This window comes from Condylostylus longicornis, unplaced genomic scaffold, assembly GCF_029603195.1.
Source record: "Condylostylus longicornis isolate FDR11 unplaced genomic scaffold, ASM2960319v2 ptg000135l, whole genome shotgun sequence".
NCBI lineage: Eukaryota > Metazoa > Arthropoda > Insecta > Diptera > Dolichopodidae > Condylostylus > Condylostylus longicornis.
Window position 1 is genome coordinate 135807 of NW_026578103.1, and position 72089 is coordinate 207895.

The 72089-nt window shown below is 27.0% G+C and overlaps 1 protein-coding gene across 1 annotated transcript; it reads right to left on the minus strand.

Annotated features, from left to right (window-relative positions):
- Positions 1-1196: 1196 nt before the first annotated feature.
- LOC129615100 (protein dissatisfaction) lies at positions 1197-43143 on the minus strand. The gene is made up of 5 exons (XM_055530169.1): positions 43056-43143; positions 16796-16876; positions 16383-16544; positions 1879-2798; positions 1197-1700 (listed from the first exon to the last, which is right to left on the minus strand). Exons 1-5 carry the CDS (start codon positions 43063-43065, stop codon positions 1197-1199), a joined length of 1677 nt encoding a protein of 558 aa, XP_055386144.1. The 5' UTR covers positions 43066-43143.
- Between the last annotated feature and the right edge of the window lie 28946 nt (positions 43144-72089).

Sequence of the window (72089 nt, forward strand, 5' to 3'; positions counted from 1 at the left end):
TTTGAAAAGAAGAAACAATTTGATTGTTCCCATTCCTTTAGTAATATCGGAGTTGTTCTCCATTAATTTAATTATATCTTGATTTTTTTTGGTTCGTTTTTTTCGCGCTTAAATCAATATTAAACAATCAATATTTTTTACAATAATTTGTAGAATTTGTAGAATTTTATGAATTCCATTTCATCACTATAAATTCTATAATATTAAATAAAACAAAAACACTTACATAATATGTATTATTTTGATTTTTGATTTGACGAATGAAAAATTTAGGCGAATTCGCTAATAACAATACCAAAAATTTCATTCGCTTCTCCGATCATAATAAGGACCTGAATTTTACTTCTGTCAGCGTTATTCTTTCTTTAAAATTTATGCGACTTTAAAATAATGTCTTTAAAATTTATTTATGATAATTAAAATATTAACTAGCATTGATTCCTCCATGCCACTTTATAATTCTAGCTTTATATTGGCAGCTAATTTTCATTCTGACAATATGTGAGTAGATCTTTCAAAGCTACACGAAAATAATCTACTTTTTGCAGAGTTGTCATAAAAAAGCACTACATTTTTAGATCTAAGCAAGATTTGGCAACATGATCCCAACCATTGTCTGATTTAACCGAGTCAGATTTTACAGTTTGATTAAAAAAGAAGAAGTCTGAAATATTATATTGATTTTTATTTTAATATCTAATTACAACAGAATAAAAAGAAAATAAATGAGTATCGTGTATATTCGTATAATGTAATTTAAATATAATAAAAAGTGAAAAAAATTTTATCTAGCATTTTGTTTGAGGCAAGTCCAGTTGTTATAATTTTTTATAAAAACTGCATAAATATTGATAATTACAGAAAAGCGTTTTAACATATTGTAAATTTTAGGTACGATGCCATAAAACATTTAAACAGCCAATTAAAAAATAAAATAGGACTGCGAATTTTGACAACTAAATAACACTTTTATATCAGTATAAAAATTAAAACATCTAAAAAAAACATCCTTTATTATCGTCGATTTCTGTACATATTTTCTATATATATTCGGCTAGTTTTTTTTTCGAAGCAATTTAGGTTTTTGCAACAATAACATATCATTTCTTTAAGAATAAAAATAAGATAACAAAAAAAGTATGAAAAAGAAAATGATACAAAAAAAATCGTTATATTCATATTATTTTACTTTATATTTATTTTCGTCCTCCAGCTCCTCCAGCTACACCGTTATATTGCTCCATTATATATATGTCACGTATTAATCTTGATATGGGAACATTACCAATAGTTTCTTTAAAAAACAGTGCCTCAATTGTTGATGCACGTATAGTTTTTAAAGACGGTAATAATAAGAGTAAACGTCCAAACCTTGTTGGTTGTCTATTATAACGAACTCTAACATGGTCAGATAATATACATTGAGCTTGATCCTGTAACATTTCAACTGGTTGTATATCACATAACCCTGGAGTTTCTGGAGCAAATAATGATATAGCTTTCATACATCCAACTTCACTACCATCTGGTGTAATTTGGCGAAATCGACATAAAATTTCTTGAATAGTTTTCATTTCAGTTTGTGTTGCTTCATCCTGTAAAACTCTTTCTTTAATCAAAGGACTCTCTAGGATAGGTGCTAAGTCAAGTGGAATACTCCATTGAGCAAAATTTAAAAGAAACAATTCTTTCCATGATTCCTGAAATTAAAAATTTTTAATTTTCTTATATAAATCTATCAGAAAAGCTACAATTATTTAAATATATTTACGTAAACATACATGTCTAAGAAAATATAAATTATGTATATAAATACGATACAATTGGTTTTTCAATCACTTGGTTTTATAATTATTTAAATTTGCTATTTATTTTTACCTGTAATAATAATTGTTGATCATTTTTTGACAGAGTTTGAAAAGGCATTAGGCATCGTACCCATCGTACTGCCATAAATAATAAACGTGCCGTTGTTTCTTGCAACATTTCCCAAGAAAACATTCGGGAATCTATACCAGCTACTAAACTTTGAGGTAATGGTGGAAACAGAATAGCATTGGAAACTTGATATTGAATAATTTCTTGGCATTTATCCTGCCCTAGTATGATTTCTAAAAACCCGTTTTGTGTATTTTGACTATTAATACTGATATTTTCAGCTGCTGTTGTGGATGCACTAGATGATATAGTGTGACTGTTTAATGGTGGTGTTGTTGAGGGTGTTGTTTCAACATTCAATTTCGGGCTGCCAGTGCCTTCTGACAGTGGACCACCAACACTTGATATACTTTGAATTGTATGACTGGGCGATGATGAAGACGACAGTTGTGTTTGAATTCCAGATGATTTATAAAATTCTCCACTTCCACCTGTTGATGTTGATGTTAAATCAAAGGATGGAACTCTATCTGATTGCATTTTTGCCGAATCTATAAGGCTTGGGTGCATTTGAGGTAAAAATGGTGGAAATGATATTCCTGGAGGGGGTGGTGGAACATGTCCATGCATATTCGAATGGCTGTGATGTTGTGATAAAGCTGGATGATGTGGTGCAGGTGGTGGAGGCGGTGGGGGTGCGTGATGTGGAAAACTTGAAGCAGCTGCGGTATTAATATGTGACGTATAATTAAACGATGCAGAAACATTTGTTACTAAGGAAACTGGCAAGTGCGGTGCATTTGGATGCCCATGATGCATCTGATGATGGTGGTGATGGTGATGATGATGATGACCATTATGACTTTGATGTAATTGCGGATGGATTTTTGGTTTTCTTGGTCCTCTCTCATGTTGTACAGCTGGAAAAATAAGACAAAAAAGGAATAAATGAGAACAATATTTTTTTAATTACAAAAAACTGTGATTTTCCATTAAAATTCGTAGAATTACAAAGTGTGTAAAAAATTTTTCAAATGAAAATAAAGCAAAACAAAAATTTCCCTGCGGGGAACATCAAAAAGCAATTTTCTTCATTTGTTCTTTTTTCGATGTGTTTGCTTTTTTTGTTTTATTTAGTTTTGAGGTTGTCTTTGCCTTTTTTATATTCTACTGAAAGGAATTTATGCTGATTATGTATACCCTCATAATTTTTCAACTGAAAAATAATTTTCCGCATTATTCAGCATAAAATCGCTTTGCGACAATTTAATTTTTATTTACATTTATTTATATACATGTTGGGTTTCAATTTTTGGAGAGAGAAAATGCTTGTATTCAATTCAGCATTTTTAAGAAATTAACTGTTTAACTTCAATTTAAAGTAAGAAAAAACTTCCTTCAAAAATCGTGCAAAGTCGGCATCTTAATTTATTCTTCTAATTTAGGAAATGTTTATTTTATAAACAAGATAAGATTTAAATAATATAAATTTTTAGATACATATATAATGCACTCTTCCTTCAGTATTCAACTCTGTACTACATAAGAAAAAATAAATTTGGGTTACAATGTTAAAGGCAACTTGAAACGGTCGGCATTACAGGTACATATAACGTTTCTTTACAAAAACATCCTTGAAGTTGAAAGTTATTCTACATTTAAGCGCTTTTGCAGTGGAAACCGATGTTTTCCAGTTGTTTAAGGTTTAGAATACATAAAATATTATGTCTTGGGACTGAATTGTTATGGTTTATTACTAAATGGGTATAGTAAATTACTATAAGAAAACTTTCATATTATAATTTTTTTTTCTTTAAAATACGCCAAACTAAGTAGATTTTTTGCCAAAAATTAGCAGACTGAAAAATAACATCAATTAATTGAAATTGTCTTATAAAGCAACGATCCTTTTTAAAGCTTACTGGATTCATATTAGAATATAAAAAGATATAAAAAGTTCTTTTTTAAGCCTGATATTCACTTATCTTTCATTTTTCCGAAAAAAAAATTTCAAGAAATTTATTTTTCCAAAATAAAAAAAATTTAATATAGAAATAATAAGATAGTCCATTTTTACTATTTAGGAAGAAGACTTCCCCGTATACATGATTTTGGAAGCCTTTTTTAATTTTCTTTGATTTGAACATTATTTTGATGTGTTTTAAATGAGTAAAAAATTTTTCAACAGTAGATATATTTTTTGTCGAGATGAATATGCTGTCTATATAAAGTACACTCGACCATCGTTTTAGGGAACTAATAAGATTCGGGAATGCCGTCCGTAAATCGAATCTTTTTGCTTACATTACATTACAACCACATATTTTTTTACCTAAACTTATATAAGTATACACATGTATATTTTTTTTTTTTGATTTGCAAAAAATAAAGTAGGGAAATAAATTCTTTGCATTATTTTGCTCTGACCTCTGTTTCTTATAAAACATTAGAGTGCATATGATTTTTATGTATCTATAAAATATTGCACGTTATATTTAAACAAAAAATTCCTAGAAATAAGTTTTTCTTATAAGAATTGTAATTTTTTAGACTACTTTTTTTTACATTTTAAAAATTTTACGTAAATCGAATTTTCTTTTCCGTAAATAGAGACTTTGGTTTAATTTTTGAATTTCATAAAAACGAAATTCCGTATAGGAAGCTTCCGTTAAGCGAGGGATGAATGTAATTAAAAAACAAAGTAATGATTTCTGGGCTACAGAATTTTTATTTATTATAACACTACGGACATGATGAAGTATATATGTCTGCTCATAATATAAATATGCATATAAGTATTTAATTAATGAGATATAGATTTTTAGAAGTTGTTCTTAAAGAAAGGTAATTTATGTATGTACATATATGTATATGAATGTATACGAAAATACATAAAATCATATATGGATTATAAATTTATACTTCTACTGTTCTACTGTATTGCCCTTTTTTCCCAACAACTCGTCAAACTGAAAACATCTGCTCCTAATTCCACACATTTCAGGTAAAATCATATTTTCACGCTTAATTTTCCACCCACGATATCAACATAGATCATCATATCATCATTCGTATTTTATCGTGTCAATAGCATTATCGCTATTATATGAATTGCCCCCTTAATTTCGCTCAAACACAATACTGGTTTTTCTATAACTATGTTACTGTAATTCTTATATTATGTTTATTATATCAAATGTACTATAGTCTGTTTTTATATTGTATTAATTTGTGATTTTTAAGAAATCAATTTAAAAATAAAAACATATTTAATTTATATTTTCTAGTAAAAATCAAATAATGTGATTTCCCCCTCGTAACATAATAACCGCTGAAAGTATTAGAAAATTTAACTAAATATAAAATTTCATTTTTATTCTAATTGAAGTGAAAATTTTGGTATAAGTATACATACAAGTTTGTTCGTGTACATATATATATATGTATATACTGGATTTTATATACATACATAATACATAAAAATAATCCAATTTTAGATCCTTTTGTATTTTTGAATAGCAAATTTACGAAAACATTACGGCAGAACGAATCTAGATTGCTTTAGAGAATAAAACAAAATTAGCTAAAAAAAATACAATAAAAATAAACAAATTGTAACCACTTTTCTTATAAGGATATTTCATCTTAAGTATTACCATTATCGCGCATCATTGCATTATTACCACCACCCCCGCTATTTAGTAATTTTCATTTATATAGAAGCGTAAATGCGTGCGAATGTATGTGAATAAAAAAATTATTTATTATTTTTTCTCTTATTTATTAAATTATTGTTCACCTTAAGCCACATTTATAAATTGGGGCGCTTTTTTTCATACGGATATCATGTCATTTTTCAATTTCTTCTTTATACATACATTAATTTTTTTCCTGATTCCTTTTTTTTACCGTGTTTTATTTATATAGTACAGGAAATCGTCTAATATTTTAACTTTGACTGCCTGTATATCACGCTTGAGTCATACACATTTAAGTGGCATTAGTGTCACATTACAAATAATTTATTTTTGAGCTACAATCTTTTATCTATTGCTAATTATAACGGCTCAATAGCTATACTTTTCAATTTTTCACTTTTTTTATTTGTTCATGCAATTATGTTATTCACGAAGATTCATATATTGTGCAGAGCAATATTGTAAAACTCAGTGAAAAATTAAAACAAGATTAATTTGACTATGAATTCAGTAACCAGAGTTAAATAGAGATGCTTCAGTAGATATTAAAGTATTTTTTATAAAGCCTGTTAAAAATTTCTAATTTTGTTAAAATTTACGGTTGTATATGTTTTTGTAATTCTTTTTTCATAATATTTAAAAGCTATTCGAAAATAAACAAAAACGGGCGGTATAAAAAGGACAAACATTGTGCTTAGTTGTTATTTAATAATGATTTAATAAATTAATTAAATTTAAATTATGTTAATCTAAGAAAACTAAATTTTTCTATCTATAAATTTTCGGATATAACTGCTTTGTGCCTAAATTCGTAAGCGATAACTTCCTTTGAATTGAAATTTTAAAATTTTGATAACGGCATAATGATACTGCAATTACATTAGCCTTAGAAATAGTTACATTTTGAATTTATTGTGATAGATTCAGTTATAGTAAGAAATCATTTATTTATGCACGTATGTACATATGTTATACTACATTCATTTTTTAGGTATTATTTTGTAATAGAGATTGATACCTTTATTTTGTTTCGCTTTTAATACATAAAACAATTTTCTTTTTTCCTTTTTAAACAACATTCATAACATAGTTATGCGATTTCATTATTGTAATTTATGTTTACATACACGACATTTTTGTTCTTTTTTTAATTTATAGATTTTTGATTTGAAAAAAGCTGGAAAAAATAAATATAAGGAAAATATTTGCTTACAAAATTTCCATAAAGAAATAATCCAACAATTTATTCTAAAGAGAATAAATGGCGTTGAACAAAGTAATGGAATAAAATTTGTTCTGAATAGTTATTTGTCAAGGATTTTGAGTACATATAAAATAAATTCATTTAAAACGTTATATTAGCGCTTTTGAAAGAATTATTATTATGTAAGTGTCATAATAATATTTTAGAACTGAATTTATTATACAATATAAATAATATTTCATAAATGCTAAAGCGGTTCAATTCAATATTGTAAATAAGTATCGATGGAATTTTATGATCCAGTACCTTACATAACATAAACGAAACTTATATAACTCAAATCCAGTAAGTTGATTTGACTTATCTAAGTTTCGAAAGAAAATTAAAAAGTATAGTAAAAAAAAATACATATATCTATATAAAAATAAATAAAGAAAATTTTAGGTCAGCGGTTTCTTTCCTTATTGTTAGTTTGACAAATTTGCAGCTATAAACTAGAAATGTGTCTACTATCGAGCTACACATCTTAATGATTCAAAGAGTTGAATTTCATTCGTACCGACTACCGAGTATATATATTTCATAATTTATTAAACAGTAAAAATACTGTTTTGGAAATTTTACAGACTGTTTTCTTGTTAAAAAACGCAACAGCTTTCTCACTAGCAACTTTTTAAGAGTGCTTGCTATATAAAATAAAGTTGGAGCAAACCAATGTTTTGTAAAGAATCACTTTTCTCCTAAACAGGTGAAAATATAATTATTTTCATCAATATACACAGTAAAATATTTCAAATGATCGCATATATTTAGCATTAGACAAAAAAAGAAGGCGTTATTATAATGGTCGAATTCAAGGGTTATGGCGTGAGTAAAAATAAATAATTACTGTAAAGCCCGGTTAACTGCCTCGCCTATTTTGTCGTAAAAATTAGGCAGCTATGTCAAAAAAGCAATTCAAAGAATTCTCTTAGCTGCACAATTGATGCACTAAACAGAACCCGTTTAACTGCCTTAAACAGGCTGTTAAATGAAATAAAACAAAATCTAACTTTATTATTTTTCCAAATATTTAAAATTTGCTTTTGGAGTTGTATGGCAGCTACCCCAAACAGTGTATTCAGTCGTTTAAAATTTTCAGAACATATGTAAAGTGTAATTGGACACATCTTGCAAAAATTTATATGAATATCTGTATTAGTTTTGAAATATTTAGAAAAATCTCTTTGAGTTGTATGGCAGCTACCCGAATCCAATTGATGACATGAAATTTATCACCAGCTTTTTGGATTTATAGAAATTTGGAAAAACTTGCAGTTTCGAATATATATGAGGTGCCGAAAATGCAAATTTTATGAATTTCGATTTGTAATAATTTGAATTAAACCAGATCTTAAAAAATATTTCTAATTTCGTTATAATAAATAATAAAAAAATAACATTTTTAGGACTTTTCAAGCTATAACTTTTAGAAGGATAGAGATTAGTAAAATATTTTTTCTACGAAAATAAATTTTTCTTACAGATCTATTTATTTGTAAAATTTCAGATATGTTTCATAAAGAATGGGGCAGTTTTATAAATAGACGGGCGTCAAATTCATTAAACTTGGCAGTCGGGTGTCCAATTATAGGTCAGCATATCCCTCAAGTTTCTATAGAATGGTTTCACAGGTTCGAGAAATTGCTATACAACAACGAAAGGTGCAGGTTATAATTCAATCGGTTTATACCGACTGAAACGTTTTTACTTGTTTTTTTTTTAAAAGCGGGATAAATGGCGTCCTGTTCAGTTTATCATCGGAACACGGGGCATTCAACTCTAAAACTGGTCTGTTTCGATGAAAACGGGACAGTTGGAAAGTCTACATCCAAGAGGTAACCAATTTATGAAATAAAAATATGTATCAAATACTTTTGTAAAAAATTTAAAGTAAAATGGGTCACCTTTTTTCTCTTTCACCGCGTCATGAGTTTCACAACATATAAAATACATATGTATATTATACATATGTATATGTGTACCTAAGTCATATAATGTATATATGGGCATATGTACATACAATGATTCATATAAACATAATATGTATTTATATTGTTAATATTATCCAAAAGATCAGTATATGAGTACTTTCAAAAAAAAAAAACATAACCTCAAAATTAAACTTTTGGAAAAATCTTACCAAAAAGCAGATGTTATGAGTTGAAAGTTCCAAAATCTTCTTATGTGGTTTTTTTCTTAAATGACATTTACTTATAGAATAAGTGATATAACTGTGAATATTAATGCAAATTCATACACACACATCATATATGTATGAATATATATATATGTAAATGTATGCGTAACCTTTCAATAAATTATGTATTTACCGCATTAAATTTCGTTTGAGCAAATTAACCTTCTAAAGATTTTGTGTTAAAATTTTTTATTCAAATATTTTATTTATTATGATGTTAGTGCAAAGTGCTAGTGCAAAAAACAAAGCAGAAACAATAAAGTAAAATTCTGATAATATTTAAACAAAAAATTAAAAACTGGAATAATAGAAAAAAAATTTAAATAAAGTTGGGTCAAACCAATGGTTTGTAATGTAGCAATTTTTCCTTCAATAAGTGGAAATATGTATTGCTTTTAAAAATAATCTATGTATACCCACCACACTATTAAAATTAATTTCATTCACATATAAAACTATTTCAAAGATAACATACATTTAGGATGAATGATTTAAGAAGCCTTTGAAATAAAGTAAAAATAAATTTAAAGAAGTGTTAACATAATGCTGGCTTTTAAGAGTTAATTGCTTGAGAAAAGAAAAATAATTATATTTTTAATGGTATATCATTTACCGCTAGCTTCCTGCGTTTGTAGAAATTTGAAAAAGCTTGCGGTCTCGGAAATATAAGGTGCAAAAAATTGCATTTATTATTGTTTAAAAGCTACTAAATTTCAAACTCCTACAAACTGCAGTCCAGGAGAAAAACGTAATGTGTCTCTAGTGTTACAATATAACAATATATGAAATTTTAAGCTTATATCAATTGCTTTCATACATTCGAAAGTTTTTATCTAACTTTTATGAAATGAAAAATAAGATATCATGAAAAATTAATTTTGTGTTTATAAAAATAAAATTAACAAAATTTCTATTTAACTTAATTTAATTTGATTTCAGCTCACTATTTTTCATACATTCATTTGTTTGCAATATTTTGTTTCTTACTTGCCTATACCCAACTCTTATTACGATTTATTTCTTAATAAAAATGGAATATTTTCAGAATAGTGGAAGTGGCAAGCAAACGAAAATTAACAGCTTCGAACGAGTCGAATTGCTTATAAAATAGATATACTTGGGTGAAAAGTTATGGATGGAGAAAAGGAAAATAAGAAGTTATTTTCATAAAGAATAAGAAGTTATTTTCACAAGGATTGTTGTACACATTTTGTATATGTGAGGTTACATACTCGTTCATGTTTTATAAGTATAAAAGTGTACATATGTACGAGTATGTACATGTATGCTTGTACATATTTATATACATATGTAATCATCTAAGTAAATTTAAATTTAAGAAATTTTTTTTTTAATTTAATGCTGGGAAAAAAAATATTTTTCTTATAAAATAGTATGTGTAGTATGTATGACAATTTAGTAAATATGTGTGGTGAAATCAAAAAGTAAACATTGCGGAGATGTTGCAGCAGTGCTACTAACAACATTAACAAAAATACCTAATCAACAAAATCAGCTGACGTACACTTAAGTAACATAATCAATTTCTCAATGTATTAACTTAGCATGATTAGTAAGTTTGTTTTTTTAAACTTTGTCAGTATACGAAACTTCAAGTTCAAGCCTTTTTTTTTAAATTTAAATATGTAGCTATTTCACATTTTGATGGCAAATTAATGATTTTTTTTATTTATATGTGTGCACATATGTACGCACATATGTTAATATATATAATAAAATGTAATTGTAAATTCAAATAAAATATTACTGCTCCAATTTTGTGTCTTAATACTTTTAAGCTATTTAATTTTTTTTTGATAGAAATCATATACATATGTAGATATGTACAAAATATTTAGTTATACACACATACATAATATACATATGAATATAATCTATATAGAAATATATTCCTATACATAATTTACATATATATTTTTATTTGCCTGTAATGTACTATGTATTAAAAATAAATATGGTATAATTTCAATTCATGTCTTTGAAAAATAGAATTAATTGAAGACGAATACATGAATCGCAACATTTTTCTAAAAAAACTTTTTTGTATTTAGAAATTTACTTTACAAGTTTTATTCACGTCCTTTTTTTATTTTCATCTTTTTTTGTGGGGAAAAGGATTTAACATTTCTGTCTTTAAATAAATGCACGGTGATTATCGCAGTTTTCCACCGAATATTCTATAGAAATATTCCGAAAACTGAATCGTTAGAAAATTGTTGAAAAATATATTATGCATATAACCACATACAAAGTCTTAACAAATATATACACATTTTTATATAATATATATTTTATAATATACGTACTTTTTGAATGTACTTTTGCATGTGTTGATGGCGTGAGATAATTTACACATGCTACATGCCAGCTTCTTTAATAAAGAAGTTTATTACCAGAATAAAGGTTAGAAGGTTATTTTGCCATTACTAAAAATAACATTTTATATTTACATATTTATTTATTTGTTTGATTTAAGCATCTATTACAGCTACGAACTTTTCCACAAAATTTCATATTTGACTTGAAAAATATTTTTTTTAAAAAGAAAAGATTATTTCAAAATAAAGGTTTCCATTATATATCCATGTATTATATGTCTTTTATTGATGAGGTTTTTCTTTGATCTAAATTTGATATACACATATAAATAAATGTATATGAAAATTGATATTACTTAAATATGTATAATTCTAAATCGGGTTATAGAAGATTTGTGTATTATATATAAATAAATTAAAATATTACTCGTATATTTAAAAAAATATTTTTTGGAGATGTAAATAAAATTGTAAGTTCACTATTTGAAACCAAAAAAGCAAAATTTTGCAAATTATTTCATTTTTGAAATAAACAGAAATTGAAACAGTATGTTTTTATAATAAAATTTTCCCTTTTTAAACTGATCAGAAGGCAGAAATTCGGAAGATTAAATTATCGCATTTTAATTATAAGTTATACAATTAAATGTTGGGTGTAAACTTTATAACAAAATTTTTTTCACTCCGTTTTCGGAAATGTGACAATACTTTTAGTTTTGACAATAGTTTAGCCTATAAAATATTAAAGATATTAGTTTTCAAAAATACGTATCACAATATTTTTGCGGTTCAGGCTTTATGTAGAATAACTGTATCTTGTAGATCTTTTCCAATTAGATATAATTTAAAAAGTTGGGTCAAACCAATGGTTTGTATTGCAGCACTTTTCATTTCAACAATTGAAAATTAAATGCATACATTCTACGTACACCAACTACACTATTTAAATTATTTTCATTCATATACGAAACTATTTCTAGGATTGCATATATTTAGGATGAACGATTTATGCAGTCAGAAATAAAGCAAAAATTAATTTAAAGAAAATAATTATAAATTTTTTAATGAAGTGGAATTTACCGTTAAAAAAGCTTGCGATTTCCCAAATATAGGGTGCCAAATATTCAAATTTTACAAATTTCGAGAGGCAATAACTTAAAGGGAGTTGTAGCAGTAACTTGAGGGAGGGTGGAGGTGAAAAAATTTTCTTATAACAAAATAAGCCGTTTATTAGTGTCTGAAAGTTGTTAAAATTCCAATCTGGGGTTTAGGAGAAAAACTACGTCAAAAATTTGGAAACAACGGATTTTGGATAACGGTAAATTTTAACGGCCATTTTGTTTTTATTAAGACCAAGTATAGTCTGCGTTTGCAAAATTTGAAAAATGCATACGATTCTACTACAATAAATAGTTGAAAAATGGTATTCTTAGGGTTTTGGAGTGGTATAACTTTTAGGGGGAAGATAAGTAAAAATTTCGTTCTGCGAAAATTAGTTTCCAGTAAAGATCTATGTACATACAAAATTTCAGCTTTTTATCTTCAAGTGTAGGGGTTACATAAACAGACACACAGACAGACGGGCGGAGTGAAACTAAGAAGCAGTTTTTTTCAATTTTTTTTTGGAAAAGTACTAAAAAATCTTGTGAAGTTTTTTCTCTGCAGATGTAGTCATAATGTAACAGTATAACTAATTTTCATCATTTTAACATAATTTTTACTTATTCAGTCTAAGATTAAAAGTTTATTTTTTAAACGACTAAAGCTTTCAATATCAAGCAAAAATCCAATTTCAAGACTGGTGATCTATGTCATCATTTACCGTTGTGCGTTTTTTTTGTTTTTTAATTTTCGTAATTTATGAAAAAGCGGATTTTTTTTTGCTTTTTTCTGTTTAAATAAGTGTTTTATTTGTAAATTTTAGGTAGATGAGCTTTTAAGTAAGTGTCAATGAATTTCATTTTAACTTCAAGATTTTGAAACACTTTAAAACCTAAAGTAGTTTTGCAAAAATTTTAATAAATTTATTTCTTTTTGTTCAATACTAACTCATTCGTACATAATTATACTGTTTAGTGTAAATTACGCATGCAAACGTAAGTATATGCATGCAAATACGTACATGTTTATACTTACATATATACATACATACTTTCTATAATATATAACTAAATCATCATCCTTTAAACATGTGTGGTAACATTTTGTAATTTTCACTTATTAATAACATCATTATTATATGTATCTATGTGTATACATTATATTTTCAATTTTATCGAAATCACCCTGCTTATAAAAAAATATATGTACTCGTACATATCTATAAGTATATTGCATTTGAAAAGAATTTTATGTCATCAAGTTATATTTTGTTATTTTCGTACAATTGCATATACCTATTCACTTGTATATGCATATAAATGTAATGTAGGTATGAATTTTGTTATGATTGCTATATAATAACGTAATTCTATTCATTTTCAACAAAATTAATGAATTAAATTATCTTTTACAGTTTTTATTTATGTACAAAATAATGTTTATTTTAAATGTATGTACATGAAATAAAATTCAAAATGCATGAGAAATAGATATTTTAAAACATAGTACATTGCAGCTTGTCAAATGTAACTATTAAATTCATATAGATATTTACATATGTACGTACACACACATAGTTAATAGGAAAGCATCAAAATAACAAGGATATCATAGCACACTAACTGCAATGTCATGTTCAGTCGATTTTAATCTTTTTGTATGTCAATTTAGTGATATTTCTCACACCTTTAGTATTTATTTGTTTTTTTTTTGGTTCTTTTTGTAAAGTCTTTTTTAATTCTGATTAGGTTAAATTTAAATACACATGGGCGAACATTCATTCATATATACAAATTGATAAAAGTAATATAAACGAGAAAAGATAGAGTTGAACGTGTCAACTCTGTGATACCCGTACGAATTTGTTATGCTATGCGTGCGAATAAATATGCCATAGTTGACTATAGGACAGACTATGACTTTAAGTTGTCGTATTACCATATTAATTTATGCAAAATTTCAGTACTGTGTTTTCAAAATTTTCTAAGATATGACCAAACTACTATTGAAGTTGTATGGCACCTACCAGAAGGAACCAAGCGTTTTCAACGACTTTTATCAAACACATTGGTCCTACTAATATACTCGCTTGTATGAAATTTAAATATCACAGCTTTTATAGTTTCTGAGATACAGTCAAATAAATTTTGAAGTAGTGGGGAAGCTACCCGAACCCGTACCCCGATAATTTCCAATTTAAATAGGGTTCTGGCATTTACTATAAGATAGCATTTGTGAACTTAGCTCAATTAGTTTTTGAGTTATCGTTGCGACGGACGGATGGACAGACAGACAAAGCTAAATCTACTCAGAATTCGTCGCTGATCAAAAACATACACTTAAATCTACATCTCAGGCCGTTATTTCTTAGCGTTACAAACGGTAAGGCTAATTTAGTATACCCTTCGAACATAGGTTCGCACGAGTATAAAAATGCGATGCATGTATATACCTATATCACCGGCACACGAATTTTAATTATACGTTTATAAAGATGTAGCAATAAATTTATAACCCTTTTGAACTCTGCCCACTTGCGATGAGAACTTTCTTTGGTATTCAGAACAAAGGGTCATACAGTATATATAGATGTATGCATAATATATTTGATAAGCTATTTTCGGATCTAATTTATAACCGATCGCATTATATATTTTGCGAATGCTATACTATTCCTATCAGTCGAAGCTAAATGAAAATTTATGTTTTACATGATTTTGCAAATTCTTACTTCACATTCCAAGAAAATTCCTAAACTTCCTTATTATACCCCAAAAAAAATTAAATCCTTGGAAAGGTTCACTTTCTGGTACCAGAATTTCCAGAAAATTTCATAAGTTATTCTGGTTCTTTCATTAGTGTATACGTATAGAGACCCGCAAATAAAAGGACACATGCCTACAAATTTTTGTTATGTTGCACTTTTAAGTTTATTTTCGTTTAAAGGTCGACAGGTTTTAATACATATCTCTTAATGTATGAAATGCGATTGGTAAATAGTGGCTATAATAAGAAACTCCTATACAGGGTATTTCTTATAAAATGGCAAATAATTTCAGAGATTATTTTTTAATCAACTTCCCAGCAAAAAATTGTATGTTTTGGAGGGTGGAGGGTGCACATACACTTTGTATTACCAGTTCCCAATGATAAATCTATGTTGATTGATTGTTCTTTATTTTTGGTCTGACAATTAATTTGATTTGAGTCATAGTTTTCGAGACACAGCTAAGCAAAGTCAGAATTTTTGTTCCTGTTTTGAAATTGTTTCAAAAATTTAAAACTTCTCAAAAAAAAACTCAAAAACTTTTTGTAGTTTTTTTTTTTCGATTCACTACGATGAGATTTAAAATTAACCCATGCAACATTTTCCTTTACCTGTCATATTTTTGTCAAAAAAAATGCGAAAAATGCATATTTTATACATTTCAACAAGAATTAAATGGGATAGTTTAGGTTTTTTTTATCACAATAATATTGTATTTTCATAATACAAAAATTTACAAAATAAAAAGTGTTAAAGACAATCCTTTTTTTGTCAATTTGTCCAAATTGTTTTTTTTTTCAAATTTATTTTCCTTCTGACTTTTTTTTTCTGTTAGTTGTTCTTATACGATGGTATTTCGAGAATAAACATAAAAATTGCTAGTAAGAATAACAACATTTTGTATTGGTGTTCTGCGAAATAAATTTTTGTGCCTCTACACTAGATGTTAAAGTATGAAAAGTTTATCGGTTATGGAGGAAAAACAAAATGGTGAAAATATTTTTTTTTGAAATTTAAGATATTGTAATAATTTGGGTTTTGATTGCGTAAATAAAACTTATGGTTGTTTTTATAAATTTCTCTTGAGAAATTTGTTGTTGTTAATTTTAAAAAATTGTTATATGTAAGATTAAGTATAAACAATATTTTGACTTACCATCGCGATTCATTGCTGATTGGAAGCATTTCTCTAAACGACAGGCCCGACATTGATTTCTGTGTGTTTTATCGACAGGGCATCTACCTTTTAAATCACCCGTCGCTTTACAGGTGTATATACGATTACGATGAATACTCCGTTTAAAGAAACCAGAACAACCTACAAAGAAAAAATTGCGATAAAACGATGGGTAACCCGCATGTAGTTCGAATGCTTTTACAAACTAAAACTATTTTTAATATGAAGGTCTGTTAACTGTTTTGAAACACAACAATTTTTATTTGATAAAACAGTATGAGTATGTATTTAAAGCTATATTAACTTCGTTATTAATTGTTAAAATTATTGCACTTTTATAATATTTTTCTTGAGAATTTTTATTAAATAGCTTTGATATGACGTAATCTTACCATCGCAACTATAAATTCCGTAATGCTTTCCAGAGCTACGATCACCGCAAACTTTACACGGAATATCTAGAAGTCTGTCGCCTGCAAATAAATTTATTAGATTTTTAAACAAAAGAAATGTACATATATTTTTTTTCATTCATGGATTTCAAATAAAAGCTTTTGAAAGGATTTTTTTGTTTTAGTAATATAATAAGGAATTAGTTGTTAATTACTAAATTATTATTTTTTTCCGACCAAGGTGAAATTAAATATATGTATGTCCCTGGTGCTGTCTATACGTAAACAGTTAAATGTAAAGTGTTTCATTGTATCAAGTGTATTGCTGTGGATATCACAAAATTATTAAAAATTATTTTTTCCGATATAAGGTTATCATAAATGGAGGGGATTATTACAAAATTTCTTAAATTTTGGCCCGTTCGATACCCAAGAAAAATTTTTTTTGTCGCAAATATTTGTATGTTAAGTCAAAATTAAGATAAGTTAGGTTTGCATATTATTCTCTCTTATAGTCTCTTTATCAATGGAATAATGTATAAATATAGTCTCTTTATCATGAGAATTTCTTTGATATTGCGTTTAAACTCTATTCGAAAGTATAATACCAAATTTTTTACGCTTTTCCAAAAAAATAACTCCGAACTAATCAACCAAAACTTTTTAATTTTTGTGTTTTTACTATATATAAAAAATTGTATATTTTCATTTTAAAATTTATAATATTGTTCAAAGGTTTATTTGTTATATATGAATATTCGCACGGAAAATATTTGTTTTTACAATGTGCAATTTAAGGAAGGTTAGACTTTCTAATATTTATCTTTAAATCGCTTTCCAATAAATGCATAAAAATTCTTTATTATTTTTGTGAAGATTTTTGTCGAACAAATTGGTTTAACATCTTTTTGTTCATTATTTTATTTTTCACATTATTATATTAAGTACAATAAATTAATTTAAAATTACGTCATTCAAAGTCCTTAATATTAATTGTCAAGCATCAAATAATAGCATTTTATTTATTTGCTTTTTGTTATTCTTTTTTAAATTTTTGAAAACCTAATCTATGAACAGCTGTGTAAATTCTCTTCTGTTTTTGTCCTCTGTATATAAAAATTACACACAAATTCTGTTAATATTATGCGCGTTATAATATTATAATTCTACAACTCTAATACTAAATATACATGGATCTTGGAACTGACCCTTTAATGAGACACGTATACATGTACGTACATATGTATGAACATTTAATTTATTAAAAATAATATGGGGATCTTTAAGATCGAAACGAGAATATGTATAGAAAAAAATGTCAAATCCTTCAATAATAAGGATTATTCTTTTATTTTGACAAGTGCCGCTTGAATTACTCCAAAGCCATAAGAACATCAAATTTGGAAGGAAAGCAATTGAAAAATTCTTCTTCTTATTTTTAATGTCTGCTTGTGTTTCAATACTTCAGAAAAATAATAACAAAAACAAATTCTTAATTCAAGTATATAACAAGAATGGCATCAGTAAATAAAACAAAAACGTGCAAAAAGTAAAATTGTCACTTTTAAAAATAAATGAAAATATTTTCACCCCATTTTGACAAATAGATTTGTTATTTTTTTATAGCTTTACAGAATTTATCCTTTTAGCACTTGAAAAATTTCCATCTTCGTGTCATCGGTTTAATACAAAATAATTCATCCGTCAAAGGTCATGAATACCACGTTATCGTTTCATACATGCATCTATACAAACATGTAGAGTTAAATGTATAGCTTTTACGTTTGAAAGTATAAATTTATAACCATATACATAAAAATATAGCTATAAATTTATATAAAAATATGACACCTAAAAATATCTAACTTTAAAAACAATTTTAATTTTAATTTGGCAAATTTGAATTTATCATAAAATCATCAATAATAGCAAAGCCTAATGAAACTAAAATTTTTAACAAATTGTATGTATGTATGTATGTACTTACAAACAAAGAGTGAATGCATATATGTATTATCAATGTTACCATTTTAACAGACCACTGCAGGAGTACAGTTTTAAGTTCTAATGTACTCATTACACTATTACAGTATTAAATTATAGTCAGAAATATAAATATGAATGCCTTCTATATGCAAGTAATATATGTATGACGTGTTGTGCGGGTACTGTAATTTGGGGTGGCAGAACGACCTTAAGAAGTTTATTAAGTTTGTGTGTTAAAGTATATATGCATATGTATTTAAGTCAGCATGTTACGAGTAGGTATATTTTATATGTTGTTTACATTCGAATTTTGTTCGGCAATTGAACGCATTTTAAATATAAAGTAAAGAAAAATTGCAAATAGTTCGCCTGATCTATGAGCACCTTCTCGTCTATCAATAGCTATATGGAAATTTAACTTTAATAAATGTACATTCATACAGAAAACAAAATTGTTCAATCAAGAAAAAGAAACAGATCGATCTTTATGAGTACTTAAAGAATCTGCTTACAGATTTGGAAAAAAGCTGATTCTATATTATGTAATTATTTTTTGGTAAGTAAAGATTTTCACATTCGGTCATTAAATGCGCAAGTAGTTTATTACGAAATTTACTATCGGTTAAACGCATATGTACTATAAATTACTATAATGAGTTTCAATTTCGAACTTTCAACTGAGTATACATTTTTTTTCTTTAAATGCAATTAGAAATAATTGACTCAGCTATTCCGACCAATTCTATTCGCATGAAATTACTGCATCCCATAATTTGAACAGTAATAGGAATACAATAATGTTTCTTTATATAGCGCACATCATTTGACAATATATTCTATAAATTGAAATTTAATAACTGTGGAAGGTTCTGTATGAGAGAAAGAAAAACATAAATAGTTTTAAGTAATTTACACTATACAAATTTGCAGAACAGCAATAACCTAGGAATTTTAGCTCTTGCTACGATTTTATAGAATTTGCAAAAGTAATCCATGCAAAAGTAATGTATATAGTAATGCTTTTGCACGTAAATTTTAATTAAAATTGACTTGTTTAAGCAATAGAAAATGGCAACCCTGTTGCAAGTAAAATTATAAACATAAAATATATATGTGTGTGCGTCTATAACCGTTCATAGCTTGCATTAACCCTTTTTAAAAATTTTGATTAATAATAAAACAATTTTCACCTCAAAAAGTCGAATACTTTTTTTTAGAGCTGATTATTGAAAATCGTTTTCTGTTGGTTAAAAATATTATTTTTAATACATACAATAAAAAAACTAACATTAAAAAATAAAAAAAATATTTTACTTATCCTTTTCGACACAAAGTAGATGAAAAAATTATAAAAAAAAATATTTATATACTTAAAAATTCTTTTTTCATAGTCGAACTAATTTTTTGCGTAATCCCAGATAATTTCATTTAAATCCGATCATTTCAGAGACCCCTTTTTTATCATTTATACCTACACAAAACATTTATGTGTATAGTTATATATTTTATACCGTTAAGTATTTATTTAATACTCAAAACTCATTTTTGTGTTGTGCTTTGAGATGTTTGCTCTCAATCACTGTTCATCACTTTAAATCGAAAAAAAACCAAAGAAAGAAAGTGAGTTGAACATTTATATGTAAACCTTTTGTATAGTTATTTGAAAGATTTGCTCAAAAGAAAAAAAAGAAATCATTTTCATTTTTATTATACATTCTCTCATTATGCAATAAACTCATTGTTTTTTCTGTTCAATATCGCTTCATACACACATTTACAGTTTTTGGCTTCAAGCTAACCCACAAAACTTTGAAAAACTTGTTAAATTTTTTCCCCTTTCCATATTTTTTTTTATTGTTATACTTGAACGTATTAATAGTGTATTTAATTTGAATTTGGAAGAAAATTAAGTTTCTTGATAAGTATATACATATATATATATATATATATATATATATATATATATATATATATATATATATATATATATATATACCCAAACACACATACAAATAAAACAAACATATACCAGTTACTGTTTTGAGTATAAAAACCTTTTTCAGTTATTTCAAAGAAAAAAGAAAATTCAAGAAAAAACGATATTTGGGTGCCGGATATTTGAAAACAAGATTCCAAATACAATAAGTGAAAATGATATTTTCCATTTTACTTGATGGGAAAATTAGCAATGGGTACCAATTAACGAAATAAAGTAAGAAAATTCGAAAAGTAACAAAGCAAATTATAATAAGAAAAATAAGAAAACAGATGCACAAATAAAATGTTAAAATAGCTGATGCTGAGAAGAGTTTTATGAAAAAAATATAAAATAATGAGAAGAATTAGATGAAAATTTTTGTAAAAGGGTTTTCTTGTCGGGAAATCGTTGAATTATCTAAAATGTGCAGGAAAAAATTTTTGGAATCAAATGGGAATAAATATTTATGCAATCATTTTTTTAACGTCCTTAAAGATTTTCAGTTTGAAAAATATTTATTATACAAAATATTTATTAATACAAAAATTATTCGCATATATTACACATACTCTTAAGAATTACTTACTATGAACAAAATATGAGAGAAATGATAGGACACTTAAAAATACTTTCAACAATTTTTGAAACAATACTTTTGCGTAACGAAATTTAAAACGGATTGCAAAAAAGCTTTCGAAAACATATTGGGAAAATTTATTGGTTGTACCTTGAAAAGCTTTTAGTATAAACCTAGTTTCAGAAATCCCAAATTGCAGATTTTCTAAATACCATGCTATTAAAAAATATAAATTTTTATGTTCAATCACGCAATTAATTCTTGAATTCACCATTTATCTCTCATTTTTCTCACATCCTAAATGTATACAATTATTTAAAATATTTTGGTACATGAATGAAAATAATTTAAATAATTTATAAAGTAATCGTAATAGATTGTAATAAATTGTAAATAAATAATGTAAAAGGTCGTTTTTGAAAGCAGTATTTTCACATGTTGAAGTGAAAAGTGGTATTTTACAAATAATTGGTTTCACCTAAACCAGACCATTGGTGCAGTGGTTATGGCACCGGCCCTTTAACCGAAGGGTCTCGGGTTCAAACTCCGGTCAGGTCACTATAAAAATTATATTCAATATTATATAACTTAATATGCAGGACTAATAAATACTATACAAGTAATTTTCAAATATTCATAGTATTCGATACTAAAGACTAAGAAAAATAAACAGTAAAATATTAATAATCTGAAATATTTAATATAAATAAAAACTATACGGTAGGCTAGTCACCTACCTAGCTAACTCTCTATGACTATAGAAACTAGGGCATGATAGATATCATGCACTAGCCCTATACTCCTCCTAGGAGTGAAAAAGGAAAAAAAAAACTTAGTTTTACAAATAGTGATTTTAATACATATATGGCAGTCATCACACAATCTCAAAAACTTTTCTGAAAATAATGATTATATTGCCATATTAGTTTCGTGCAAAATTTCAGTACATATAAGTAAATAACTTGGCAGCTACCTCGAGTTGTGCAAAACTTCAATATTACAGCTCAAAATAATTTTTGAGATATAGCTAAATGACTCCTGAAGGTTTATGGTAGCTACTCGAATTACTGCCTCGATCACGTTCAATTTAAATAGAGTTTTCGTACTAACAAAAATAAATTATTTGTAAAAATTTACTGAACTTAATTCAATTATTTTTAGGAGTTAACGCTGGAATGGACGAACGGAACGACATGTGGGCAGACATGGGTAAATCGACTCAGCACTCACTGCTGCACTGAGAAAAATTTTATCTCAATTAGATACTTTTTATTACAGAACAGACATAAACTACATCCGAAATCACGACAACCACACTTAATAGCTAATTTTGAAATAAATGTGTTTCTTACCACTTTATTTTTATTTTGAATATAATTCCAAGCAGTTTTGGAAATGCATACATATATCTTTCCAAACTAGTTATACTTTCGAGCCGTTTATGAAAGGAAATTATCTATTTAGAAAAAAATTTATTTCTGAACGAGTTACAATAATGTTGTTTTTAAACATAAAAGTGTATTTCAAAAGTGTACACTTTATTACATATTTAAATATTACTTTATAATTATTTATATTATAGTACAAATAATTCATAAAATAAAATATTTCATAAGTCGTAAAATTTTTACTCAAAGTAAATATAATTTTTATCTTTATATGACATAAACATATTTCAACGCTTCTTATAGTCAAACGCGCTTTAATTATTTCAATTATACGGATAAAATAAAGCTAAAAGGGATATAATGCATAGAAATTTCGTAAATAATCTAATTTTGATATATGAATGTTGTAATAAAGATATAATAATAGCTCTTTTGGCGATAGCGCTTATTGTTTTTCAAAATAAAATGCAGCTGAATAAAAAATGTTTTGATGGGCACAAGTTTATCGGTATTCAAATAAAAACATTATTTTTCATTTGTGAAAAAGAATATATTTGTAATGTGCCATGAAAATGATGCTTAACTTTTTGCAAAATACCAATATGCAAATTATATTTTGTACATATTAGCAATAAAATAGTTTTCATTTAGACTTAATAATCTTCGCTTTTGACGTATTTTATGTGGAAATACAAGTCACAATTCACAAGCCACAAGTCACAAGTAGCAACAAATCGGTTGCTAATATATAGTTCTCTTACTTATGAATACATGTACATATATGTGTCATAAATTTATATCATCTATATCAGTGGTCGCAATAAGATTTTATGTATCGTGCCAAAAAAGATGTGTTTTTTCAAACCAATATTTCGGCATGCCGAATCTATGGTTTGAATTTATTTAATCTATTTAAACCTTGGTTTAAAAAATTGGGATAACAGTCAAAATTCAAATTTGAAACCAAATTAAAAATTATGTTTTTAATTATATTTTTTGTACTGAGTTTAAGCACAATTATATTTTTGTTGAAAAAATTAAAAATTAGAAAATTGTGTTTTGGAAAATAACAAAGTAAATAAAAAAGCTTTTAAAAAAAAAAAAAAAATTATTTTCATATACTTATCACGCGTGCCAGCAAAGTTTCGAAGCGTGCCAATCTTGGCACGTGTGCCACGTAATTGCGATCATTGATCTATATTATATCATACAAGCCAAATGGCGCAGCCATCGGATTTCGCTTATATTCTTTATCTTCGAAGGAATAACATAGAAAAAAAACGAAAAAAAAAAACAAAAAAAAAATAGTTCTGAATTCTGCCAACATTTTAGATATGTATATCATATTACATATATATTGTATACAGATTTCTTGCAGAACTTTTTTATTTTTGTGTTGTGTTTATTTTCTCATAAATTTAATAAGCCTGTTATGCAGTGAAGAGGCGATAACATTCGTTTATTCTTAATATTATGGTTTTGTTAATGTCTTTAGTTTTGTTAATTATTTTCTGTAAAATGAATAAAATCAGGAAATGAAACATATTAACTCATATGAAATAAAGTAATACTCAAAAAAGTTTTTGTTATTTTTGGTTTTACTAACAAACGTAAAGTAGCCAAAAAAGTTTTTATGCATTTATATTATGTTAATAATAGAAAAATAATGCATATGTAAATGTGTACATATGTATATAAGAATTAGAAATCATTTCGTTTACAGCCTCGGTGATCGACGCATCCGACATAATGTAAATAGGTATAAAGTAAATAAAAAAAAATACGGGCTAAGTTTACATTTTTACGCATATAAAGAGAAAAAATCACCCAATTTCCGTGAAATTTAATATTTACTTTCGGAGTGTCAACACCATGAACTTATAAATTTTTTGGAAATGCCACGGCTCGGAAACCAAACAAGGGGATTTGTTATCATATCTATGAAGGTAAATGATTAACTTTTAATTTCTTAAAATTAAAAGTTTGAGTTTTGTTTGCTAGCGAAAGTTCTGTTTGCTTTTAGGGAGCTAAAATTTGCGAGTAGTATTTAAAAGGCTTTTTCGTAATCTCATGCAAGATTTTAGCTAAACTAGACAATATCTTGCGGTCATGTGTTCGTATCAGATTATTTTTTAATGTAAATCAACATAATGCTTGCAAAAAATCTTATAGCTTATTATTCTTGCAGAGCATTACTAAATTATTCATACTAAAAATGTGATTCATGCACATTATACTGGTACTAGAGCCAACCGACAATGCATATAGAGGTGAACTTTGTATTTTTGTTTTGAAATTTGAGTTCATATTCATTTCAAATCATTACTTATTGATTCACTATAATGAGCAGTGAGGGTATATGGATGTAATTTTTATACTTTGCGAGCCAACGTCAAGCCTTATCTATTTTTTAATTTTCCTTCCTTTATTAAATGAATTACTAATGTACGCGTATTCATATTTTAACACGTTGAGTTTCAATGTATTACCCGTGAGCAAATCTAAAAAGTCAAGAATGGTGAACATAAGAAAACGTATAATATGCGTTAAATCGTTACTGAACATACGAATAACTAACGCAACTATAAGTAAAATTTTATATATGTAGCTCTTTTACTTATACATATCTTAATTCCTCTAAATTGTAGGATTAAAGTGAGTCACCACAGGTGATCACGGACTCAACGAAGTCTTTTAGACTTGTTTTTAAAAATTTGTTTTCAAAAATATTTGAAATTAGTGCGATTCGCATTAGCGGCTTCTAGTAATACATATATAAAAATGTAAATGAAGTACAGCTACGAATTAAATATTAATTATCTCAAAAAGGTAATTATAAATATTGCAAAGAGCTACTCATACATTACTTTTTATACTAAAATATATATCACATTAATAATATAAAATAATATTAGTGTGAAAATATTAAATATGAAACAAAGTAATATTAAAATATGAAATAAAATGTACTCTTTGAGATACACTTTTATATTCAAAAGTGACATTATTATAGCCCATTCGAAAATATTTTTTATTCTAACTGGATAAATTGTTTTTATAAGCGACTTAAAAATATTACATTATATATCTAAAAGTGCTTTGAATTATATTCAAAATAAAAATTAAATGGTGTGAATAACATTTATTTCAAATTTAGCTATAAAATGTAATTGTCGTGATTTCGTACATAATTTGTTTCTATTCTGTTTATAAAAAATATATAATTATCTAAAAAAAATTTTTATGTAATTTGTATAACATTTTTTCCAGTGTATACAGGGTTTTATGAGTGTTTTGGGGAACTGGACCTTTTGCGTATCTTTGAAATTTAAAACTTAAATTCGGGATGCTAAAACAATGAGTCTTTAAACTTTTTGGCTCGGAAACCGAACTTGGAGCTTATTTAACATTTTTTACCATATCTACGAAACGGATTCCCACCGAAAACTGAATATGTAAAATTTGTCGCCAACACATGGCCTACTTTATTATGTACCCAATGCGGTTGGTAATATCTATAGCCTTAAATATTAATAATATAAAGAAATAATAATATTATACATAAAGGAAAAAACTACGGCATGCTAATCACCTACCTAGTTAAAAATTCTATGACGCAATAAAACTAGAGCATGACTATCTATGATAGCTTGCACTAGACCTATGCTACTTAATTGAAATATTCACGCAATCTAGTATATAAGCTGGTATTGCAAAATGTTATCGAATATTATGGAACACTAAGTGTTTTTTATATAAAATTGTGTATAATTACAGTTATATTTATCAATACTACATTAATGTATCTATTCAAGTAAAGAAAGGTAATAAAATAAATCAAACAAAGGTATATCACTTTTTAGAATAATATACATGTGACATATCAGGTCAAATTTTAGTTTAAATCTAAATCTAATTTAAATCTGATCGTCTAACATATTAAGTCTGATGAAAAAATAAATATAAAAGTATTCGATTATCATCTGATTTGATCTCAGATTTTTAAAAACAACTAGTGAGAGCAACTAAGGGAAGGAACATATTTGTTTTTATATTTCTTGAACTCTCTAAATATCGAAAAAATCAGAACAAAGCACAAAGATTTTAAGCAAGTTTCTTCCTCTACCCGCAGAATTGTCGAACTGAAATTGTCAGTTCAATGTCAAGCTTTTTTCATTGTTGAGAAAATCAACGAAGCATACAATAATAAAGTTGAATCAAACCAATAGTTTTTAATGTAGCACTTTTCCATTTAACAGGTAAAAATACTACTTAAAAACAATCTAACGATGTACACTAACGTACATTATTAAAATTACTTTCTTTCATATACGAATATTGTTCAAAAAATGCTGCTTTTAGTATGAGCAATGTATTCAACCTTTGAAATAAACCAAAAAAAATATTGAAAGAGGCGTTAAAATAATGCTGGAATTCAAGGGTTAATTGGGTGAGTTAAGAAAAATAATTATATTTTTTATTGGCATGGAATTTATCGTTAACTGTCTGTATTAATTAAAATTTCATAAAGCTTACAGTTTCGGAAATTTAAATATTAAAAATTCAAATTTTATTAATTTTGAGGGGCGATATCTTGAGAGAGGGTTGAGATGGAAAAAAAAATTTTCGTCGAACGAAAATTATTTATTAGTACCTGAAAGCTGCTAAAATTTCAAACTCCGAAAAGTTGCGGTATAGAAAAAACATGATAAAAAAATTTGAAAAAATATTTGGTCTGTCAATTTTGAGCTTCCTATCTTTAAGGGTGTTTTGTAAACATGTCCACGGACGGACAGATGTGCAACGGCGGACGGAAGGATAGAGTGAAATTAATAAGCACTTTTCTTTTTAATTTTTTTTGGAAAAGTGCTAAAAACAAAGCAAAATTTTGTTATTTTATTTAAAAAATTTCTGTTTTGTAAATCAATAATTATAAAATATGTGTATAGAAAAGGTGTTAAAAATAAAGTTGGGTCAAACCAGTGGTTTGTATTGTAGCACTTTTCCCTTCAACAAGTGAAAATTCTGCTTTTACATACAGTCTATGTATTCCTATCACACTATTAAAATTATTTTCTTTCATATATGTACAAAGCTATTTCTAGAATTGCATATATTTAGGATGATGCATACATGAAGTCTTTGAAATAAAGCAAAAATTAATATAAGGAGTGGTTAACATAATGCTCGATTTTAAGGGTTAATTGTGTGAGTTAAGGAAAATAATTTTATTTTTTAATGTCACGGAATTTACTGTTAGCTTTTTGTGTTTATAGAAATTTGAAAAAGCTTGCGGTTTCGGAAATATAAGGTGTCAAAAATTCAAATTTTACAAATTGCAAGCGGCGATAACTTGAGAGGGGGTGGAGATGGAAAAAAATTTTCTTCAAAGGAAATGAACTATTTGTTAATATCTGAAAGCCCCTAAAATTTCAAGCTTCTACAGGCTGGGGTCTAGAAGAACAACGAAATCAAAAATTTGGAAAAAAAAGACTTTAGATAACGGTAAATTTTAACGGCCATTTTGTTTTTCTAAAGTTTAACTATAGTATACCACGCTAGGGAAAGCAAGCCGCTGCCTTTATGCGTTTGCAAAATTTCAAAAATGCTTATGGTTTCATTGCAACAAACATTAAAAAAAGGCCATTTCTAGGGTTTTGGGGGGGTATAACTTCTAGAGGGGGGAGATAGGTAAAAATTTTGTTCTACAGAAATAAGTTTCTAGTAAAGATCTATGTACGTGCAAAATTTCAGCTTTCTATCTTCAAGGGTGTAGAAGTTTTTTAAACAGACACACGGACAGACGAACGGACGAACGGACGGACGGACGGTCGGACGGACGGACAGAGTGAAACTAATAAGCACTTTTTTTCAAAAATTTTTTGGAAAAGTACTAATGAACTGTTGTTGCACAAAAATTTAATGCCTAATATGCATATGTATCTGTCAAATGAGGCTTCCAAGCCAAAATTATTTTCCGAAGCATCCCAAAATAACAAAATTTACAAAAACACTGCTTACTTAATGTTTTATACTCCGGTTGAAATTATGTATTTCGAATGAAATATCTTTGTTCAATTTTGAAGTATTCTTATTTTATTTGAGGTTTTCAAATGATTTTTTAGTTAATTTTTATTATTTTTTCTTTTATTTTTCCTAATTAGGAAAAAGTAATAACAATAATAATTGTTTTAATTTTTTTAATTTTCTTCCACTTTAATTTGACTTCCAGGAAAAGTTGGGTGCGTACAAATTCGTAATTATTTAAATTTTTCAAATGCATTTTTCTAGCGGGAATAACAGACTTTTTGAATTTAATTCAGCAAACTTAAAATATTAGTTAATTTCCTTTACGCAAATAATTTCCAACACACTTAGTTCGGGAAAACAAACGTGCATAGCTGTTATTTACATCTGAAAGAAATAGCGGATATTTCTTACTTATATTGTAACATATATTTTCCAAATATATGAGTTATTTATGCAAAAATATTAATTTTAGTTCAAAACATCTGTTTTTATTTAATTCAAAACTGAATTCTATTTGGGGGACATTATTGTATCAGAGGGTAATAATATAACATATGATATTCAAAATGTACTTGTTTTTATTGACTTATGTATGTATAACTATTTACAGTTTTTCTGAAAATAATGAATTAAAAAGAAAGTGGTATGAATTATTGCACTATTTCATATTTTGTATCATACTCTCTATTTCTAACCTTTCAAGTGGGTTTTTCAATTTCATTGGGAAATTAACACCAAAAACTACCGTAAAAATTTTTTATCAATAATTAGCACTTTTCCAAAAAATTTTTTGAAAAAAGTGCTTATTAGTTTCACTCTGTCCGTCCGTCCGTCCGTCCGTCCGTCCGTGGACACTTTTTTTGTTTACAAAACTTCTACACCCTTTAAGATAGAAAGCTGAAATTTCATACGTACATAGATCTTCACTAGAAACTTATTTCCGTAGAACAAAATTTTTACCTATCTCCCGTTATCTAAAGTCCTTTTTTTCCAAATTTTTGATGTCATTTTTCTTCTAGACCCCAGCCTGTAGAAGCTTGAAATTTTAGGAGCTTTTAGACATTAATAAATAGTTCATTTCGTTAGAAGAAAATTTTTTTCCATCTCCACCCCCTCTCAAGTTATCACCTCTTGAAATTCGTAAAATTTGAATTTTTGATACCTTATATTTCCGAAACCGCAAGCTTTTCCAAATTTTTATAAACTCAAAAAGCTAACGGTAAATTCCATGAAATTAAAAAATATAATTATTTTTCTTAACTCACACAATTAACCCTTAAAATCGAGCATTATGTTAACCCCTTTTTATATTAATTTTTGCTTTATTTCAAACACTGCATATGCGTCATCCTAAATATATGTAATTCTAGAAATAGTTTTGTATATGAATGAAAATAATTTTAATAATTTGATAGGTATACATAGACTGTATTGAAAAGCAGAATTTTCACTTGTTGAAGGGAAAAGTGCTACAATACAAACCATTGGTTTGACCCAACTTTATTTTTTATTACAATAACTTACAAGGATATTTTAATAAAGAATTAAATTTTAACTTATAAATGAAATTAAATTATTAATATTTATTAAATGATTCGTTAAATTCATACATTCACTTTCAAACCAAATTTATTTAAAAATTTTTAGCGATGAGCTGATTTTTGAATATTGTCAGAATAGATTTTGAGCTGGATTCACTGGTTCGTCGCTCTTGCGATGAGCTGATGTATTTTGTATGAAAATTTGAATTTTTGACATTCTCTTTATTTTTAGTACAGTTTTTTTTTCTCTCTCTCAAAAAGCTGAATCAACTTCAACTTTAGTGCAGACGTTTTTTAAAACGTCAAATTTACGTATACGAAACTAATTACATATAATTCTTGTCAAAAGCGTAATAAAGGCATCATAATAAAAAAAAAGATCTGCTTTTTTCAGACGAACCAATGAACAATCAAGAGAAAAAATAGTTCGACTACAAATAGCTCAAAACGACGAACCAATGGATCCAGCTTTACTCGTCAGGAGCACAGTGATCAGCTGTTTATTTTGAAGTTGGTATTTTTAAATTTTTTTTTACATAGTTTAAAGTTGTTGAAAATGGCCCGAAAATTACTAGTGTGCGACAAATTAACTGAATTTATTACATATTTAAAAAAAGTGCTTGTTTAATATAGTAAATTATTTTTCTCTTGGTAATTGATTATTTATTTTTCCTTTGATTTTTAATTGCATATTTACTTTTTCTTGCATTATTTATTTTTCACTTACCTTATTTTAAAAATAGCTATACTATTGATATACGTCGATATGGATAAAAAAAAATTAAATTTGAAACCAGATTTGATAAAAAATTTCATAGTTGTCAAATTTAATTGTCAAATTTTGCTTGATGTGTAAACGGTGTCTTAGTAATTTTTATTCTTTATAAGCAAATTGCAAATCAAAACTTTGCTGTCAAATGTTTGACATAAAAGTACAAAATGAGCCTGATCTTTCAATGCTCATTAGGTTTTATTTCAGATTAATTCGTAGATTTAGTCTGAAGCGTAACTAAGGTTGAAAAACTATAGTTAGAATTTGGTCGCACTTATTGTAAAATATGATGATATAATGTCTTAAAACTAAATATTTAACAATGCTACGCATTTTCTTAAAACTACGCCACATTGCTAACGGAGCTTTGTAATAAAGATAGCTAATGTACCCTATGACTGTTTCAATAATTCAACCGTCGGCAAAGTGCGAGCCATTTAACTTCAAAATGTTGAAAACAAAGCAATCAATAAAGTCAATTGAAAACATACTCATGCTACAAAGTACATTATTTAACCATAAAAATCCACAAAAGTTTGGCAACGGTTGCTGTTTGGTATTTAATTTAATAGAAAATTTTATATTCTTAAATATTATTAGAGAAAACGGAGCAGCCTTAAAACATTCTTTTGCAAACTATAATTCTACATTTTTATGTTTATGCATTTTAGACAAAATAACAAAACAATAATACAATAATGAAAGCAACAGAAGAGAATAAGAAAGAAGAAGGAGAAGTGTTCCAACTCTCTGGAAAATCAATGTAACCGGAAATATAAAATCTCGGTAAACCTTTATAATACGTGTATTATAATACACTTTTAATACAGGTCCATATCAAAACGTGATTGTTTAACAACGAATTAGAAATTAAAAGAGCAAAAATCGTATCTCGCTCAAGCATTCTCAAATTGAAATTGATATTTTGCCGAATGTTGTTTTGTTTTTGTTAAAAATATGTACATATGTATGTATATTATTGTTTTCAAAAAATTTGGAAAAATGGAAAAAGGGGAAAAAATTGCTATAAGAAGAAAGAAGTGCATAATTTTAAATTGTTGTTCTCATTTGAAAGAACAAATGTAAGATTCACTCCATATGTATTTTAATAATTTAAAGAAATATTTATTTAATAGTGTTAACTATAATTCATAATTCGTAAATTTATTAAGTTTTCAATTTTGGAAAGAAACTTTTGTTTTTAATTTGTTGTAAATTAAAATTACTTCGAGTGACATAATTTTACCAGGAGCGGTTATTTTCTAGCAAAATTAGTTTTTGTTTAATAAAATGTACCGTATATACAATATTTAAACTGAGCTTTTTTATATATTTAAAGTTTTCCTAGAAATGATGATATAAAAAGAAAGTGTATTGCAGAATGAAAAGTAAAGAAAGTGGACTGAAGAAGTTTTCACTTCAAATATTTTATCTTATAGTAGTACGAGGCGTCCGAAACCAAACTCTTGGTACCAGCGATTTACAGTGGTTTTTGATGGTGCTTCTTCACCAAAAGTCGAAACAAGTTGATCGAGACACTCTTGTCTCGATAATCCGCGCCGAAAATCGTAAAAAATCATCGCACGAAAATTTTCACGGGACAATTCCATTTTTTGACCGAGATGAATTTTTCAAGTCACTGTAAACAAAACAATTCGCGCTCGAATGACAAAACGTTCTGAGTGAAGTTGTCCTAAAAAATGTCAAACTTTCCAATGGAAGTGTCAGATTGCACCTGGCAGCACTAGTATTGCTAGGACCCGAAATATAAATAATGACCCTCGTACATATATGTATGTTCATAACATTTTCAATGGAAATTTCAAGAGAAAAGTGCTACAATCAAACCAATGGTTTGTACTGTAGCACTTTTCCCTTCAACAAGTGAAAATACTGCTTTTTAAAACAATTTACGTATACATACTAAAATACCTGTTAAAATTATTTTCGTTTATATACGAAACTATTTATAGGATTGCATATGGTTAGGATGAACGATTTAAGCAGTCTTTGAAATAAAGCAGAAATTATTTTAAAGAGGGGTCAACATAATGCTCGATTTTAAGGGTTAATTGCGTGAGTTAAGAAAAATAATTATATTTTTTAATGTTATGGAATTTACCGTTAGCTTTTTGCATATTTAGAAACTTAGGAAAAATTTGGGGTCCAGAAATATAAGGCGTCAAAAATTCAAATTTTACAAATTTCCAGAGGCGATAATTTGAGAGGAGGTGGAGATGGAAAAAAATTTGCTTCTTACAAAATAAACTATTTGTTAATGTCTAAAAGCTGGTAATTTCAGGTTCCCACAATCTGGGGTCTAGAAGGAAAACAACCTCAAAAATATGAAAAAAAAAACGGATTTTATGTAACGGTAAATTTGAACGGCTATTTTATTTCTTAAAGTTCAAGTATAATATGCCGTAATAGAAAAACCAACCCACTGCTTTTCTGCGTTCGTAAAATTTGAAAAATGCATATGGTTCTACTACAGCAAATAGTTGAAAAATGGCATTTTTAGAGTTTTGGGATGGTATAAGGAGGGGGTGAGATAGGTAAAAATTATGTTCTACGAAAATTAATTTCTAATAAAGATATATAAAATTTCAGGTTTCTATCTTCAAGGGTGTAGAAGTTTTGTAAACAGACACACAGACAGACGGATGGACGGACGGGGCAGAATGAAACTAACAAGCACATTTTTCAAATTTTTTTTTGGAAAAGTGCTAAAATTTTATGCAACGCCAGATGCTTTACATTATTAGTAAATAATTTTTTTTAACATGAATTGTTTTATTTTCCTTTATGGAGTGAAGATTAGTCTCAAAGAAATGTGTAACGACGGTGTAATGTCGTTGAATGTAAAAAGTAAAATAAAATATTAGTGTGAATTATTTATAAAATATATTGTTTTAGAACGAATAAATATGTGAAGCTCGGTTAATTAATGAGGAAGTATACGACAACATTTTTGAATCAATTTTAGTTAGTAATAACCAAAATATTAATTAAAATAATAATCAAAATATTAAAAAAATTTTGGATCTATTTTCCATCCGAAATTCGAAAAATTAATGAAACGTCACTGCAATAATTGAAAAATTTTTTGCTAACATCATCATCATCAACAAAAAGTTCATTGCAAGTAACACCAAAAGCAGTGCAAAACACTAAAAAAAAAAATCTGATGTGGTCAACACATAACTGACTGAAATCTATATTACCTAGTTTAGCGAAAGTGTTACAAAAGATTATGAAAATGCTTTTTGAACACTTTCTTTCAATTTTAAGGACGTTAACAACTTTTAGCTAACATACCTAGAAAAGTGTATATTTGGCTCTTAGCAGAATTTCGCTTTGTGGCATCCGAATCCTCTGAAACGTTCATCAATTAGTTTCGGTAACAACTAGAATTCCAATATCAAATTTCAAGAAATTTAATCGATCCGTTTTGTACATATGGTAAAAATTGGTTGATTACTTCTCTATATAAACGCAAAAATGTAAAATTGGCTCGCAAAAAGATCCAGTTTCACTGGTTTGATATATCCCCAAACTTGATCCATCTGTGCCATAGCCCAAATAAACTCACATATAAAATTTCATCAAGATCGGTTCAGCCGAACTTGAGATACACGCGTACACACACAGACAGACATCTCTCTAAAAGTAGTTTATTTACGCTTCCCTACTATGGATAAGTGCATTCTCACCGAAAACTCGACATCCAAAATTTAGTACCATCAGATAACCTACTTCATTGTATGTAATGCGGTTGGTAAATATATGTATATTTAATTTCAATTTATGAAATAAATTTATTCAAAGTGAAAAAAAATTAAGAGTTCTGTTTAAAATTGTTTTTTTTTTTTACAGATATGTACATATTTCAAATGACAAAATATTTTAAAAATATTTTAAAACATTAGTTTAATTTAAAAAAAAAATTAACATAGAAATTGCAAATATTTATAGAGGAAAAATAAAAAAAATTGATGTGATCAGTACATAACCAATCACAATGTATATTGTCTAGATCAGTAAAAGTATTCCAGGAGATTAAAAAATGCGATATAAACAATTCTTTACAATATTAAGGAAACAAGTAAGCTTTAAGTTAACATATCTACAAAAATATTAGTTTGGCTCTTAGTAGAATTTCATTTTGGGCCTTCCGAATTACACGAAAAGTTCGTGAACAACTTCTGGTAACAACCAGAACTCAAATATTAATTTACAAGAAATTCTATCAATCCCTTTGGTAGATATAGATAGATAGAAAATGTAGAATCGGCTGCAGTTTGGTTTTCGAGCCCTGATCCGTCCTAAAAATTTATAGATTCATTGTTTTAACATTTCGAATTTAAATATTAAATTTAAATGAAATCGGTTGATTATTTTCTTTATACGCGCAAAAACGCACATTTGGCCCGTAATAAAAGTTCAGTTGCTGACACTTGGTTTCTTCCAAAAGTTAAGAGGTTTCGCGTATGATTGAATGAAGCTTATGTAATTTCAAGTAAATCTATTGAATATTTTCCTCATAATGATCAAAAACATAAAACAGGGTCGTTAAAAGGCTCAGTTGCCTAGGCCTGATATATCACAAAAGTTGATCAATCCGTGACATGGTCGAAATAAACTTACATATAACATTTCATCAAAATCGGTTCAGCCGAACTTGAGGTACACGCGTGCACATACAGGCAGACTGACAGAGAGACAGACCAAAACCTCTCTAAAAATAGTTTATTTATGTTTCCTTACTATGGAGAAGTGCGTTCCTAACGAAAACTCGATATGCAAAATTTGTTGCCATCACATAATTTCCTTTATTGTATCCATGCAATGCGGTCGGTAAAGAATTAAAACGCTCCTGTTGCGACTCTCATAATGCTTAAAACAAAGAAAGAGACAACACAACAAGAAAGAATTCAGCTTCGTTGTTTTTTCAAGATGTTCCTTTCTTTAGTATTTCTACATGTACATTTATTAATACTTAGGTTAATTGTCAACCGGTTAAAAATTAAATAAAGTTGGGCCAAACCAATGGTTTGTATTGTAGCACTTTTCCCTTCAAAAAGTAAAAATACTGCTTTTAAAATACAGTCTATGTGTATCCACCATTAAAATTATTTTCATTCATAAACGAAACTATTTCTAGGATTGTATATATGAACGATTTATGCAGTCTTTGAAATAAAGCAAAAATTAATATAAAGTGGGGGTAAACATAATGCTTGATTTTAAAGGTTGATTGTGTGAGTTAAGAAAAATAATTATATTTTTTAATGTCATGGAATTTACCATTACCTTTTTGCGTTTATAGAAATTTGAAAAAGCTTCCGAATTCAAATTTTACAAATTTCAAGAGGCAATAACTTGAGAATGGGGGGGGGGATGTAAAAAAATTTTCTTCTAAAGAAATGAAATTTCATGCCCTTAAAATTTCAGACTTCTAGAGGCTTGGGTCTAGAAGATAAGCGACATCAAAAATTTGGAAAAAACGGACTTTAGATAACGGTAAATTTGAACGGCCATTTTGTTTTTCTAAAGTTAACCTATAGTATACCGCGCTAGATATACCGCCTCAAATAATTAATATAAATAAAAAAACTACGGCAGGCTAGTCATCTACCTAGTTAAACTCTATGACGCTATGAAACTAGTGCATAAGAAATCATGCATTAGCCCTATGCTCCTTCTAGGAGTGAATGAGAAAAAAAAATACCGCGCTAGGGGAAGCAAGCCAATGCCTTTCTGCGTTTGTAAAATTTGAAAAATGCTTATGGTTTGACTGCACTAAATAGTTAAAAAATGGCATTTTTAGGGTTTTAGGGGGGTTTAACTTCTAAAGGGGGGGAGATAGATAAAAATTTTGTTCTACGGAAATAAGTTTCTAGTAAAGATCTATGCAAGTATTTAATTTCAGCTTTCTATCTTCAAGGATGTAGAAGTTTTGTAAACAGACACACGGACAGGCGGTCGGTCGGACGGACGGACGGACGGACGGACATAGTGAAACTAATAAGCACTTTTTTCAAAAAATTTTTGGAAAAGTGCTAAAAAAACATGATCCGTTAACAACAGGGATGCGTTTTGTGAATTATATTATTCTATTTAAAATATTTTATAAAACTTCTTGAAGTTAGGATTTAAAGAAAATTTTTAAAATTGTACCACTTTTTCAAACAAATATAAAATTGCATACATTAAAAGAAAATTAAAAATTCTTTTATACTCATCATATTCAGAACTTATTAAAAATTGGTTGTCTTCACTTTTTCGTTCAGGTAAAATGTATCCATTTCGATACAAATACGAGTATATGAAGTATGGGAGCGCTTAAAAGAAATTATAAAAAATTATTATACTTTAAAATAAGTATTTTTAATTTTTGTACATACATCTGACGTGGACAATTTATATTTTGAAGTCAGATGTATGTACATAATATATTATGGACATTCTTAGCCTTTAGCAACCATATCACATGTGCTCTGTACTGATTTGGTAGAGCTTACTGTTATATCGTCACCCCGCAATTATACTGTCGTACAACGCAAAATGACAAAAAAATGAGATAAAAATGCCATCTTTAATAATTTTTGAAGCTTTATCTACCCCTGTCACTCTCGCGGTCCTAGCTCTTTTCGTTGCTGAGAAATTTTTTTTGTCGTAAAGAACAGATGAGCACATTGAACATGCGTTATTTTGTTGTATATGCCAAATTTGTGGATGTACAACAAAAATTTCTTATAAAAAAGTGATTTAAATTTAAGCAATTATTTTTTCGTACATTAATAAACAACATAATAATATTAAATTTCTTAAATTTTGTTGTGTCGTACGTGCATAGAAATAGTATTATATACCACAATAATAACAATTGGACAGAGCATACATTTTGTTGTACGTGTTTAAAATTGTTTTTGTGCTATGGTATCACCACATGACAATGATCCAACTTCAATTTAACTTCAGTTTCACGTTCTTTTATCCAGAATCCGTGAAGAAATTTTTGATGAAGAAAGATCTAATGATTAAACATTTTAAAACTTTAAAAATGAGTTTGATTTGGACGATATACAAAAGAATCCAGATTTCAGCGTCGAAGAAGAACTCGAAAATTGTAAAAATTTTTATGAAAGTTTTTAGTTACAGGTAAATATATTACTTTTCTTATTTGAAAAGTATTTAATTTTTTTTGTGCCTCAAATAACATCTCGAATAATAGTAATCACTACATCGCATGGTGAAGAATTACTATTATGGGAGATGTTACCTGAAACACAATAAAAATTTAAATCTTTTCAAATGAAAAAATAATATATTTAAATTAAACAATCTTCAAACTACGTGTATTTTCCAAGGCATTATTGGAATACCAAAATTTGTTGTTGAAACTAAGGTAAAAGTTTTGTTTAGCAAAGCTACATCAAGTTAAAAAATCTGATGTGGTCAGCACATAACCGACCGCATAGTGTATTGTCTAGTTAAATGAAAGTGTTACAGAATATTATAAAAATGTCTGTTAAATACTTCTTTCCAATTTTTAGGACATTAGTAAGCTTATAGTTAACATACTTAGAAAAATGTAAATTTGGCTCTTAGTAGAGTTTCGCTTTGTGCTACCCGAATTCCCTGAAATGCTCGCCAGTTATTTTCGGTAACAACCAGAACTCATATATCAAATTTCAAGAAATTCCATCAATTTGTTCTGTGGATATGGTGAAAAATGTAAAATCGGCCCGCAAATCAGTTCTCGAGCCCTGATCTTTCCAAAAAAGTTATATGTTCATTGCTTTAATATGAGGAATTCATATATTAAATTTCAATGAAATCGGTTGATTATTTCTCTTTATATACGCAAAAGTGTATGTTTGGCCCGTAGTAAACGTCTAGTTGCCGATGCCTGATCTTTCCAAAAAATTTATATGTTCATTGTTTTAATACGGGAAAATCATATATTAAATTTCAATGAAATCGGTTGATTATTTCTCCTTATATACACAAAAATGTATATTTGACCCGTAGTAAACGTCTAGTTGCTGATGCCTGCTTTCTTCCAAAAGTTAGGAATTTTTGCGTATGATCGAGCAAAGCTTATATATGAAATTTCAAGTAAATCGGTTGAATACTTTCTTCAAAATGGTGAAAAATGTAAAATCGGCCCGCAAATCAGTTCTGGAGCCCTGATCTTTTCAAAAAAGTTATATGTTCATTGTTTTAATACGAGGAGTTCATATATTAAATTTCAATGAAATCGGTTGATTATTTCTCTTTATATACACAAAAATGTATATTTGGCCCGTAGTAAACGTCTAGTTGCCGATGCCTGATTTCTTCCAAAACATACGAATTTTTGCGGACGGTCGAGCTGAGGTTATATATAAAATTTCAAGTAATTCGGTTGAATATTTTCTTCAAAATGTTCAAAAATGTAAAACAGGCCCGCTAAAAAGTGCAGTTCCCGAGGCCTGATATATACCAAAAGTTGATCGATCCGTGCCATGGTGGAAACAAACTTACATGTAAAATTTCATCAAAATCGGTTTAGCCGAACTTGAGATACACGCGTGCACACACAGACCGACAGACCGACAGACCGACAGGTTGCTAAAAATAGTTTATTTACACTTCCCTATTATGGAGAAGTACGTTCCCACCGAAAACTCGATATGCAAAATTTGTTGCCATCACATAACCTACCTATTGTTTACACAATACGGTCGGTAAAAAAGGGATAAATAGTCTGTTTAATTTCCTACCATGTGCTGATGTACAGAATATTTTCAATCACTTTTTGCATTAAAAGCTAACTTCTTCAGTTAAAATTTCAAATACGTATTCTATTGCTGTATTTAGTTTGCAACCACTTGAATGAGTCGTCTTCGGTATGAATACGTATTTATATTCTTGCTCGGTGTAAAATTATGCTTTGATTTAGCCATGTCTGTCCGCTCGATCGCACGATAACTCAAAAACGAATAATGCAATCAGCACAAAACTTTCACAAGTTGTTTCTTTTGTACAAACAAAGGCTGCTGTTGTAATTGGATCAATTCGGACAATGGGTTTAGCTAGCTACCATACAACTCCAAAAGCTTATTTTAAATATTTATTAAAGCCAGATTTATGAGACTTAGCAGTTGTGTGTCCAATTCTGGTCACATACGTATATCTCTGAAGCTTTAATGGAATGACTTCACTGCAGATATTTCTAAAACAAATTTCTAAACTCCGATTGTTAAGGGCCAGGATATAATTCAGTCAGTTTATACTTGCTTGTTTAAATTTAAAAATGGTTCACAATTTATGGTTGGAAAAATTAGTAAGCTATGTTTAAATAAATTATAAGAATGAATTTTTTGATATAATATCAAATTTTATCAAATATAAATATTTTTGAAAAAAAATTTTTTTTTACAATTTTTTAATATTTCAAACAATATTTGGTATCAAAATAATAAAAGAATTTTAACTTTTTGTTTCATAATAATTTTTATTAAATTCATTATTTTTTACATTCTTATGTTCGATTAGTACTTCATCTTCTGAGATACTCAAATACATTTTCTCTGAAGATGAAGTAATAATTGAAACATTATGTAAGAAATAATTGATTTTGATAAAAATTATTATTGTGGAACAAAGGGTTAGTGTTATTTTATACTTTTGATATTGAAGTTTGTTTAAAATATTTAAAAAAATTCTTTCCCAAAGTAAATTTTTAATTCATTTTTACAATCGAATTGGTAAGCCTTTAGAAGGAACTGTTTTGTTTTGAATAATTCTTTCATTTTGAATACCTTATATATCATTCTGCGTAAATTAATTGAAACTTATTGTGATACAATTGTTTACACAAAATGAAAAGTTATACAATTAGGTATTCAAGAAGAATTGTGGTACGAAGTAAAAACGTTTTGTTAATAAAGCAAAAAAAAAAGTTTAACTGTTTTATGAAGCACAAACTCTTATTTTATTTGTTAAAATATTTAAATACTTATTTTGTAATTCTCTGTGTCGGAGGCTATTTGAAATAGATTAAGCTATTTTTAAAAATCATTATTAAATAGGAATCATAAACTAAAAACTTATCATTCCCACTAAAACGACTTTGAATTAACATTATATATGTATGTTTTTGCATTCAGTATTTGCAATTATTTTGTGGTATATCTACAATTCTTTGTCGTACGTGCAAAAATGAAAGAAAAACCGTAAATCGTGTCCCTTACAACAAGATGGTTTTGACAAAAATGTCCAAAATCTCGAAATTTTTGTTCGGACTAGGTATATTTTTCAATACCATTTTAAAGCTAATTCATCATACTACAAGATCTTTATTCAAAATTAGGCACTTCTTCGGCTCAATTTATTACTTTTGTAGTTTAAACTTCTAACTCAATTCGATTTTCAGGATATACGACAAAATAATTTTGGGGTGGCAATATGCAGCTACTCTAACTTAATTTTACCTCAACTAGTGATAATAAATAAAAGTACTTTGCCGTTACATTTAAATCTAAAAAGTGACAGCAAAATTAAAATGTCACTTTTATTTGCAAAACTCTATACCTCCGAAGTTTTTTGTAAAACCTGTGAGTTTAACTTCAAGCTACATATATAAATTATAGGTTAATTAATAATATTAACTTGTTGATAGTAATGTAGCCATAAAAATCTCTATCGTGTTTTGGCGTAACCATTTTTTATTTTAATATGAACACACACACATATATACTTGTATTTTATTTCAGTTTTTTTGTCTTTAATAGAAATTTTTTCAACTTTTTTTATTCCTCTCTTCCTTTTTTACTTTAACTTTTATTTGTATTCTAAAAATATCAATTTTATTATAAAATTGATATTTTTAATTTATATGAAATTATAAAATATAGAAATACTTACATATTTCTCTGAAGATTGTCATTCTTGTTTTTTGTTTCAAATTACTTAACGTAAAGTTATAAAGAGCTTATACAAGCAACTGCATAATTTTGTATCATTTATATATACTCGTATATAAATTAATTGCAAGTGCTTGCAATTAATTTATATATGTGATAAAACATTCTATGCATCCTACCTTGATTAGAACTATATTTCCCCAAGTTTTAAGAAATATGTACCATTCCCATTATGCGGCAAGAAAACATTTCCACCGCCCTTTAAACGCAATGAACAGAGCAATTCAGAGCATAATCAGAATATCCTTTATAAGAAATATTTACCGTTTTTACATTATTTATCTGAGTAAACTTTTATTGTAAAGTAAAAAGCTAAATTTAAAAATTTCAGCTGAATGAAATAAGAAAAATTAGGTAATTTAGATGCGCTTAATAAATTTTTTATTACAGTTCAATAAAAATTAATTTTACAAAAATCCTAGATATAATGGTGTAGTTGCAAATGGTATTTTCAAAAATGATAAAATTTATAGCTGTGCTAAATTTAAATTTTACCTCACTCAATCTCACTCAATTTTAAAGCTGACTAAAGCAAAAGTCATAAAAATTTTTATTGGGAACATTTCTTGTCACTAGTAACACCGGCAAAATACAGTGCAGTATAATGTTAGTTGTTTAATATTTTTGTTACAGATTTTTACCAGAATGCTGCCTTGTCATTAAGAGGAAATTGTATCTAAATTTTTCAGTTGACTTTTACATTTTTCGCTATCATTACAATTTTTTTTAAACTGAAAAATACGAACATATCACCCGGACATGCACATGTATATTTTCTAAGATGCTTCAGGATGAAAGGATCTTATTTAAAAATATTAGAGTTCCCAGTACAGAACCTTAATTTTGAAAATTGATCCTATTATAGTAAATTCAAAACGTTTTAATGGCCTACACAACTTCTACCGATTGATATACATCCATATACAGTAAGATAATATATTATTTAGATTTAATTGTTAATTGCTATTAATAATAGTTATCACAATAAAAACAAAAAACATCAGTTACATACCAGTTCCCATTTTATTTTGAAAATATTTATATCCAAAAGTATCCAGAATTTTAGATTTAATTTTCACAACCTTTTTTTAAGATTTTTTTCCTTATTCTAAAAAATTTTATTTTAAATAGGATTCTTTACAGTTATTATGTAATAAATTTATGCAAAATATACCGATTTTTGATTTTATATCTAAATAATTTAGGCAAAAACTTAATATATTATTTTTTTATAATTATTCCAATAATTAATAGAAGTTAATCGAAATACACAAGCAACAACAATACTGCCAACAATTCTACTTTTTCTTAAAAAAATTTATCCACTAATTTTTTTTTTGAAATGTACAATATGTAACTCTATATTACTCTTATATAAACGCGCTTATTCAGATTATAATTTAAGTTCAAAAAATAAATTAAAATAAATTTTTTTTTTGAATTTTTTTAAAAATAATTTTGAAAACAAAATTTAAATTACATAGCATCATGTTCAAAAACAGTATATCGACTAATTGAATGCTTGATTATATCATCATCGTACCACAAAAATGTCAAGCAGTCCACAAGATACGTACGAACATTGAGAGGTATGAGAATATATGTTGGTATATGTATATTGTATAAATACTTATATGTATACAAATACCCCATTTATGTATACATAAGTATATAATTTTTTATTCCATATTTTCTAACACAACTATGAGAGACTCGAAAATTATTTTACATACAGAATACCCTCTTTTATATAAAATATTATAAAAAAAGACTAGGAAAAAAAGTCGTTCTTTTTGTTATCCTTTCCTTTTCCAATCTATTTGCTTTTTGTTTGCTTTTATTATTATATCCTGTTTTACCGAAATGGATGAGTAAATTATGCCGACGCCCGATGTGTTATTTTTATTTACAGCTTCCTTATTTTCATTAAAATTTCTTGTTACACATTGTGAAAAAAAAGAAAAAGGGAAAATAAGGAAAAAAGAAAAACAACACTTTTTTGTCCTGTAATTGTCGTCGTCACTTTACGTAGTCAATGGCTCGCGGCAACTTATTATTTGCATCATAAGTCTGATATACATAGATGGATGTGATAAGATCCTTTATTTCTATAACACTTTTAAATTTTAAAAATAGTCATTTTGAGTCATAATGCAATTAATACACGCCAGCTTACGTTTTTCTCTTTGGTTTTTTTTTTTTAGTTTAGTAGTTTTAATTTCACGATTGTCTATATTTTTCATCCAAACGTTGATTTATTTTTATATCAATTATATTATACGTTATATGGGTATGTAAATCCTTCATATAAGTTCATTTCATACACGAACCCTTTTGAATGTATTAGTATTTAAAAAATTATAATATATCTCTATAAATATATAAGTTTTTTTAAGATATCAGCGCAATCTGGCTTTTCGATATTTTACCACAGATTGTCACGATTATTCCTTTTCTTTCTGTTTTTTTTTGTTCTCATTCTTTTCTTGCTAAGATTTCATGATATATTCTTGCTAAAATTTGTACGTACATATACATAAATTCATCAAAATGTTAATGCGTATACATATTATGTGTACCTGCATATATATATATATGTATCTTTTAAGTAAAAAAACTTTCTTATATTCCCAAGGAGACATATTTAACATATAAGAATCAGCTAGTCAAAAATCACCATCTTTTTTAAAGAAAATATGAAGATACAGTGAAACAGGAAAAAAAACCCCAAGCTATAATTCGCACCCTTAAATATATCGTAAAATCCGCACTAACACTCATGAATGAAAAAAAAATGTAATTGAGGAAAGTTTATAATGAATAACGCAGTTGGATAGGTGTGTATGTACGTATATACTTAATGAATGAATATTGTGATATGCATGTATGTGTCTGTGTATGTACAAATGTATTAAAAGCAATATATCATTAATTTTAAAACATTTATATATACAAAAAAACAAAAAAAAATAAAGAGTATTTTTCAACTTCATTTTATTGTAGCTTTTGTGACCTACCAACTTTATGTAATCAGGATTTTCATTAAATTTTTTACTTATAATAAAAAAAGCCCAAAATCAAATAATTTTTTTTTATGTCTTACGCAATTACATAAAATTCCTGTATTATTCTAACATAATATTAATTTATTCATCTTGGCTAGTATATATACATTAGACTATGTATGTATCTAAAAATGCGTGTATTCATTTTTGTATATAAAATAAACCATATCTTTATTTTGACGCTCCTTTTTTAAGAAATTGTGATTGGGTGGGCGGAAAATTATTTCAAAATTATTATGCATATGTATTTATATATACCATGTATTTACCTTTATTAAAACCAATATCCATAAGTACAAAAACTTGTATATAGTATAATAAAGATGTAGACATTTTTATCAATATTATATGCTTCTACGAAAAAGTTATACATTTTAGGATAGTTATACATACATATATAAATTATCATGGGAACCATGAGAGATAATTTTATGTATAACTTATTTAAGACTTTCCAACTGATAGACTTTTTGGAATTTATTAAAATTTAATATGCACATACATAAATACACAAATACTTATATTTTAATATGTATAAACGAATGCATGTGCACATATGTTTATATGTTACGTTAATATAAAGTATTAAATACAGTTATTATAAAATTTGCTGTTATTCAGATGAAAGTTTCTGACAATTTGAATAAATTTGAAGAATTTTATTGGATTTGTTTAACAAAAGGTACATGTTCGTGTTAATTGGAATTCATTTATTTACTCTGCTACACTTTTGCATTTAGCTTAAAAAATAAATGTCAAATATTTTATCAATTTTAATATACTTATTTTTTATACTTATTTCAGTTATAGTAAAGGGCATCTTAAAAAATTCTTACACAAATTTAAAAATATCATACACTCGTAACAATGGAAAAAGAACAAGAAGATCAAGAATCCTCCAAGTAACTGCAATAATTTACATTTGGTAAAACGTTTCCTAACCTTTAAATTGCAGTGCGGTAAAAATATCCTATTCAGCTGATGAGTCTGATAGAATGTAATTCTACACAATATTGGAATTTGCAGTTAGTATTTAAATTAAATTGACTAATTAATACAAAATATTTTTGCTGTATTCAAAATTTAAATTTTACTTCTTTTCTTATTGCTATTTAAACAATTCGACTTAGATATTTGGTCTCTGTCATGTAATGAATGAAAAGACGACTTTCTTAACTAATAAAAGTTATTTTATTTTCTACTGCTGTTTTAATTATTTATCTATGCCTATATGTGATTTATTTTTTTATACGTCTACAGGTACTATATTTAAGAAAAAATAAATGTCGAATTCTAAAATATTAATAGGTTTTATTTTTATACCTGCAGATAAAATAGCAAAGGATGTGTTGTAAGACAAAACCTTTAAAACTCTTTACCAATGTTTTTATGGTTTTATTGCAATTAATAGAATTTTAAAACATTTGTAAATAATTATCAATGAATCCTTTAAGAAGAAAAATAATAATAGTTATAGCAGTTTTTAAAAAAAATTTTCTAAAAAGCTAACGGTACTGTTTACCTGTTTTAAATATTTCGATTTTTATTGTTATAAAAAGGTACGTACAATTTTTAATACAATATTTTGTTACACTTAAGGATTTACTCTATTGATGACATTATTTGTGTGTGTTAGTAATTTAGAGGTATAATAATTGTATATATAAAGGGAATATTATATTTTTTAATTAATTTTGGTGCCAATATCACAGTAAATAGATTTTATTTTATTTCTAATTCAATTGTGGGAATGTGTGAACTTTGTTTAACAAAAATTTTTATAATCTTCATCCTGTTTAGCTTTTTTGTGTTTTATTATACATGTTCTTATAATTTTTATTATTTATCTATTGTAAAGCGTTAAATTACTTGGTTTTTTTATGAATGAAAAAGATAATTGTTATTTTTAAAATATATTTAATTTTTTTTCAATTCTTAGAAAATTTTCTCAGGTCAAAGAAATTTATTGATAAATTTCAATTCAGTTTCATATTATTTTCACAGGTTTTTGTCATAAACGGATATGTCTTACTCTTGCAATATTTTGCATACATACACAATAACATGCACATGGAATTTGAACAATACATTTTTTTAATTATTTTCAATTTACTTTTTTACCTTGGAAAAATTAAATTCAATTTACTTGGCACTAAATTTATTTAATAAACACATCGAAAAAAATTATGAACATATGTATAAACATTTATGTACATTGTACATACATAAAGGGATATACATATTTATTTAATAAAATTTAAAAAATTTATTTATAAAATTTAAATGTATTTAAATTTTAGAATTTTAAAAAATAATATTTGTTTGAACATTACGGATATTAATCGTTGATATAACAAACTGGTGTTCGCAAATATTTGAAACTAGATGTATGTGGTGAAAATTAATCAAATAACTGAACTGAAAGCGTAAAAGTTAAGAAGACCTGTATGTATGAACGCATGTTTACGTATGAAAAATCACGCGATTGGAGGTGCTGGATTTGGTAAAAAGCAACATATCCAAATCGCTACAAAGTTGGTAAATAAATCTGATAACAAAAAAACAGGCACAAATAATGTTTTGAATTGCATTTCTGATTGTATTATTTTTTTGGTTTTTTGTGGCACAAGAGAAAATTTTGTTTAATTCAAAATGTAGCACTGTGGAAGCAAATATTATATTAAAAGAATACCATGCTGTAATGATGTAATACTTGGGAATAATTTAATTTTTATGCAATATTTATTTTTTATGTAACCGAATTTTATTTGCTAATTTTTTTTTTATCTACGAGGTCAATAATATTTATTCAAAACAAGTTATAAACGCTTTAACTCAAATGAAATCAGAAGTCGGTCTTGGCAATAAATTACCATTAATTAAAATGAAAGAAATTTTGGGCAGCTATAGCTGATGTCTTGCGAGATTCTTTATAAAATAAAACAACATAACATAAACTCATCCATTGTCATCGTGAAAGGCAGTAATACATTGGTTAGAAGATCATAAATGGGTAAAAATTTTGTCCCGGAGTAAGAAAGCTTCGAAAATAATTTAAATTGAAATTTCTTTTTTATTTTAAAGATTTTTTGAAGAACTTTTTGCATATTTTTCTGCAGCTTCATATATATGAACACATTGTATATATCCTTTTGTATAAAAATGCGCATATTTCCTGAGTTATTTCCTTTCTCATAAGTTATCAAGTTCAAATAAGGCCAAGTTTAAAGTGGAATATATGATTTTTATGTCAATTATATGATATTTACCCTTATATGATTTTTAAATTAAAAACTCTAAGTAATTAAAACATATAACCTTTTTCTAAAAATGATAACTGTAAAATATGGGGCTTGATTAATTTTGGAAAACTGGAATTATGAGCAAATTTTAACACATATTGGCCTTTTACAAATATTGACTAAGAAATAGGATAGTTATTTTAAATAGGATATTCATGTACTGGAGTTGCTATCAATATAAATATTTGATGAAACATCTAAATTTTGAAAAAATGAAATATTTAAAGTAGATGCTATCATCTCATCTTACTACCAAAATAATAAAGATAACGAAAAAATAGCTATATATTTTTATTTACTTTTAAATTTGTAGTTTTTTTATTTAAAAATTTTTAACAATATTATTCAGCTAGAAAATTAAAATTTGCTTCTTCGACCGTGCAGCCAACAAAAACTTGTGATAGTATTTGTGTTATGTATAAAAAGCATAGGCGTGGTTGATTTCTTATGCATTAACATAATACACATATACATACAAAATATTTTGATTCACACAATTTACGTATTAGCTAAGCAAAAAGGATATTTAAGAAAATCTGCACTGCTTTTTTGTTTATGCAATATAGGTTCTGCTATGCGTATTTCCATATGTATATTATATTATATCTGTATGTGTGCAAATAAAAATAATTGTAATGTATTAAATATTTTGCTATATATACAAACAAGTATATTTATATTTAGAATTAAATGACTGAGGATGATTTTTCAGCAATATGGGAAGTTTGATTTGCTGACTCTGTAAGTTTATCTGACTGAGGGTATATAATGATGATGTGATGATATTGTCGCTGGTGAGTTTTGTATACAGCTTTTTGGTGATTTTGGGTTATTTTTGATAGTAAATTCAAGAATGACTTTTAGTATAATGACAAAACAACGACGATGTTGACCGAAACGACTTTATTAAAAATGATGTTGATGATAATGACAATGTTTATGATAAAAAAATACGACTACAATGAATGTTAAAAATTTCGTATAACAGTAAATTGAATTTTTACATAATATTGTATTTGTTTAAATTTCAAAATGGAAACGGAAAATCTTCATAGAAGTGTAACGAGACGAAATATTTTGTTTTTGTAAGTTAATGTAATTAATTTATATATATATGCTTATTTGATTGCATTTGGTACATAAAAATTATAATTTGTGCGTAAGTTACAGTTATTTAATTACTTTTGGAAAATATTGATTCATTTTAACGTATATATTTTTAAAATATTTAAAAGTTTTAATAAAAAATTTTCTACAAATATATGGTTGTTGTGTATACATATGTATGTACATAACTTAAAATTTTGGATGGTACGCACTGGTGTGAAATCGTTTAATTACATATTGTAATCATTGAATATAATTTAAAACAGAATTTAAAAAATATCAAAAATGCAAAAAAATGTGCTAAGGTTAGTTTCTGGATTTGTTAAAATTACATAGCTAGTTCTCTTTTAGTCAACATTTTTGAATAGAGAATTTTATTGATGATTACATCCCTAGACAATCAATTTTAAACAATTCGTTGAAATTCATTTAAATTCCTACACAATTTTATATTACGAGTACTACTGCCTTAATTGTGAAAATTTGTTTTTTTTTTAATATTAAACTTTTGAAAAAGAGGTAATCTTTGAAACAGCATTTTATAATCAATTCTATTAAAAAAGTACTATATAAACCGAAGCAAAACATTTAAAAAAAACGTTATCGAAACAGAAGTTGAAACCATTTGAAGTTGAATCCATCCTCCAGGATGGAGGCTGGATTCACCTACAGGAGTAAAACCTAAAAGAAGATTTACCTTATCAATTTGTGAATAGTTTTAAGGCACACGTTAATTTTCAATTCGAAATATAAATATAAACTCTAAACTTACTCATAATCACAAAATATTCAATAATGTAATGTGATATGTTATATTCATAAACAAAACAGAACAAACGTACATAATGAATATTATAGATAAATTAATATGTATAAGCAGAAATTTTAACAATATTCCTTTGTACTAATATTTTGGGAAATGTAAAGATTTAGAGAATTAATTACAAAGTTTAGAATAGAGGCAGTAAAATAAATAATTCTTTTTAATATTGCGAATAATTTTCCACGTTTTTATGTTCTTAAACATTTAAAATATTATCACACACATGAATACAGGGGTATGTTGTATTTATTTACATACGTATACATAAAATAAAATTAAATGTGCATACTTAAAGTAATTTACTGAATTTTCAACAAAATGATGCAACGTATTCACATATGCATAGGTGTGCATTGCATACATGTACTCATTTTAAAAATTATTAGATTTTTACCAGTTTTTAGCACTTTTCCAAAATATTTTGAAAAAAAAGTGCTTATTAGTTTCACACTGTCCGTCCATTAGAAGCTAAAATTATGTATATAGATCTTCACTAGAAACTTATTTCCGTAGAAGAAAGTTTTTACCTATCTCCCCCGCAAGCCATGTCCCTAAAAGTCCTAAAATGCCGTTTTTTTAGTAATTATTGTAGCAAAGCTAAAAACATTTTTCAAATTCTGCAAATACACCATATTTATACCATACCATATTTAAACTTTAAAAAGAAGGGTGACCGTTAACATTTGCAGTTATCTAAAATCCGTTTCTCCCAAATTTTTGATATTGTTTTTCTTGTAGTTCTAGGCTGAAGGAGTTTGAAATTTTAGCAGCTGTTGTAGTATATTAATAAATTGTTCAAATCGTTAACTCGGAATTTCTAAAATTTGAGTTTTAGACACCTTATGTTTCCGAAATTGCAAACTTTTCCAAATGTCTATAAACGGGTGTCTAGCAGGATGCTAACGTTAATTTCCATGCCATTAAAAATATAATTATTATTCTTAACTATAGAAACTAACCCTTAAATTCGAGCATGTAAACGCCTCTTTAAATTTTTCTTTGTTTCATTTCAAAGAGTTCTTACAATACTCATCCTAAACGTATGCAATTTTTGAAATATATCAGTGTACGAATGAAAGTAACTTTAATAATATAGTACATAGCTAGATTGTTTTTATAAGCACTGTTTTCACTTGTTGAAGGGAAAAGTGCTATATTATAAACCATTGCTTAGACCCAACTTTATTTAAAATCGTAATGATTTTTGTAATTTAATAAAATAGTAAATTTATACATTAATAAATAATTACTTTACAATTACAATTCCAGGACGTGAAAAAAAAATTAGTAACAATATCATTTATTTAAATTATATTCTAAGGTTCTCTGACTCAAACACTCATGACTTAGTTTCTTCATTTAGTCATTTAAATTAAAACAAAATAAGTCTCTTCTTATAAAATATTATGTTATTTTTCACGCTATATATATGTATATGTATATTTAAAAGTAATTTGAAAATTAAATGTGCTAAGTTTGCAGCTTAAAACTAATAAAGTTCAAACTATGATCTGTGATTGTATGATTTCTTTCTTTAGTTACTCCTTACTTTAATTTCTTATACCAAAAGTAAAATTCTATACAAAAAATTCTATTCTATAACTGTATTATTCCTTTGTTTTGAATAAAATTTCTAATATATTTCAAAACTTAAATGCGTGAAGTAAAATTCAGCATGAAATTTCACGTTTATATCTACACTGAAAAAATTAATTTTATCTTTATGTATATATAAAATAAAAATATTTCAATACTTCTTATAGTAAAACGCGCTTAAATTATTTCCATTATATTGAACTAAAAGGGATATATTGTATAGCAATTTCTTAGATAATCCGATTTTGATATGTTAATGTTGTAATAAAGGTACATAAATAACTCTTTCAGAAATACCCGTTTTTTGTTCTTCAAAATAAAATGTAACTCAATGAAAACTGTTTTGATGGACACAAGTTTATCGGTGTTCAAATAAAAAAATTATAGGAAACGAAAAAGAATATATTTGTAATGGGCTAACGATAGTTTTCGCATTTCCTCGAAAAGAATTTTGAATTTGACTTTAAGTTATAAAAAATGTATAAAAATATACAAAATTATTGTATCTCATTCAGAAATTTTTTCAATCCTAACTAGATAATTTATTTCCATAAACGGCTCAAAAGTATAAGTAATTTGAAAATAGTATATTTCTAAACCTGGTTTGAATTACATTTTTATTAAAAATAAAAGTAAAGGGATAGAAAATACATTTATGTGAAAATTAACATAGCTACAAAGTGTGGTTATTGCGATTTCGAATATAGTTTGTGTCTGTCCTGTTTATAAAAAATATCTAATTCAGATAAAATTTTTCTCAGTACAGTTTTACTTTTTATTTAAAGATGAGAGAATAAGTTTAAGTAGTTAAATAGGTTTCGCTGCTTTTAACTATTTATAGGAAGTGCATGTTTTGCGTACAAATTGATGAAATTTAAGGTCTGTTGTAAAAGTTACAGTATTTCCCTCACGCAAATTTCTAATTAATTTTTTTTTGGTGTGTTGTAACATCTACTAATATTTTTCTATTGAAATTCTTTATTCTTCCCTTTTTTCAATTTCATTCTTGATAAAATGAAATAAGGAGAAACATTATGTATTCACATACATAATTATAATAGTTCGTTGTGTGCATATATAGACTACACATGTGCACAAAATATTTAAAAATTCTCGGGGCGCCTAATAATTTTGTGAGTACGCGTGAGTTTGTACTAGATATAATATTTTAGTTAGTAATTTATGTACATATGTCATCTATTTATAAATTATGTACGTACGTATTGGGCATGTACACCTATGATAATCAAAAAATCTAATATGTTCATAGCTACATCTTTACAAGTAAAAACGAAGCACAGAAAAAAAAAGAATGAAAAGAAAAATGTAATAATAACGAGTGCATTACCGTTCTTTCATGCTTCTGTAGCAAATATTATTATTTTTTTTTGTGTTTCTGCGGTTTCATTAACCAGTCAAAAGTACCATTAAGTCGAAAATTTAATCATAAATACAAAACAGAAATATGTGAAAAAGTCATATTAACAAATACATTTGAAAACAAAACCCTAAAACATGTATATATTCAAGTATGTGCATGTTAATTTATTTCATATGGATTTGTATGTGCTATATTTTACTCCGCCTATCTTTATATACTTATGAAACAATTTATAAGTGTATACGTTATTTGTAAGTGATTTTTTTGTTATGTCCTTTTTCTTTTTCAATTTCCTTCTTTGAATTTTTTTTTCTATTTTCCGTTTCACTAACACTATCGAATTGACTTTTATGTATTTTTCTTTAGTTACATGGATTTGTTTTTTTTTTCATCTGAATACTTAAACATGCGTGTACATACATATATACAAATATTTTTAATATTTGCTCTTCTGCAAGAAACCACTAAGCATTAAGCAAGCCAGAAAATCACATTAATTTTTGCTGATATGTCTTGCTGTTTCTGATACCACAATTTTACATTTTTTCCATATCCCTACTATGCCAAAAATATTTCTATGCAATATACATATTTAGAAAATATAAATTAATATGAATGTATACAGTTATGAGTAACTTTGTTTGCATCGGGGGTGGTTATATGATGCTGTTTTTATATTTATATGCATATATGTATATTTATTCCGAAATGAGTATATAAAAATATGTTGCTTAAAAAAGTAATGAACTTCTATATACAATATTTTTGTATGTTTGAGTGTTAGCAAAATTGGTGAATGGAAAATCTGGGTACTCAGTATATATAATTATATGTACAACAATATTGAATAGTTTGTACATGTGTTCATGTATGAATACAAGAGACGAAGCATGATAAAGATAAGAAGAATAGCAGTGATAGTGATGATGGTGGAGAAAAATTATGATTTTCTGAATTCAATGGCAGAAAGCTATTTTGTTAGTAAATAATATTATTTTTGAAAGTCATTTAAATGGACTAAAATTTATTTTGAAGGGGTATTTTGGAAGATAAAACAAACTAAAAATAGATACAGTAATTTAAATTTTGAAAACTGATTGATCCATGCGTATTTGAATGTATAAAGCTTTTTTTTGCAAGATACACGTAAATTTAAATCTTAATATTTATTTTATAATTTAAAGTAATTTAGAATGATGGTGTTTCTCCCAAACTAACGAACTAAAAGAATGTTTTGAAATGGTAGATGATGCATGCAATATGTACATACAGAGTACACTTATACATAAAAGTACATAAAATAAATGCAATACTTTGTGATGTATACATACATTTGTTAATGAAATCAAATATTGCCAAAAATTTTTTTTTAATTTTGAAATAGATATCCGATACACACATAAATTACATGCATATATCGACATACACGTATTAAGATGTAAAGATATATATGTATATAGTAAGATAAAAACTACTTTAAAATCCATAATTAAATCCTTATGTAAGGTATGTAAGGTTAATAATATATGGGGTTACAGAAAGGAACGAATAAATAAAGTAATGAGATAATTACCTTAGTGGCCACAATTTTATCCAAACAACTTTTTGCGTAAAAAAAAAAACAACGTCAAAATTTTGTAAACACGATTTTAAAATGACGGCTTGTTTCTATGAATTTTGTCATTGCGATGTTTGTTTTTGTTGTCTCGCAGCAGAGCAAATAAGGTAATTTTCTGTGGAATATTTACGGAATTTGGAAAATGTTTATGGTTTCGACACAATATGTTGACACAAAAAGGCGCTCTAAAGGAAGGAGAAGTAAAATAAAACGTTATATTTGTATAAAAACTCAGCTTTCTATGTCAAACAGAAAATAAAAGTTTTGTGAAGAGACGCTTGTTGTAGAGTTAAGAAAATTTGTACATTCTTCTCAAACTTCTTCTCTTGGAAATGTGTTAATAAAAATGAATTTTTTGATATTTAATATGTGAGTTGTAATCTTTTCAGGACAATGAGATTCCAAAGAGTGTATTCTATACTCTCTACTACTTTTATTAAAATTTGAATAAATGAATTTCAAAAATAATGATGATATTGCCTAAATAAAACGATTGACTTACTAAAATTTTTTAACTTCACTTCATAAGAATAGTTGAGTTCATATAAGAACGATTATAGGTATTACGCAATAATCAATTTTCATGTATTTTTTTAATTTCACAGTAAAATCTTTAAAAAATGATTTTCGAAAACTAATACTGAAAACTAATGCTCAAACTAAAAACTAATGCTCAAACTATAAAAACTATAAAACATGATGAAGCAACATGAAAAATGTAATTTGGCACTAATTTTTGCAGGAGCTACTTACGAAATTGGAATAAAAAATTTGTTTTTCAACAAACTTATTTTGTTTTTTGAGTCACATATATTTTATCTGATTTCAGGTTTATAAGTTATCTGAGATTTAAATTTAATTTTGAAATTTTTTAATATTAAAATTGAAAAGACTTATATGTTGCTTTATTTTTGACAAAGCCAAGTTTTGATAACGCACAAGTAAAAAAATTGTTCACCTTTTAAATACTTAATGAAAATTGCTTAGCTTTCACTTTTATTATTAATAAATATAAGTTTAACAACGTTAAAAGTATTATTAACTAAAATACTTAAATGAATCGAATTTGTATCCTCACAATTTATTAACGTCTGTTTACAAAGAAGCGTGCTTTTTGTTATTCGAAATCTCGAACTTAAATTTAATTGAATACGAGAATAAGTAACATGTAATATAAATGAAGATGAGTTTCCTAACACCAGTTTTCTTTCATCAAACCATAAAAAATCAAAATTTTTGGGGAACTAAAATAAACCGAAACAGAAAAAGTTCAAACCAAATCAATGTCGTTAAAATTCAATTTATATAAAAATAATACATATACCAATGTTGAGCAGGTATAAAATAATATCAATTCAAAATGTGCATGAATTTACGTATACATCAGAGACATTAAACGGAACTAAGGTTCGCTTGGCATTTGGACAAAAATTCATTGACCTAAATGATATAGGTTCATTGCACTTTTCTAAAATAAAATAATAATAATGCTGTAACAACTTGACAAAAAGTAATTTTTACTTACATATATATGCTGATTATACAAAATCACCCTTACATGCAAATCTCGTATGAAGTGACACAAGTACTGAGTCTTATTCTAGTAGACGTAGATGTGATAGTTGAACTGGTACCAACTTTAACGTAATGGCAAGCGTTAAAGTTATTACGCATGTAAAACTTTTCATAAGAGGCCACCCTTTGTATCTATTTTGTAAAAAGTATAAATTTGTTGTTTTTATTTTCTTTTTGTGTTCTCTAAAAAATATAAACTAGTTGGTTTTATATTTCCGTAGAAAAATTTTGAAAGCTTTTCATTTTAATTTTTATATTTATACAAAATTTTTTCACAATTCATGAAGGATTTAAACTGTCGATGTGTCGACTTATGATGACTTTTCAAAATTATTTTCAAAAAAGTCACTAACTATTGATTTAAAACTTTAAATTTATAATAATTTTTAACTTTTAACTTGTAAATCAATGTTATATTTTCACCAAAGGCATTACATATGTTATGATAAGAGATGGTACCAAATTTTACATGTCGAAACACCCTGTTGCATAGTAGGGAAGCGTAAATAAACATTTTTGGAAAGATGTATGCTTGTGTTACAGAAAGAATTCTCTGCAAAATACTGTACCTAAAATAAACTAATTTAACATGTTATTTTTGTTTTATTTTACATTTCTAATTGTTGAAGTGCTTTCGTGTACACAATATTTAATATTTTTCCTTCAGTCTCATCAAATGATAGAGGTAGGCTAGAATACCAATCTGCATCCAACTTTAGATTATAAAATTCGATTTTTAGTTAAGATGTGTCACAGAGTTGAGAAATTTCTAAGAGGGTTATCAAAGATACCTCCTCGGAAGTGATAGGACTTCAACCAAGGAGAAGTGAGAATGAATGGCATCACAATGAATGTGAAGGACTTAATGAAATATAACACGAAGCCTGAAAAAATATATAAGTAGAAAAACAAAAGCAATTGCTTTGGAATATGAAGAGAGAAGAAAGGAAGCAAAGGAACTAATAAGATGAAAAAAGAGAAAGGCTCTTAATGCTAAGATTAGCAAAATAGAGCAGAACTCAAGGGAGCACATCAGAGAATTTTATAGAAGTATTAAAGAGCAAACAACCACTTATCAACCGCGTTTGAATATGTGTACTCGGACTTAACGAAAATTTTGCACCGATATGTAGCGTATTATAGAAAAGCCGCAAATTGATGGAACGAAAGACGCTATTAATAAACTTAAAAACAACAAACCTGGATTCAATTATTTGTTATTATATTTTGATTCAATTATTTATTAATTTGGAGAAGAGAAAGTATCCCCTATTAAACGTAGCATATAAAGTTTGAATTTTCAAGAGAAGTATGGTACTTTTTTGTGGAGTTCAAGCTATCAAAGGCCTGATAGCATAGGTAAAGAGTAGATATTTGGCGTAATGCAGAGATTGGTCATACCAGAAAAACTAATAAGGCTATAATGCATTACAATGAAGAACACCAGTGGTAAAGTATTAGTTCAAAGCAAGATAATGGAACCATTTCTCGTAAAATCCGGAGTAAAACAGGACGGTGCACTCTCTTCCTTAATATTTCATCTGATGCTCCACCATGCTTTCCAAGAAATTGATGATGAAAAAGGAATTTTCATAAAATCCTTTCAATAGTTGAAAAATGTAAGAGCTAAAGGAGAGATTTTTAAAGCTTGAGCGAAAATGCAAAAAATTTGGAACTCAAAATAAATGATCAGATTCAATAAATTCGAAGAAGTATCACAAATAAAATATTTGGGTGTAATATTTTCAAGTACAAATGATTCCACTGATGGTATTAAAGAAAGAATAAATGCGGCAAACAAATGCTTTTATATACACTCAAAATTAATGCGATCTAGGTTGCTTTCAAGAAAAAGTAAATTGAGTATTTACAAAACTTTAATCAAACCTGTGCTTATTAATGGATGTGAATGTTGGGCAATGAAAAAATCTGATTGTGATTTACTGGCCACATTTGAAAGAAAAATCTTAAAAAATATATACGACCCGTTTATAAATGAAGACGGAACGTACAGGGTCAGATACAACCATGAGTAAGGGGGTCTGATCAATTATGAAACGATTGTTAAATATGTGAAATCGCAGAGAATAAGATGGCTCGACCCTGTAATCCGCATTCCTGAAAGTAGCAAAGCCAAAGTAATACTCAATAGAAAAGAATATAGAACAAGAAGTAGAGGTAGACCCAGAATGAGGTGGTTTGATTCTGTACTCGTAGATTTAAAAACAATGAGCATGAGCAAGTACATAACATCCGCGTAAGATCAAGACATTTGGAAGGCGTTAGTAAAGAAAGCCTTGGTTAGTAAAGAAAGGAACTGTAATGCAGTGAAAGAAAAAGAAGAAGATATATATGTAACAATTGTCCTGTCCTTTGATTTCGAAAGCTGAATTGTTTTCAAAAATTGCAAACGCTTAAATTCAAGGGAGATATCGATCGGAATAATGGGGATACACGCCAACAGAACATTTTCCACTTTGAATTTTGATCATACTACCTACCGGAAAAAAACCTGTAAAACGCAAAAAATCCCGATTAAATAACATGGAGAAAATCAAAAGAAGACAAGCCACCTTCAGGATCTTCAGGTTTACAATAAAAAAGAAAACCCTTAATACAATACCTTCCAGATCAAGAAATATTTGTTAAACATGAAAAAAGGTTAGGATTCAAATTACATCATAGCTGGGGACATTTTAATTATGGATTATAGTAACTCGTAAGTGATAACAATCACCATAGACAAAGTGTAAATAAAAGAAGGAAGAATTTCGTTTGTTACTAATAAAACTAATATCATCTTCAATAAGTTCAAGAATGAAAGTACCTTAAAAAATCACTTGGTTAGTGAAATAGAATTTAAATTCAAGAAGAAATTACCAATATTAAATATGCCACACATCCAGTAAAAGAAGGAATAATTAATTTTATCTTGTTATATAAATTAGAAATAAAAACAATTACGGTTCTTGATGAGTAAAATTACAAAGTGAGAAAGAAATATTATTTTTCAACAAATTTATTTATCCTTATTCATTTTCTTATTCTAACCCACAGTAAGCTTTAAATTATGCTAAGATAAAAATCATAATTGAAATCTCTTATTTTTATTTTATATATTTTCAATAAAATAAAAAACAATGAACCTTTTGAAAAACTTTTAATAAAACCTTAAAAAATTAATAATGTAATAAATAAATTTTGTTTCTTTAAATACGATTAAATAACCAAAAGTTTTGCAAAATAACTAAGATTTTTTAAGAACTATTGATTTATTTTTAATTTGTAATACGAAAAAAAAACTTAACCAACTCGCCCTGTATTTCGAATTTAATGAAAATTAAAAATTTTTGCTGGAATATTATCAAAAATTAAACATGCTGCCATAGAAGAAATTTAAGTCGGAATCTTTTTACTAAATTGAATCAGTGACACTATTCTAATAGACGAAAATAAGAAAAATTAATTAGTTCCTATCTTGTAAAGCTCTATAATTTCTTACAATTCCTATTCATATTTTATTTGCAATTTTTATATCAACGGTGTTAATTTTTATATTTAGGTCTGAGAGTTTGTGCAAATTTTGAATTCGTAAGCTTTACGATTATCAACGAGAACTTTTATGAAATAAAACACTTAACACCAATAAAGAACAAAAAAGTTAATTTTGAGTTTTAAGTCAATTTAAATATTTTTTTCTTAAGTCACTGTTGTGCGAGTTTTAGCAACGCGGACTCGATCTTTATCCAATCTTACTTCCCGTTGATGTTTTGTTCAAAATAAGCGAGCTTAAGGAAAGTATTATTATTATATGTATTTTTACTAATTTTTTAATTAACTTAAAATTTTGACTTGGCAATAAACCAATAAAATATTTATAGATTTAGAAAAAATTACAACACATGTCCGGAGTACTAACTATAATATTATGTAGTCATCTAATGTCTTGTAATATTATTGTTAGCATTCTTGCAAAAATTTTAACATAATTTTAGCATTTTTTTCCCAATGTTCCAAATCCAAACAGTTACTCGAAGATGTATGGGACATTTTTCAGTCTTATATTGCAAACTTCTTCCTGATTAACCTGTTGCCTTGATCCTAATATATTTTATTGCTGGCTGAGTTTTTTGTTTAGTTCGGAAACTTCTGTTTAGTTCAGAAGCTGAAGAATAACAGTATTGTAGGTTTTTACAATAAGTATTTTTGTAAAGTAATCGGTATTTTCTTATCAGTAGCTAAGAAGCTAAAAGACGTAAACAAAGTAACTCGAATTCACACGCTGAAATCTATAAAAACTTTTCTTTAAAAATTTTCATGAAAAACCTAGAATGTTTCTCTTTTTCTTTTTTAATTAATAATTTGATTTCATTTATTTTTATTGTTTAGTTTAATAATCCATCAAGCTGCGGGACTCATTGGACCTCCTTTCAATCTCTGTAAAAAAACGTTACTTCACTTTATTTATATAAAAAATATTACTTTGAATGCTTCACTCCTTAAAAATGTCTAGCCTCATCTCTATATACATGTATGCTTAAAATTTCGGGGACATGTACATATTTATATGTATTTATAATCGCAAAATATACATACATACAATTAAGCGAACTTATGTAAGTTGATTAGCATAATTTTCTTTTGTTAAAATACAATTATGTACATAAGTATCTACATAAACATTAAGTAGCCAATATACATATTTTTATATCGGATAACATATACTTCAAATATATGTACATGTATTAATCTTTTTCTTTTGTTATTTTTAGCCCGCATTTTTGAAATAATAGAAAAAAAGGAGTTAAAAACTTGTTTATAAAAAGTTTACAGCAAGCGAGTTAAAATGAAACAAAAAAATGCTGTATTATTAATTTTTTAAAGCAATGCGACAAATTTCAGCAACATACGATAACACAGTATATGATAATGTGGAAAAAGAGTGTATAAAAGAAAGAATCGAGCAAATGCTTTGCAGCATTTTAGGATTTATGAACCATAAGCGTTAAGTAAATATTTACATTGTATAACATTCATGATTTTGCCTTTTTTTGGTAGATTTTTAAATCTTTTATAATATGAAAATGTTTTAATTGCAATTAGGTTATATATGGATGTGAGACTTATGATTTTGGATGGTTATATCAAAAAAATATTATTGAAACTAATTATATATATAAATTATTACAGTAAATTTATTTAAATTTTTCGATTTTTTAAAAACGCCAAATTTTATTTCGCTCAGTGGTTAATCTTAAAAATAATTTAACACAACTGATGATGATTGATGTGAGCAACAAGAGAATTTAATGGAGTACTGATCATGAACTGATGTTAACAGAACTGATGGAGCGAAATAAATTTACAAATAATAAAGCCAAATATTATTCTAATTTTATAAAAAAAATATTTATTTTATAAAACTTAGTTTTTTGATAATGTTTGATATATAGTAATTTTTGAATATCCATTACGCATCGTTGGATTAAAAATGCGTTTGAGTATTTCAAACGAATAAAATCTTTTACATATCATTCTGAATATTTTTCGGTCTTATATATATGAGCGATTTCAAATGAATGAAAAAGAAATGCAAATTAGCTTATCCTTAGAAGCAATTTGTAAAAATAAAATTAAAATAAATGTTAAAAGAAAAAATATTCAAGTTCTATATTTTTTTTTCAAATGTCCTTTTGCTCGTTCGTGATAATGCAATAATTATCGGGATATAATCATCTTTCTTTTTCCACTAATTTTTAAACATATTTTGTGATCAAAAAGTATAGAAAACCTTACGTATTTCTATTTGAATTTTAATTTTAGTTCCTTCGTAATACTTTATTATTTTTTATAATGGGTTTCGCAAACGTGAATGTAAACATTATTTGTTTTAATAGCGGTTATAATCTTTTAAAAGGCGAAAATCCAAGAATCTTGTAATTCCATGCTTCTTTTTATTTTTTTTGTTGTGTTTCTTGAATTGGCGGGATGACATGGTATTAAAATATCAAAATTTAAGTGGACACTTAAACATGTGCAAGTTATATTCAAAACAAAAACATTAGAAAATTTCTTCTGTTCGTGCGTGTGTGTTTGCATATTGAAAATTTTTATACATGAATAGTGTCCAAACATGAGTGTATACACATATGCACATAATAAAGTTATGGTATATTTTATTTATACAACAATGTGTGGAAAACAAAAAAAATAAATAACAGCAAATAAAATTAAATTTAAACATTTTTTAATTTTTTTATTTTTTTTTTATTTTTTGATTTTTAATTTCTTGATCACATAACCTAATATAGGAAATTAAAAATGCAGGTTAATAAACAAAAATGCCATATCAATATAGTTTGAACCTCTATGCGACGCAGAAAGCATCTGGAGAGTAAATTTCAAGTAATCAACGCATTAAGAATAAAGTTGGGTCAAACAACTGGCTTGTAACCCCTTTATAATAGCCCCTTTCTCTTAACAAGTGAACATACTACTTTTAAAAGTAATCTATGCATACCTGCAACACTATCAAAATTCTTAACATAATGCTCGAGGTGTTAACATAATGCTCGATTTTAAGGGTTAATTGCGTGAATTTATAAAAATAATTATATTTTGAATGCAATGACATTTACTGTTAGCTTTCTGAATTTATAGAAATTTGGAAAAGCTTGCAATTTCGGAAATATAAAGAGCCAAAAATTCAAATTTACAAATTTACAATTTTCGAGAGGCGATAACTTAAGTAGGGATGGGGATAGAAACGAAATGAACTATTTATTAGTGCCTTAAAGTTGTTAAAATTTCAGACCTTTACAACCTGGGCTTTAGAAGAAAAATTACATCGAAAATTTGGAAAAAAAAAGTATTTTAGATAATGGAAAACAATCCTTTGAAACAACTTGAACTTTTAGAAAAACTTCAGAAATTTGTAAATTTGAATGTAAGTAAAATTCATTAGGTAAATAAAGTCATAAAGTCCATCTCATATAAAAGTCAAAAAGAAAAAATTATTTTAAAGATATTTAATTTATTGTCGACTTCAAGATTACATTAGCACGAGGAAACCATTCCAGTTTTGCAATGATGTAGAATTACTGTCGCATCAATTAAAAAACTAATACATTTTTAAATTTTCCTTATTTGGTTCAATTTTGTCGCCAGTTATTATTTACAATTACTATATATATATGTAATTTAAAAGGAAACTTGCCTCTCAAGTTGTAAAAAATTCAGTTTCAAATTATTTCAGTTCATAATTTGCAATTGAATTCGAACAACAGATGTGTGAATGTGTGTATTAAAAAAATACACTAAATTTTAATAAAATGGAAGATGATAAAAAGATTTCAAAACATATTGGTCCCAACACGACGCAAATAATCAAAATAACGATGTAAGAAAGATATGGGGTTCGAACAAACTTTTTATAGAAAAGATGCCATTCCGTTTTAATAAAAAAATCTGATGGCTTTAAGATACGAAACGACTTAATATTATTAAAAAATTTCTAAAAAAATCTAAAGATTTTAGGACTAGGAAACTGACTAACTTAACTTGGGACGAAAATGACAATAAACGTTGGTATCTTGAACTTCTTTGAAACAATTTAATTCAAGTGGAAAAACTGACATGGTACTAGTTCTTAAGTGAGTCTAAAAAAATTTGAATAAATACTAAAGTATTTTAAATCGTACCAAATTGACAAAAATAAAAAAAACCATTTACATTTATAAGCAGAAGCAAACTCATTAGCTCAAGAGACTGTTTGCTTTTTCTATAAATCTACGAGTACATGTGTAATTTTATATTTATATAAAAAAAATTTTCTAAAAATTTTCGTAATTTGCTTGCATATGTAAATTGTAAAGTTGATTCTGTAACGGATTAAGATGTAAATTATGATTTATGGATGTTTGAGATTTTATAAACATTGCTTTTTGTCAGTCAGAGATATAGCCATTACAAGAGCAAAAAAAAAACATTAAAGCGGAAAAACTGAAAACGCAATGAAAAATTGTGTTTTGAAATTATTGTTAATAAGTTTGTCATAGCTAGTGAATAATTTTTTACAGGGTTTCTCGGAAAAATTTTTCACCTTTAATTTTGTTATTTTGTTTTCAAAATAAAATTACCTTCCATGTACAATAACGGTATTGTATATGTAACTGAGTTTTTTTTATATTATGTTCAATTAGTGTTTTGAAGCTGAACAAAAGTTTTTGACTGGTTTTTTAGGAAAAAAAAAACTAAAAGGCAAACAATAGACAAACCATTTTTAATTCTTCTATCAGTAATAAATAAACCTTTTTTTGTAAACAAATCTTGTGGAAAATTCATTCTTCCTTCTTGTGCTTCTTCTTTTTTTTATTCTTCTCCTTCTTCTCCTTCTTCTATCTAGTACATGAGCTATTTTAGCTTAAAATTTAGAACGTTTATGTGACAAAATAAATTGAAAAGAAAGTCTAAGTAATTTTTCATATCAACGCAAGAAAAGAAAAGAAAAAATTGCGAAACAGAATTGAAATATTTGGAAAAAAAATATAAAATATTTTTTGTGCTCCGTTTGTAACCAGATGAATATTTTCTCACAATTATAAGTTGGATTAAAGGGCAATGAAATAAAAAATCGTCAAAGGTGTACTTAACAGAATATGAAATAAACGAAAAAAATATACGAAAAGAAAAACAGAAAACAATCGCATTAGATTTTAGGATGAGACCTTCACACCTTAAATACTTTATAGAAAATAAAAAAAATTCTTTGTATTTTTGATCAAACAAAATATTTAAAATATAAAAAAAATCTAAATTTTCGTATTTAAGATCTTTTTGATTCCAAACTTTTGAAATGTGCCATACAAAACATAGAACTCAAAGCTTTCTATAAAATGAGAACTGCTAGTTATGTTTAAGTCAAAATATACTTTCTTATGTTTATCGATGTAGCGTGATTAAACTCAGTGCAAGTTTTAGTTTGCGACATATTGAACATTTTAAGGGAAATAAACAAGTGAGAGATCTTAAAATGTGCATATATGTATATATGTATATAAGTAAAATCAAATATTATAATATTACCAATTTATACGCAGAGAAAAAACGCCACTATTGCTAACTTGTTGTTATTAATTACAATAATAAAATGTTAATTTTATAAGCCCTTGTTCTTAAATTTGCAGGAAAAGAGCTTAAATTTTTTATTTTTTGATACCTCTGCATTTCAATCTTAAAATGAATAAATTAAATTATTACTTACTTCAGTCTATTCAAAATTTTCGCATCACAAAAAATATAAAAATCACCCTTAAGTAAAAAATAACAAGATCATAATTAATTTTTTTTAACTTTTAAAATATAAGGAAGAAAAGTAAATAAAAATATATAAAAATTTTGCACTCGTGGCTTAGCGAAAGGGTACCAAGTCGCCGACTTTTTGCAAATGTTGGCGTATCGCAATTCTAATACGTATATGAACCTTCTTTTAAAACTCTCATATGCATCATTTTCAAAAAAACAAAAAATATGAAGCAAAAAGCAAAATGGTCATTTATATTTACCGTTATCTAAAATCTGTTATTTATAAATTTGTGACATTGTTTTTCTTTGAGACCTCAGGTTAAGCGAATCTCAAATTTTAGCAGGTTTTACATACTAATAAATACTTCTTTCCACCTTTCCACCCCTCACCTTTCAATAATTCCGAATTAGTGAAATTCGAATTTTTTTCACTTTACATTTCCGAAACTGTAACTTTCCCTAATTTCAAATAAATACAGAAAACAAACGGAATTCCATGCCATCAAAAAATATGATTATTTTTCTTAATTCACGCAACTAACCCTTAAATTCGAGCATTTTGTTAACGCCTCTTTAATTACCGACCGTATTGTGTAAACAATAGGTAGGTTATGTGATGGCAACAAATTTTGCATATCGAGTTTTCGGAGGGAATGCTCTTCTCCATAGTAGGGAAGTGTAAATAAACTATTTTTAGCAACCTGTCGGTCTGTGTGTGCACGCGTGTATTTCAAGTTCGGCTGAACCGATTTTGATGAAATTTCATATGTAAGTTTATTTCGACCATAGCACGGATTGATCAACTTTTGGAATATATCAGACCTCGGGTACTGCACTTTTTAATGGGCCTCTTTTACATTTTTGACCATTTTGAAGAAAATATTCAATCGATTTACTTGAAATTTCATATATAAGCTTCGCTCGATCGTCCGCAAAACCCCTTAACTTTTGGAAAAAAATCAGATGTCAGCAACTGGGCGTTTACTACGGGGCAAATATACATTTTTGCGTATATAAAGAGAAATAATCAACCGATTTCATTGAAATTTAATATTTAAGTTCTTCGTACTAAAACAATGAACATGTGAGTTTCTTGGAAAGATCAGGCATCGGCAACTAGACGTTCACTACGGGCCAAACATGCGTTTTTGTGTATATAAAGAGAAATAATCAACCGATTTCATAGAAATTTAATATTTGAATTCCTCGTATTAAAACAATGAACATGTAAATTTGTTGGAAAGATCAGGGCTCGAAAACTGGTCTGCGGGCCGATTTTACATTTTTCACCATATCTACAGAACGAATTGATGGAATTTCTTGAAATTAGATATTTGAGTTCTGGTTGTTACCGAAACTAACTGGGAATTCGGGTAGCACAAAGCGAAACTCTACTAAGAGCCAAATTTACATTTTTCTAAGTATGTTAACTATAAGCTTACTAATGTCCTAAAAATTGGAAAGAAGTATTTAACAGACATTTTTATAATATTCTGTAACACTTTCATTTAACTAGATAATACACAATGCGGTCGGTTATGTGCTGACCACATCAGATTTTTTTTTTTTGTTTAGAAAAATGCATATAATTCTTACCCTAAAGGTATGCAATTTTTGTAATATATTTGTATAAGAATAAAAGTAATTACCCACCATGTTGTGTATACAATAGATAGGTCATGTGATGGCAACAAATTTTGCATATCGAGTTTTCGGAGGGAATGCTCTTCTCCATAGTAGGGAAGTGTAAATAAACTATTTTTAGCAACCTGTCGGTCTGTGTGTGCACGCGTGTATTTCAAGTTCGGCTGAACCGATTTTGATGAAATTTCATATGTAAGTTTATTTCGACCATAGCACGGATTGATCAACTTTTGGAATATATCAGGCCTCATACTAAAACAATGAATATATAAATTTTTTGGAAAGATCAGGGCTCGAAAACTGATCTGCGGGCCGATTTTACATTTTTTACCATATCTACAGAACGAATTGATGGAATTTCTTGAAATTAGATATTTGAGTTCTGGTTGTTACCGAAACTAACTGGGAATTCGGGTAGCACAAAGCGAAACTCTACTAAGAGCCAAATTTACATTTTTCTAAGTATGTTAACTATAAGCTTACTAATGTCCTAAAAATTGGAAAGAAGTATTTAACAGGCATTTTTATAATATTCTGTAACACTTTCACTTAACTAGACAATACACATTGCGGTCGGTTATGTGTCTGTCCGTCCGTCCATCCCAGCGATAACTCAAATACTTATAGGACTAAGATTATAAAATTTTCACAAATGCTTCCTTAAAAATGATTTTGGTAACTGCCATACAACTTCAAAATTTATTTGGCTATATCTCAAAAAATATAAAAGCTATGGCATTGAAATTTTGCACAAGCGAATATATTATTAAGGTTGTATAGTGTGATAAAAATTCTTAAAGTTTTTGACTCTTTTGTCTTTATTTGACCTTATCTTAGAAAGTATTGAAGCTGTAATATCGAAATTTTGTACAAGCAAATATATAATAAGGACTATTAGGTGTAATAAAAATCATAGAAATTTCTTGACTCCTCGTTGTGGTTACCATACCACTTCAATAGTTGTTTGGTCATATCTTAGAAACTATTGAAATAACAGTACAAAACTTTTTTGTAAATTAATATGGTAAAATGGCAGCTTAATAGTCTGTCCGGTAGTCACCTATGGCATTTTCATTCTTCCATAGGATAAAAAATTCGTACAGGTATCACAGAGCTGACATGGCTAATTCCTTTTTTTCTCGTTTTAAAAATAAATTTTAAATCTTCTATTTTATCTGCAGCAAATCATGCAAAAGATGTACGAATGAATGAAATAAATATACGAAAATTTAATTGAAAATGTAAAAAATTCTGAAAACTACTTTGGTCTGTATATGTAATTTTTAAAGAAAACAATTGAATTTGAATTATCTTTTAAGAAATGTTTCACAAACATATTCTTAATTTTCACTTCACTTATTATTATTTTAATATTTCACTTAAGTGAAATTATAAAATTTTCATATAATTGTAAATTATAAAATTAAAATATAATTGAAATTTTAAGAACATATGTGAAGTGTAATTGCACAATTTGATATTAATATCTCTATTACTTTTTGAAATATTTAAAAAAAAAACTCTTTGAGTTGTATGGCAGCTACCCGAACCTGTTGTTCGAATTGGTCCAATTACAAAAATAGCCGTCGTTGGCACATAAGGTTAATAAATTAAAATAATTCTTTCTAAAAATTTATACATAAAAAATTTTTAAATTGTTTTCCCTAAAAATTTTTGAATAAATATAATAAAAATATGAAAATGTTCAATTCCACGCGTGCCATAGAAAATCCGAAACGTCCAAAGTCTGGCACGCGTGTTGGTGATTTGCCATCTAGGATCTATATTATCCTTGACTTTATATTATCCTTTGACACTTCAATTAATGAATAAAGTTATTTAATTTACTTGTGTAATGGCATTTATTTTTAACGGTGACTCAGCAATTTTTTTTGAACAAAATAGAAAACTCGAAATTCGCTGTGTTGAAATATCAAGCGAAAGTTGAAGAAATCTATAATGAAAGTTTGATATAACGGGAAAATAATGGTACATATACGTTATATTTTTCTAAACACGTATTCTTTTTATTGGAAAGAGATTACAGAGGAGTTGGAAATATTTTAAACTCACATTCTTTTACGTACTTCCTTGCTTGACAAACCAGATTTTACACTATTTTTTACGCGTCGCAACGCAAACAATAAGCGAGATTATTTGTGATAATAAATATAATGTATTTTAAAAAGATGTTTAACCCACTGTGTCTCAATTATTTATATGCTATGGAAAAAGTAAACGCAATGCTTTTCATTTAGAAAACAAATATTAAAAGCAGGTTTGACGGTTAGCAAAAATAGAATTCAACGGTTAATTAGATGAGTAAAGATAAGTAATTATATTTTTTGATATATAGAAATGTTGCCGCTAATTTTTTGTTTTTATATAAAAAAACCACCATTTAATTAGCTAATTTAAATAACCATTTTCTTATTGTAGTTCATGGCTACTCTATTGAAGAGAAAAAAAAAATTTTTGTTTTTCTGCATTTGCAAAATTAAAAAATCCAATAAATTGTTTAAAGAAAAGGTGTTTTTGGAAGGATCTATTATATAAAATTTCAGTTTTTTATCTTAAAGAGTATAGGGATATGGATGAGCAAAGCGAAGCTAATTAGCACTTTTTTCTAATTTTGTTGGAAAAATACTTAAAGTGTACTTTAAAAATTATTAAATTAGCCGAAATTAAATAATAATAATGATGTATTCTTCCAAAAATATTTACTGAAAGATTATAGAATTTGTAAATGATAATTCTGGTCACTTTGTAGAAGTTATACACTGAAAAAAATGCCTATCTAAAGTAGGCATAAACCATTCCGAATATCATATGCTTTGTAAATAAAATATTTGACAATTCGTAACATTTTTGTTAACAACTTTTATTTTTACACAACGCAAACATATTTCAATACTTCTAAAAGTAAAACGCGCTAAAATAAATTATTTGAATACATATAGCAATTTTGTTGATAATTCAATTAAGATATATGCAAGTTGTAATAAAAGTATATAAATAGCTCTTTTGACAATAGCCATTTGTTTTTCACAATAAAATGTACCTGAATAAAAAATGTTTTGATTCACACAATCTGTACGTATCAATTTATCGGTATTATAATAAAAACATTAGAAATAAGATTGAAAGAAATAGAAAGATTCTAATGAATAAGAAAGAATAAATTTGTAATTTTGAATTTGACTAAAAAGTATGTATATACCAAATTATTCTAGCTCATTCAGAATTTTCTCTTATCCAAATTATATAATTTAATTTCTAAATAAACTAGATGCTAAAATATAAGGATTCAAAAGGAAAAGGATATAAATTTTTGTGAAAATGAGCTATAGAGAATGGCTGTCGTGATTTTGTCTGTTCTCTCAAAAAAAAATATCTAATTGACATAAAATTTGTCTCGGTATAGTTGCATATCGACAACTGACGGAACTACTATTTTTTAACATGAAACTGCTTTAGAAAATAACCTTTGACATTAAGTTGAGTACAAATTATTTTCTTAAAGCTATGTTTGAATCTCACAAAGGTATAATGTTTCAAAAGCAATGTTTAGAAATATCTTCAAAATATTTTGTTCGATTGGCGCTTTCCGTCGCAGTCAATAAAATATTTTTTATGCAATATGCCGATTTTACACTTTTTACCATATTTACGGAACGGATTGATGGAATTTCTTGAAATTTCATATTTGAGTTCGAAGTGTTACCGAAACTAACTGGCGAGCATTTCAGGGGATTCGAGAAAAACTCTACTAAGAGCCAAGTTAACATTTTTCTAGATATGTAAACTAAAAGCTTCCTTACGCCCTAAAATTTAGAAAGAAGCATTTAACAGGCATCTTTATAATATTCTGTAGCACTGTAGACAATACACATTGCAGTCGGTTATGTGTTGATCACATCAGATTTTTCTTTTAATAATGTCGGTGATTTTAACTTTAACTGAAACTGCATGTGACTTATTTACGTTATTTTTGTTTTTCAACAGCATCTTCAATAATCTCATATAGTCAAGAGAAAACCCAGAAGTTTCCAAGGGAGTGCTAAGAAAACTGATATTTGCGAGTAGAAGTACAAAATCATTTTTCAGTTTATTTTTAAAGTCTAAATTCGAAAAAATGTTTTTTTTTTTTTTGTTGCAAAGACAGCGGAATTTTGTTCTGGTAAGTGGCACAGCACATTTTCAATTTTTTCAAAATAGTGGGCATATTTTATTGCATCTAATCATGATGCCCAGCGTGTAATAATAGGTTGGGGTGGAAACGATAAATTAGGTTCAATTTCTTTCAGAATTTGTACTCTTGCTGGTGCTTTTGAAAATTTTTTGTCAACATCTGGTTAGAGGCTACAAGCATATTAAATGTAAAATTTATGGGTAAAATTCTTTGATAACGGCACGTGCTCTTACCATATATGTTACAGAATCCGACATAAAAAACAAAATTAAATCGCGATTAAAATCGCTGCCCAATATTTTAATGGAATCATCTAAAAACCGTTCTACCGTCTTCTCTTATTTATTTTTTAAAGGAATTATGACATTCAGTGAAATAAAAAAAATCAAAGAGAAATTAAAGAATTGGACATTATTTTGACTTAATTTTGAATTGTATTT

Coding starts and splice junctions, on each gene's coding strand:
- LOC129615100 (XM_055530169.1), bottom strand. Junction 16,545..16,795: donor CGGAATTTATAGTTGCGATG/GTAAGATTACGT, acceptor TTTTCTTTGTAG/GTTGTTCTGGTTTCTTTAAA. Junction 1,701..1,878: donor ATCAACAATTATTATTACAG/GTAAAAATAAAT, acceptor TTTTAATTTCAG/GAATCATGGAAAGAATTGTT.